Source organism: Trichomycterus rosablanca, chromosome 5 (genome assembly GCF_030014385.1).
Source record: "Trichomycterus rosablanca isolate fTriRos1 chromosome 5, fTriRos1.hap1, whole genome shotgun sequence".
Lineage (NCBI taxonomy): Eukaryota > Metazoa > Chordata > Actinopteri > Siluriformes > Trichomycteridae > Trichomycterus > Trichomycterus rosablanca.
In genome coordinates this window covers 39,730,794-39,802,882 of record NC_085992.1, presented here as the reverse complement: position 1 = coordinate 39,802,882, position 72,089 = coordinate 39,730,794, and the positions used below count along the sequence as shown (strand labels likewise).

General features: G+C 39.0%; 1 protein-coding gene across 1 annotated transcript; it reads right to left on the bottom strand.

Moving 5' to 3' along the window:
• Positions 1-21,478: 21,478 nt before the first annotated feature.
• On the bottom strand, positions 21,479-65,322 carry loxl4 (lysyl oxidase-like 4). The gene is made up of 14 exons (XM_062995183.1): positions 65,037-65,322; positions 61,920-62,239; positions 60,505-60,719; positions 49,201-49,239; positions 48,048-48,261; positions 47,678-47,858; positions 36,061-36,215; positions 34,157-34,324; positions 29,545-29,707; positions 28,560-28,803; positions 26,269-26,384; positions 26,025-26,161; positions 21,952-22,063; positions 21,479-21,549 (listed from the first exon to the last, which is right to left on the bottom strand). The coding sequence occupies exons 1-14, from the start codon at positions 65,320-65,322 to the stop codon at positions 21,479-21,481; spliced, it is 2,421 nt and encodes an 806-aa protein (XP_062851253.1).
• Positions 65,323-72,089: the final 6,767 nt, after the last annotated feature.

The window sequence follows — 72,089 nt, the reverse complement described above, 5'->3', positions numbered from 1 at the left end:
ATACAGTGAGATTTGTTGTTAACTGCAGATGGAAATACATCTTATAATAAACTGGCTGCTAAAGTAAAACAAATTTTTGGCATTATTATTTTTTTTCAATAACATTAAAAAAACAGGGGCACACAGGTTTAAATATTAGCTCCAGTTACAGTTTGTATGAGGTTTTGCATCTCTGGGTACTTTTTTTTATTTTTTATTACCAGTAGCTGGCTTGTCTACACTAAATTGCCCCTTGGTGTAAGGTTACAAGAATAAATGCAACGAAAAAAAGCTTTACCTTATATATTCAGTATTGATGTACTCAGCAGTGGCTTTTACTTTCAGCTTAACTAAAATATATGAGATTAATTCATTTCTTCCCAATTCTGAAAGGGATAATCTCTAGGAAAAATAAGAAGAAGAAGAAGAAGAAGAACCAAGCTAAAGTATTTACATAAACATATGAATATTTACACAGGACAACCAGTACAATTTGAAGTATGGATTTCAAGATAAATAAAATAAAATAAATAAAATAGATGCAGTACATGCACTTATAGTACTAATACTCACTTAAATATAGATTGAACTATTAAATAAAATAAAGTTGTGTTAAATAAAATTAAACGTGTTTCTGTGCTATTAGTATTCTGAATCCCTTTTAACAGGTAATGTGCATTTTTGCTAGTATTTCCTCAGCCTGCAGTGAAAGAGAGCACGTCTTAGAAGTTGGTTTATTAGTTGGCCCGTACATCATTACAGCCTGGCAGAACACTAAAATGTCCTTGGCATATTCTCTCCTGTACTCGTTCCTTGTGCCTGCCTGCCTAGCTTCTGATAAATGCTGTCATATTTCTCCCTCTCTTCCAAGTGCACCCGTCACCAAAAGGTGCTCATAACGTGAGTCATAATCCTCTATAGATTCTCTATAGATTGTTCAGCTGTTGTTCAGTGAGGAAGTTTAGATCTTACAATACCTTTTGCGTACTTAATGTAGTATTGCATGTTTAATTGTTAAATAAAATGTCCTATAATGCTTGTTTTTATCTACATATTTATCCATGTATTATGAATTAGCTTTAATAATTTTAAGGGTATAAGTGGGAGCTCAGGTGACACAGCGGTATATCATGTTAACCCACTACTGCTGAGATCCAGGGTCCAAATCTCAGCGGTGCTATCAGCCAGTCGGGTGTAGATAAATAAGACACACAAAGGCAATAATATGTGATTGGAGGAAAAAAGTCTTACATAACAACACAAAATTCTCATCCCAGCTGTGAAATGTTGTGAAGGGGGCATCATGATTTGCTCATTTGCTCTTTTAAAGCCTGGGCGGATTTTAATCTCTGAGGGAATTTCTAAGGATACTAAGACATTTCTAAGGAAAATACTAGCATATTAGTCCATTACTTGAAGCTAGAAGTTCTCACTGTCCATTTTATCAGCTCCACTTACCATATAGGAGCACTTTGTAGTTATTCAATTACTGACTGTAGTCCATCTGTTTCTCTACATACTTTTTTTACCCTGCTTTCACCCTGTTCTTCAATGGTCAGGACCACTACAGAGCAGGTATTATTTGGTTGGTGGATCATTCTCAGCACTGCAGTGACAATGACATGGTGATGGTGTGTTAGTGTGTGTTGTGCTGGTATGAGTGGATCAGACACAGCAGTGCTGCTGGAGTTTTTAAATACTGTGTCCACTCACTGTCCACTCTATTATACACTCCTACCTAGTTGGTCCACCTTGTAGATGTAAAGTCAGAGACGATCGCTCATTTATTGCTGCTGTTTGAGTTGGTCATCTTCTAGACTTTCATCAGTGGTCACAGGGCACTGCCCATGGGGCACTGTTGGCTGGATATATTTTTGGTTGGTGGACTATTCTCAGTCCAGCATGACAGTGAGGTGTTTAAAAACTCCATCAGCACTGCTGTGTCTTATCCACTCATACCAGCACAACACACACTAACACACCACCACCGTTTCAGTGTCACTGCAGTGCTGAGAATGATCCACCACCCAAATAATACCTACTCTGTAGAGGTCCTGGGAGAGTCCTGACCATTGAAGAACAGCATAAAAAAAAAATAGCTTTTTGTTGCTAAAGGAAATTGTCCTGCTTTTTAAATACAGTGCTTCTGATATCAAAGTAGACCATACACCATTGTTTTATGTTAACAGTTTTAGCACAGCCTTGCCTCATACACACAAAAGAAGTGCTCAACAATAATTTCAATGACCCACTGTCCTGCCGAATGACCTTTTGTGTGCTGATACAACCAATTCAAAGGACTGGATGATTGCCTAGGGAAACAAAAACGTATCTGCAGGGCACTGGACTTGAAGACTGTAAATGAAATCCATTGTTCCACACAATGATTCTCTAAAAGAACAAAATTTGATTCAGCAAATCAAGAGAACTCCTGTTGAGACACTATAAATATTGAATGTTAAACAGCAAACCAATAATAATAAGGCATTATTATCTATAATAGCTCTGCAAACCCTAGAGTTGTAAAGTTGGGCCATTTTGTAACATGAAATAAAAACAAGAATCTGTGTTTTGTTCATATTCTTGAACACTTACTTAACTTATTTAAAAAACAGTGTGACAAATGGGCCTAGACATGACAAGAGTGGTGGACACACACACACACACACACACACACACACACACACAGACAGAGATGATTTCAAGATATTTAATAATCACAAAAGACAAGACAAGGGTACACAAGACAAGACCAGACACAAACACACGACCTAAGCTAAATGCTAATGCTAACACTAATCTAAACACATGAACAATGCTAAAGCTAAACTATGCTATACACTAAGAGCTAACTCTAATCTAAACACACAAGAAACCTGAGTAAACTACACTAAACCCTAAGCTAATGCTAAACATGATCTTAAATTAACACAACACATGAACACGACTAAAGAAGACTAATACTAAGCATGAACAAGAGCATGGACTAGACAAGAGCATGGACTGAACAAGAGCATACCAAAGCAACCCAAAATAGTCTCCAATGAATGATCCACCTGCCTCCTTAAATGCCCTGAGCATTTTCCATAAACAAGGTTGTGGAAGCTGTGGATCATTAACAGGAGACCAATCACAAAAGGGGCACGGGTGTTGGCTTTTGTTTTGGCTGAACAACTTCTATTTAACACATTTTTAAATCACATAATGGAGCAAAATAAAGAGAAACAGTTTACAGAATACTCAAGTACCACTGTTGTGACATATTCTACAATGAAAAGGTGAATTGGTGAAAGGTACAGGGATCATAATTGGATATGAAAGGAGAAACCGGCAAAGGCTCAGTCTTTGCAAGCAAAAATGGGTCGTTCTGTGCGTAACGTCTTGAGTAAATTGTCAATCGGTTCCAAATTTCTTCAAATAATTTACCACCTACCATATATAATAATGTAAAAAGATTCTGGTAATGTGGAGAAATCACCATCCATGTGGGGTAAAGCTAGATATCACACATTCAAGCTCTCAGTAGTGCATGTTAAACTGTCATGCTACTGTGATACATTTAGCCACATGGGCTCAAGAGTGCTGCGCTTACTTTAAGAAATGCAATCTGAAACTCTATTAAAGATAAAGCAATTCATCAATTCTATGCAGAAATGAAATAAAAAGAAATCCAGTTTTCTTGGCTCAAGCTTATTAGATGAATCAAAACACTGTGGAAATGTGTGCTGTGTTTAGATCAATCCATGTATCAGTTTGTTTAGGGTAAAAAATCTCATTGACAAAGATGATAAAGACCATCCAAACTGGTATTAGTAAAAGGTGCAAAAGACAGCATCTGGTATGGTATGGGGCTGCATTATTCCTGCATGTGTGACTTGCATATGGGTGAAGGTACCATTTACACTGGGGTGTATATTGTAGATTTTATAAAGACCTTCCATTAAGGCTACATCTGCTGCCATCAAGGCAAATCTTTTTTCTGGATTATTTCAGCAAGACAATGCCAGGCCTCATTTTACATGCTACAGTCACATGACTTTATAGGCACAGAGTGTGTGTGCTTGACTGGCCTGCCTGTAGTCCAGATCTGCCACCAACTTAAAATGTAAGGCGAATCCAAAACAACAAAACCAGTCAATAGCAACCACATGAACCTGAGGTCTCATATCGGACAACTCACTTACTCACATTCCTAACTGCTTATCTAATTAGGGTCACGTTGGGGTGCTGGAGCCTATCCCAGCTTTTCAGTGGGCGCAAGGCACACAGTAACACCCTGGATCACGCCAGTCCATCACAGGGCAGACACACATACACACACATACACCCATTCACCTATAGGGCAATTCAGTGTCTCCAATTAACCTGACTGCTCCAAGGGGAAACCCACGCAGACATGGGAAGAACATGCAAACTCCACACAGAAAGGACCCGGGCCGCCCCGCCTGGGGATCGAACCCAGGACCTTCTTGCTGTGAGGTGACAGTGCTACCCACCGTGCCGCCCTCATATCAGACAAGAATTGGCAAAATTCCACTTGCAAAACTGCAACAATTAGTATCCCCACTGATTAAAAAAAGTGTAATTAATAGAAAAGGTGATGTTACACACAGTGATATGCATGTTTCTGTTTAAACATTTTTGAGCGTGTAGTACGCATCAAGATTTAAACTTGTTTACATTTAAAAATTACAATTAAGTTGGTCACAAATTCTTATTTTTATTGCATTTTACTAAATGTCCCAATAAAATGAATGTTTAATCTGGTTTATAGCACTTTCTATATTCATATTTACCCCCGCCATCTGTCACTCTTTAATTTGAATGATGAATATTTGATTAAGGCTTCAGTGGCAGGGGGCATTAATCAGTCGTGTTTGGAAGAAATAATGGGTATGATGTTACCAGTATTGATTGATGAGCTTAATAGTGTTTATTCTTTGCAACTGATCTTTGAAAATGAAAGAAAATAGGTTGTTTAGAGTTTTAGTTAACATCAGAGTGAATGAATTCTGAGCAAGAAACTGGTTATTTAGAGTCTTGCTTTAAAAAAAACACCTTTATAGAAACACCATTATAAGATTTGTGCTCAACTTGAGATACTCTGTCTAATAAGATATGCATGGTTTATTAAAGAAACATAATTGTCTGTGTTTTACCTAATTCATGCCAAGATAAAATCAATATGTGACAAGTCTGACAAAATAATTTCATTTAAATGTAATTACATTTCATTGTTTTAACAGAGAGGAACTACTTTTCAAACAGAGATGTAGTGTAAATGCTGACAAAGAAAGAAAGGGTAAGGCATTGATTTCAGACCAGTCTTCTTAGAGGACGTATTATTATTAGTAGTAGTAGTACCAGTAGTGGTAGTAGTATAAATATTGCTTTTTTAATTGTTTTGATATCTTATTGTAAGTAGATAGTCCAAATTAGGCCAAAATCTGGGTAGACATTAGACACGATAAAATGATGACATGTCTAATGAGAATAATTTTATGTTAATAAGTCTTATGTTAACCATGTCCACAAGCGGCGTCGACTTCTCTGGGCTCTGAGGCATCTAGGATGGACCATCATACAAAGAAACCACTTTTCAAATAGAGATGTAGTGTAAATGCTGACAAATGCAAAGAAAAGAAGGAAGAAAGGGTAAGGCATTGATTCAAGACCAGTCTTCTTAGAGGACATATTATTATTATTATTAGCAGTAGTAGCAGCAGTAGTAGTAGTAGTAGTAGTAGTATAAATATTCCTTTATCAATTGTTTTATTATCTTATTGTAGGTTGATAGATGGTCCAAGATGTAAACTAGGTGGCATTGCTGAAGCCAGGATTATGAAACACTGTACTATTAACTAAAGTCCGAATTGGGCCAAAATCTGGGTGGATATTAGACAAGATAAAATGATGACGTGTCTAATGAGAATATTTTGAGAATATTAGTTTAAAGTTATATAACTACAGTTATTGTCTGTGTTTTATTAAATTTATGTATGTAGCTCTATGTATTGGATAATTCAGACCTTATTATTTATAGGTGGGTGACAGAGCTGGTTTAGGGATCACACTTTATGCCCTTGTTTATGTACATGCTGCTTTGTTTGTTTTCTCATATTTTTACAGCACTGCAAGTTGTAAACAAGGCAGCCTATCAGGTATAGATGACAGAGGAATGGTATATGTATTGTCTTTATATGAGTTTGGTCATGTTTTTTAAATGCACTTAATTGCTGGTCTTAATACATAATGTGCTTTCTCTTTCTACGATTGACTGGAATAATTGGCTTAGTGGCTCAGTGGGTAGCACTGTCACCTCACAGCAAGAAGGTCCTGGGTTCGAGCCCCAGGTGGAGCGGTCCTGATCCTTTCTGTGTGGAGTTTGCATGTTCTCCCAGTGTCTGTGTGGGTCCTCTGGGAACTCCGGTTTTCTCCCACAGTCCAAAGGCAGGCAAGTGAGGTGAATTGGAGATACAAAAAACGTCCATGACTGTGTTTGACATTAAAGAAATGAATCTTGTGTAACAACTACCTGTCGTGTCATGAATGTAACCAAAGTGTGTAAAACATGAGGTTCAAATTCTAATAAATAATTTGTGGATTTTCTGTGAATATTAGTGCATTGACTTGAAAATATGCATACAGCTTATAATATTATAAGTATTTTAGTTTCTTTTTCACTGTGTAGTTATAGCAACATACCATTATTATTATTATTATTATTATTATTATTATTATTATTATTGTTATATTATTATTAATATTATTATTACTATTATTATTATTACAGTTATTATTAATATAATTAATATTATTACTATTATTATTACTATATTATTATTATTATTATTATTATTATTATTATTATTACTATTATTATTATTATTATTATTATTATTATTATTATTATTATTATTTTGGTTGGCAGCTTCTTATCTAATGGTTTGGCTGTAGATAGAAGTACAGTAGACCAGTAATTTTCATTGTAGTTTTTTGTCTTAGTCTAACCAGCCAGCTAGTGACACAAAAAGGATTAAGCTATCAATCATAATCACTGACAAGGAATTAGAAGCAACAGCGTGAGACATTACATGCACATCCTATACACTTGTTTACATCTATAGTTGTCCGATGTTCTTCGCTTAATAAGTTTAAATTAAGAACACAATTTTGAATTTCAATTTTACTGTATGCTAAAAAAAAAAGTCTAATAATGTTATTTTAAATTTCTGTTGTTTACAGATACGTTTTTTCTTTAACCCTTTATGTATTGTTGTTTGGTTTTATTTTACAGGTCAAATGCATTTTCAATAGTTATATAACAAACCTAAGATCCTTATGACACATTTTTGACAGAACTTTTATTTCCTCAGGATTTGTCAAATCAGTGTGAGGAATTAAACAGTCATTTGTAACAGTTCCAGCTTTTATAGGCTCTCAAATGTCATAACACATTAGGGTCACACCAGCGGTCAAAAACATGTTCAGAATAATGTTGATGAACAGAATCTCTTCTGAGATTCTAAAAAGAAAGGTTTACTGTTTGTTTCAAATAATGATAATGCTTTAATATATCTTCCACTACTCAATGCAGGTGCAATACAGGGAGGAGCAGGAGAGATTATTCATAACAATTAGGGCCGAGGATTCACACTGACAGTTTACGCCTCTTGCTAAAGCAAACAAAAGTTAGTTTGCTGATATAATGAGGTCTGTCAGAAGCAAATGATTAACATTCTTCTTTATAATCTCTCTCATGATTCTTTCAATTAATTACAAATTGATTTTGGGGACTAATATAATGAAGTGCAGCTGATTTGTCCATCCCTGGTGACAGTGGGGTGTAAGAGCAGAAATCCTAGCCTCAAAAAATCATCTTTAAAATAATTACACTCAATGTTGTGTTTGCTGAATTGTAGGATAACACTGATTGGACAGATACAAACAGAGTGTTATTGATTTAGTTAACTCTAAAAAAATACTTTTAAAAATATACTATATATTATTATATAGTATTTTAAAAATACTACTATAAATATTGCTGTCAAGAACCTCAATGTGATCATATCCAATTGCCTAGTTGTATGCTGCAGACCCCTACCCTGGCCGAGGAGGGCCATACCTAACACATGACCATTCCAACAAGTGTGTGATAGCCAACTGCTTCTTTTCACCCGCCAGAGGTGAGTTCACACAGTGATTATTTCCTATCTCTGTACAGACACCACCAACTAGTTACAAGGTGTTGCTATTGCAGCAGTAATGAGGAATCCCCTTTGTCCACCCACCTTTAGACATTCGTGTCTGTGTAGGTGCCTGGGCCACCCATAGCACCCATTTTTTCCTCTTTTTCTCTGAATTTTTCCCCTAATTTTCTCCCATAATCTAGTCTTATCCAATTACCATGATTGCATTACACTTCACCTCTACCGATACAACCCTCCACTGCTGACTGAGGAGCTTTGCAACTGACACACGCCCCCTCTGACATGTGTGCAGTACTCAGTAATCAGCATTTTTCCCCAACTCTGCGCAGGCGCCATTAATCAGCCAGCAGAGGTTGTAATTGCACCAGTTATGAGGAACCCTGGTCCGGCTCATCCCACCCTGTGAACAACAGCCAGTCGTTGTTCATGTAGTTGCCCAGCCCAGTCGGATGGCATAGCTGAGATTTGATACGATGTATTCGAAATCCCAGCTCTGAGCGGCCAGCAGATCTGAACTCAAAAGCTTGAGATCTTAACATGAGTGGGGTGTTTGGTGCCACTGTAAAAGATATTAATGTACATGTTCAAACTATCTGCTGCAACTTGATCTTAGCATGTATTTTCATGTGTACTATCAGATGGAAGAAACTAATTAAAAATACAGCTGCAGACCTGGTATTCAATGTACTGACTGTAGATGCATCTAATTTAAGACACTGATGAATACATGGGTATCCTAAAAAATGACCTAAAATAATGTGCCGACCTTAAGCTTTGCTTGAATTTACCTACCTATCAAGGATGAAACTGTTTCTTTGTGGTGGAAGCCAGGTAGAATGAACTTCCCCTGGTTTTCTTAACTGTAGTCCATCTGTTTCTCTGCATGCTTTTTTAGCCCTCTTTCACCCTGTTCTTCAATGGTTAGGACCCCCACACGACCACCACAGGGCATGTATTATTTAGGAGTGACAATGACATGGTAGTGCAGTGACACTGACATGGTGGTGGTGTGTTAGTGTGTGTTGTGCTGGTATGAGTGGATCAGTCACAGCAGCGCTGCTAGAGTTTTAAAATACTGTGTCCACTCACTGTCCACTCTATTAGACACTCCTACCTAGTTGGTCTACCTTGTAGATGTAAAGTCAGAGACGATCGCTCATCTATTGATGCTGTGTGAGTCATCTTCTAGACCTTCATCAGTGGTCACAGGACGCTGCCCACGGGGCGCTGTTGGCTGGATATTTTTGGTTGGTGGACTATACTGTAAGTCGAGCAGTGTCAGTGAGGTGTTTAAAACCTTCATCAGCATTGCTGTGTCTGATCCACTCATACCAGCACAACACACACTAACACACCACCACCATGTCAGTGTCACTGCAGTGCTGAGAATGATCCACCACTCAAATAATACCTGCTCTGTGGTGGTCCTGGGAGAGTCCTGACCATTGAAGAACAGCATGAAAGGGGGCTAACAAAGCATGCAGAGAAACAGATGGATTACAGTCAGTAATTGTAGAACTACAAAGTGCTTCTATATGGTAAGTGGAGATGATAAAATGGACAGTGAATGTAGAAACAATGAGGTGGTTTTAATGTTATGGCTGATCAGTGTATATACTGTATATATATGTATATATATATACAGTATATATCACTTGGCAATTAAAACAACGGCCATCTAAAAGCATAAAACCATTCAAACCATGACAAGTGCATAGTTAAAATTAAAATTGTAAAAAGTACATTAACTTTGTTACCTCAGAGAAAATAGCTAATTTTAAAATCTTTAGACACTCATCTATGTACTGTTAGATATTTTTTACTGAATAAAATGCCACACTGACTCAGGTCATAAAAATAGTTTTGAACTAAAGCTTAGCACAGGAATAAAGCTGATGCTATTCCCAATCTAATAGACTATTGATCTGGGGGAACTGCTCCAAGAGGTTCCCACAGACGGATCTTCAGGCTCAGCACAGTTGGTGATTTTCTGCACTCCAAGTAGCTCGGCCAGTAAAATGGATTGTTTGGTTGGCTGACTTCTATAAGGAGATGTAAGCAGGCTTCCACTCCGAACAGAACCCATGCATTATATATGTATAGGGTAAATGAGATCGATTCTGTGAACAGCAGGTCCATTAAACTTTGCTGAACTGTTATAAGTGCGGGACATTTTTTTACATGCTTTAAACAGATCAACCCTGTAGTGTTTGCTGTTTGCAGTTCTTCAGAGTTACGGGTCAGAGAAATTTTTATGCTATTGTCTCTGGTCTGTCTGTGAAATTAATGATAATTCAGCATGGTAACTCCTTCTGCCCAGGAGTGTGGCCAGGTTAGGAAATTCACATTTTGCTTCAATTTAGGGGATATTGATCCCTGAGGGTTTTATTGCGGTGTGACATCCATAATCACAACAACGGTGTGACAGGGCAGATAAATAACAAGGCGGCATTAAGAAAGGGGCATGCCAGACAGAGCGGCTGGGGCAATATTTCATAGCACTGTATTAATTACACATTTCCTTGACTTCCTTGGTTGATTTTTGCATAATAACTATAAATTCCCTACCTTCTTATTTAGCAGCACTTCCCAATAAATGTATTTATGTATCATCTATCTTACAGTGGTGGAGATGGAGACATGGAGGACTCCTTTGTTAGTAATAAGAAGGTATTAGGATAGACTTTTCCTTTAATGTAAACTGTATGTAAGTTTTTGCACTTATCCAAATGAAGAAAAATTGACTACAATATACGTACAATCAGCCCCAGACGTATTGACACTCTTAGTAAGAAGGGGTGCTTAGCCCAATCTGTCATTAACAATTAACTCCAAATGTTGCATATATATTTATGTATATTTAATTCCAGGTGGAACGGTTCCTTTCTGTGTAGAGTTTGCATGTTCTCCCCGTGTCTTCACTTTTGTTAGGTAGAATATATAACCTTGATGTAATGTAACTCAGATATGCTATATCTTCATGCAAAGGTGCTTTCAATTATGCAAGCCAGTGAAGTGAGACCAAGTGTGACATTTCTGGCCAGAAGAGCAGCCAATAGTTAATGTCCTAGCGTTCTTACTTACAGGGTTCAGTTTTACACATAAGAGATGGTTTAGGGGAAATCTCTCCATTGCCTCTGTTTCCATTAACTTTACACTGAGCACAAAGACAGACCCGAGTGTGAAGATGGAGTGATACCTCAAGGGGCCTTCTGGAGCGATACACATGCAAGTTGTAAATGAATAAAGAATCTGATGTTGCAAATTCAAAATATAAGCTTTATATTTCGACACAAGAACCCCCAGATGCTGTAAAAGACAGATTCTCTGTGTGATTATATATATTTCAGTAAACCAGAAAGTACATTTATTAAATTTATACACCGATCAACCATAACATTAAAACCACCTCCTTGTTTCTACACTGACTGTCCATTTCATCAGCTCCACTTACCATATATAAGCACGTTGTAGCTCTACAATTACTGACTGTAGTCCATCTATTTCTCTACATACCTTTTTAGCCTGCTTTCATGCTGTTCTTCAATGGTCAGGACCCCCACATGACCACCACAGAGTAGGTATTATTTGGGTGGTGGATCATTCTCAGAACTGCAGTGACACTGACATGGTGGTGGTGTGTTAGTGTGTGTTGTGCTGGTATGTGTTGCGCTGCTGGAGTTTTTAAATACTGTGTCCACTCACTGTCCACTCTATTAGACACTCCTACCTAGTTGGTCCACCTTGTAGATGTAAAGTCAGAGACAATCACTCATCTACTGCTGCTGTTTGAGTTGGTCATCTTCTAGACCTTTATCAGTGGTCACAGGACGCTGCCCACAGGAAGCTGTTGGCTGGATATATTTTTGGTTGGTGGACTATTCTCAGACCAGCAGTAACAGTGATGTGTTTAAAACACCAGCAGCATTGCTGTGTCTTATCCACTCATACCAGCAGTCCAGCACAACACACACTAACACACCACCACCATCTCAGTGTCACTGCAGTGCTGAGAATGATCCACCACCCAAATAATACCTGCTCTGTAGTGGTCATGGGAGAGCTCTGACTATTGAAGAACAGCATGAAAGCAGGCTAACAAAGCATGCAGAGAAACAGATGGACTACAGTCAGTAATTGTAGAACTACAAAGTGCTTCTATATGGTAAGTGGAGCTGATAAAATGGACAGTGAGTGTAGAAACAAGGAGGTGGTTTTAATGTTATGGCTGATCGGTGTGTATATATGCAATTATGCATGGAGTAGTGTTATGTTACTGAAACTACTGACCTCCCATGGAAAATGTTTCTTTCATATGTAATATTTACTGTTACCTCACATTATCAAAAGGAAACAAGATACATTTACGCTAGAAAAAGTGAAAAAAAATTGAGCACTGCAACCAAATGAAAAAACAGGAAGCTGCTGTGTCTCAAAGCACACATTACCATACTAGACAGCATGAACGTATTAGTAAACTAAGGTCAGGTTGTCGTACAGTGAACTGAGAATCTTATTGTTTTATACTTTGATATTTGTATTTTTTTTGGATGGTAATGGGACAGCGGTAGCCTAGTGGGTAGAGCGTTGGACTATCATCTAAAAGGTTGAGAGTTTGAATCCCAGCTCTGCCATGCAGCCACTGTTGGGCCCTTGAGCAAGGCCCTTAACCCTCTCTGCTCCAGGGGCGCTGTACAATGGCTGACTCTGCGTTCTGACCCAGCTTCCAAACAAGCTGGGATATGAGAAGAAAGAATTTTGTTGTACTGTACACGTGTATATGTATAAATGTCAAATAAAGGTATTCTTCTTATTTTTTAACTGTTATTATTTTCACACAACAAGGTAGTATTTAACCTATTATTGTTTTTTTAATATAGGGATTATATTTTATTTTACATTTAAAACACATTGGATTAAAAAAATACATTAACATGGATACAATGTGTTTCAACATATAAAATATTACAATTATAACGCTAATGCATGTCCATTACTTGCTACTAATTGTCCGGGCGGCACGATGGCTCCGGGTAGCACTGTCGCCTCACAGCAAGAAGGTCCTGGGTTTGATCCCCAGGTGGGCCAGTCTGGGTCCTTTCTGTGTGGAGTTTGCATGTTCTCCCCGTGTCTGCGTGGGTTTCCTCCAGGAGCTCTGGTTTCCTCCCGCAGTCCAAGGACATGAAAGTGAGGTGAATTGAAGATACAAAATTGTCCATGACTGTGTTTGACATTAAACTTGTGAACTGATGAATCTTGTGTAATGAGTAACTACCGTTTCTGTCATGAATGTAACCAAAGTGTAAAACATGACATTAAACTCCTAATAAATAAATAAATAAACTACTAACAGTCCCCTAGTTGTTGTTTTTTACCTTTAATTCTGCTTTGACCACTAGATGGAGACACATCTATACTGAATTTAACATTTGTCATTTTTAAAATGTATGTTCATAGTTAAAAGAGGAGTATTTCATTTGCTGCTTATAAAATGCTATTGAAACATGTCTAAAAAGCAGTGAGAATACATGAACGCCAGATCTCAAGTGTTAATGTTAGGTTGTTATTATTTTAGTGCAGTGTTTGACCTAACAGGAACAGCATTGATTAGCTAGTTAAATCATTTATTAGTAAAATGTGTATTTATGTATTTATTTATTAGGATTTTAACGTCATGTTTTTACACACTTTGGTTACATTCATGACAGAAACGGTAGTTACTGGTTACACAAGATTCATCTGTTTACAAGGTTATATCAAACACAGTCATGGACAATTTTGTATCTCCAATTCACCTCACTTGCATGTCTTTGGGCTGTGGGAGGAACCCGGATCTCCCAGAGGAAACCCACGCAGACACGGGGGGAATATGCCCAGACCACTCCACCTGGGGACTGAACCCAGGACCTTCTTGCTGTGAGGCAACAGTGCTATCCAATGAGCCACCGTGCCACCCCTATTAGTAAAATGAAGTTAGTCAGAATCAGAATCAGATTTATTGGCCAAGTATGTGGATGCACACAAGGAATTTGTTTCCAGCTGATGGTATCTCTCTAGTATTAATACAGTATACAAGCAATGTATACATTAAACATTAAACCCAGACTCTAAGACTATATACAGGCAATATACAGATATGTAAGTTAGCAGCGTGTGGAATATTTACAAAAACAGTAAAGTGCACAGCATGTGGGATGAGTACTACAAAGTGTAGTCAATTGGCAGCAGGTGAATATTGTCACGCTTAAGTCTGTATTGTCAGTCATTTATTTATTTAGGGAAATGGCCTGTGGGAAGAAACTGCTCTTGAATCTGAAAGTTTTAGTGTGAATTGACCTGTAGTGCCTGTTAAAGTCCACCTAGCACTTTATTACAGGTTTCACACCAAAGTTTGAAAGTTTTATTTTCTTTGTCTAACCATCCTGTGGGAGTCAAAATGACTCCTACAAGAATCACATCACCTCAAATCACCTTTCCAAGTTATAATCTATTTTAGCTTTATTAACCTCTTTATCAGTCAAATTCAGTGCTCATCTGTGATGCCTTGTCAGAAAACCCAGAGTGTTCTTTGCTTGTTTGTTTGTTTGTTTGTTTTTCCAAAGTATGAGTACATGCTCTGTTCACGTTGCCGAGTGGGAACCTTCTGACCCTTCCAAATCCTTTACTTTGCCTCTGGCTCCATCCCCAATCCACCCTATAATCAGCGCTTTTAACAGCTCTCATTTTCTCCAGTATATATATAGCTGTAATTGTCGGGACACCCTCCCAGGTCAGAGGGAGACTAAGAAACAAGTGAAACTCTATCTCGCTCTTTCTCTCTTATTCTTTCTCTCTCTCTCTCTCTCTTGAGTAAATGTATGTTACTCAAACAATTTCATTACCACATGCTGCATAAGTTTACATTTTGTGATTATGTAAAAGTCAGTCAAAAGTTGTCTTCAAGCGCCGCTCAGGTGGCGCAGTGGTAAAACACACGCTAAAAACCAGAGCTGGGATCTTGAATACATCGTATCTGCTGGCTGATTGATGGCACCTGCACAGAGACGGAAAAAGAGTGCTGTCAGGGTGTGTCTCTCCGTACACAGTGCTGATCTGCATTGCACTCGTCAAAATTCATACGGCTGCTGCCCATGTGTCGGCGGGGTCATGGGTTAGCTTCATTCTCCTCAATCAGAGTGGGGATCAGCATTGGTAGAGAGGAAGCATTTGAAATTTTTTTCTGTTCCAGTCAGTTCAACCCAGCAGTGCATTATGAATTAAAACTAATCAACCGTATACAATAATTATTGTATTAATCATTTAAGCTGTACTGGTGCTGTTACCTGGCCCATTAAACTACATGACAACGTGGTTTTACAACTGCAAATGTGTATTTATTGCCTTAGGTGTTTTGCCTCTTATATGTACAGTGTATCACAAAAGTGAGTACACCCCTCACATTTCTGCAAATATTTCATTATATCTTTTCATGGGACAACACTATAGACATGAAACTTGGATATAACTTAGAGTAGTCAGTGTACAGCTTGTATAGCAGTGTAGATTTACTGTCTTCTGAAAATAACTCAACACACAGCCATTAATGTCTAAATAGCTGGCAACATAAGTGAGTACACCCCACAGTGAACATGTCCAAATTGTGCCCAAATGTGTCGTTGTCCCTCCCTGGTGTCATGTGTCAAGGTCCCAGGTGTAAATGGGGAGCAGGGCTGTTAAATTTGGTGTTTTGGGTACAATTCTCTCATACTGGCCACTGGATATTCAACATGGCACCTCATGGCAAAGAACTCTCTGAGGATGTGAGAAATAGAATTGTTGCTCTCCACAAAGATGGCCTGGGCTATAAGAAGATTGCTAACACCCTGAAACTGAGCTACAGCATGGTGGCCAAGGTCATACAGCGGTTTTCCAGGACAGGTTCCACTCGGAACAGGCTTCGCCAGGGTCGACCAAAGAAGTTGAGTCCATGTGTTCGGCGTCATATCCAGAGGTTGGCTTTAAAAAATAGACACATGAGTGCTGCCAGCATTGCTGCAGAGGTTGAAGACGTGGGAGGTCAGCCTGTCAGTGCTCAGACCATACGCCGCACACTGCATCAACTCGGTCTGCATGGTCGTCATCCCAGAAGGAAGCTGACGCACAAGAAAGCCCGCAAACAGTTCGCTGAAGACAAGCAGTCCAAGAACATGGATTACTGGAATGCCCTGTGGTCTGACGAGGCCAAGATAAACTTGTTTGGCTCAGATGGTGTCCAGCATGTGTGGCGGCGCCCTGGTGAGAAGTACCAAGACAACTGTATCTTCCCTACAGTCAAGCATGGTGGTGGTAGCATCATGGTCTTGGGCTGCATGAGTGTTGCTGGCACTGGGGAGCTGCAGTTCATTGAGGGAAACATGAATTACAACATGTACTGTGACATTCTGAAACAGAGCATGATCCCCTCCCTTCGAAAACTGGGCCTCATGGCAGTTTTCCAACAGGATAACGACCCCAAACACAACCTCCAAGATGACAACTGCCTTGCTGAGGAAGCTGAAGGTAAAGGTGATGGACTAAACCCAATTGAGCACCTGTGGCGCATCCTCAAGTGGAAGGTGGAGGAGTTCAAGGTGTCTAACATCCACCAGCTCCGTGATGTCATCATGGAGGAGTGGAAGAGGATTCCAGTAGCAACCTGTGCAGCTCTGGTGAATTCCATGCCCAGGAGGGTTAAGGCAGTGCTGGATAATAATGGTGGTCACACAAAATATTGACACTTTGGGCACAATTTGGACATGTTCACTGTGGGGTGTATTCACTTATGTTGCCAGCCATTTAGACATTAATGGCTGTGTGTTGAGTTATTTTCAGAAGACAGTAAATCTACACTGCTATACAAGTTGTACACTGACTACTCTAAGTTATATCCAAGTTTCATGTCTATAGTGTTGTCCCATGAAAAGATATAATGAAATATTTGCAGAAATGTGAGGGGTGTACTCACTTTTGTAATACACTGTATATTACGCTTTACCAGCCACAGGAAACCTAAACTTAATTAAAACTAGAATTTATCAGCTATCCTTACTTTTGTGCAAAAAAAACAATGATCTTTGGTTATGAAATGAATGAAACTTACTGCCAAAGTCACACTAGCTATTTTTAAACAGATGTATTTCTCATGTTAAATAACGTTCATTTTAATTAAATTTACCACTATTATTTTGTGTTGCAGACTTCCAGGAGTATACATTCTGCAAGTAAAACTTAAGTTTGTTAAGGTCACCCTGGATGATTTTGTTACTTTCACATTTGTATCATTAGCATAAGTGCATTGCTGTCCAGTTTCAGATTCATTCATTAGATTTTGATCTGCAGTAAACTCTTCACCTTGATTAGGGCTGCAGTGGGCATGTAGCCTAACTGAAATACTGGTTGCTAAGTAGAAATACACCCTGGACAAGAGGCAGAGGTAGCGCAGCGGTTAAGGAACTGTACTAATGATCAGAAAGTTGCCAGTTCAAGTTCACCTCTGTTAAGTTGCCACTGTTGGGTCCCTGAGCAAGGACCCTAACCCTCAGTTGCTCAAACTGTATTCAGTCATGATTGCAAGTCGCTTTGAATTAAAGCTTTTATGTACTAAAATATTTAATGAATTATTTAGATTCAGTCATTGAATCTAAATGATGCACTGTGTAATCTGACACGCTTCTATCAGAACCAGCAATTTGAGCTACAGAAGCTCGTCTGTTGGATCGGACCACAAGGCCAGCATTCGCTCCCCACATGCATCAATGAGACTTGGCCACCCATGACCCTGTTGACGGTTTATTACTGTTCCTTCCTTGGACCACTTTTGATAGATACTGACCACTGCAGACCGGGAACACCTCACAAGAGCTGCAGTTTTGGAGATGCTCTGACCCAGTCGTCTAGCCATCACAATTTGGCCCTTGTCAAACGCGCTCAAATCCTTACGCTTGCCCATTTTTCTGGCTTCTAACACGTCAACTTTGAGGATAAAATGTTCACTTGCTGCCTAATACATCCCACCCACTATCAGGTGCTGTGATGAAGAGATAATCAGTGTTATTCACTTCACCTGTCAGTGGTCATGATGTTATGCCTAGTCAGTGTATGTTTACCCATGTAGGGTACTTTTCAATTTTATGTGACCAATGCACCAGATGTCTGGGCACCCATTATTTGGGTTAACTGGAACTGTTAATTGTCTTGTGTTTCTTTAAAAGGACATAACAATGTTTTATTTGTTATAAATCCTTTATAGCTCTGTTATAGTTAAAACATGTTGTTTGGTAATTAAGATTAAATTACTCTAATGTGCAGCCGTGCTTGTAATTGTGATTTACCTTGACTTCAAAGTCAATCTTTCTGGAATTGTCTTTTTTGCCCCACCAGTTGTACATTATTTATATGTAAAAGTAAATATACAATCCACATCATATTGTTTTAGTCCTATAGAACATGTACACAATAATCATTCATTCATTCATTTATTCATTTTCTTATCTGCTTATCCAATTAGGAGCTTGGGGTTGCTGGAGCCTATCCCAGCTTTTCAATGGGCGCAAGGCACACAGTAACACCCTGGCTGGGATGCCAGTCCATCACAGGGCAGACACACATACACACACACCCATTCACTTATAGGGCAATTCAGTGTCTCCAATTAACCTGACTGCATGTTTTTGGACTGTGGGAGGAAACCGGAGCTCCCGGACGAAACCCACACAGACATGGGAAGAACATGCAAACTCCACACAGAAAGGACCCGGGCCGCCCCGCCTGGGGATCGAACCCAGGACCTTCTTGCTGTGAGGTGCTACCCACTAAGCCACCGTGCCACCCACACAGTAATCAGTTTTGATCAAACACATTTTTCTATTCAATGATAATTTATTAATATAATTTCAACAGCAAAAAGATGACACCACAACTGTTAGCTGGCTTACATCTGATCGTTATGTTTATTCACATTAGAGTACAGTGTTTGCATTGATCGATAGTTAAAGCACCAACTGCCAACCAGTGAGAAGCCACCTTTATGACAAAAAAGTTAATCCAGCACTCAGGATTGTACAGCATCTGAAATTCTTTGATATAGCTTTCTAATGTGTATGCTTAAGACCCTTTAATTTTTGACAAAACATTAGTTAAAATGTTAAACAAAACTAAGGATAAAAAATTAATCCCTGAGTGCATATGGGATAAAAAATTGTGGGAATAATGTGGGGTAATAGCAAAATGTAGACTGTAAAAGGTTCAGTTAAAAATATAGTTAGCACCAAATAAAATTTGATTATACAGTATCATGTGATCAGGGTTTGTCTGAGTTCTAAACTAAAGCCTTAAAAAATCATAGTACATAATAAAAAAACGTTAAGAAAATAATATCAGCAGAATATTGGACTACTCTAATTTAAGGGAAATAAATCACATACAAAACAAATCATCCTGCATTAACAAAGCACCTTATAAAAACAAAGTTTCAGTATAGGGTGAAACTGTACCACATAGATACTAATCAGTAATTGATTGTTAAATGTATGTTTATCATATTAAACAGATTATTAAATACAGAATATAATATAATAAAATATAAAATGATAAAATAATCCACATACAGCAACAATTCTAAGTGCTTATTGCAAAATTACAGATTAATATCTGAAACATCTGGTGCATTTCACCAAGGGAAAAACCAAAAAGTGCCAAATTTGGCTATTGAGGTAATGAAGATGCTAAAGAACAAATAACATACAAGTAAACAGCTCTAACCACTCAGGTGTACAATGAAATAAAATTAAAAACCCAATATAAATATAAAATTTATATGTGATTAAAGAATATCAAATTTACCAATCTAGGAATTGTTGCTCCAATTATCATCTGATAAACTATTAACAGTTTAATTACATACAGTTTTTTACAGACAAGCTGTTCAAATATTGTCTTAATAAGTCAGAAAAAGCCAGATATGTTATCTTTGCAAAGCTCTGTAATTAAAGTTGTGTGTTTTTGTAGCTCCTTTATAAACTTAATGTAGCATTGTTAACATTTGTGTTTCTGTGGGTTTAAAAGCACAGTAAATAGTTGAGATGTTTTCAAAAAGCAATACTTATAACGTTTTTTTTTTATGCATTTTTCTCCCCATTTTTCCTCCCGATTTAGCGCATCCGATTTGTCTTCCGCTGCTGACAGACTCCAGATTTGCATCCAAGAAGAGCACGCCGCTGCCCACACCTTCTTTACACATGTACAGCCCTCCTCTTCTTGTCCCTGCATTCTGTACGGGTGTCTCTTCTGCCAATCAGGATCCTTACACAGCGTATGAAGACCCACCCACCCACATATAGTCCAGTCCCCACCCTGCAGATACAGTAGCCTCGAACCCAGGAGTTCAGAAACTCGGTGCTGGTGTGTCAGCGGAATATCCCGGTGCGCCACCTGGGCACCCTATACTTATAACATTTAGTAAGTTTAAAGATTATTATTTAAATAACTTAATTAAAAGTAAAATTAGCTTAAGGCAAGCAATAAATTAAAGTGTAGTTTGTACTAAACAACAAATTTTGTAATACAGATTTAATTAGTGAACTTTTAGAAGTCAGTAAAGACATTAAAGAACATGGACAAATAGATGTAAAAGAAATCATGGGTTAAATACTGGCTAACACAAAACATAATAATAAAAAAAAGCATTAAAAAATAAAGAAAAAAAAGAAAAAACTAAAGTCATCCCTGGTGGTGAAATGATTTCTCTCAGAATACTGATGGTCAATAAATAAAGTGCAAAACTTGAATTCAAAAATCAAATAACTGAACCCTTATTTGAATAAAATCCACCAAACTGAAATGTCTGTGAGGGAAATCTGTATGGTATATAATACCGGTAAACAGATAAACTCCATTAATAAAACATGTCTGTACTTAAAAAAGCAATATGAGCCAATAATTAGATTTTTTTTTTTGAAAAAGCATAGCAAATTCACATATTAAGTACAGTACCAGGACATGCACCCATAACATCAACCACCAGCTACTAAAATGATCTTTCAAATAAGCTTAGTGAAGTAAAACATATTTCATCTCATTATATTAGCACTTTCAGTCAAACCCTAAGATGTTACCTAACAGTTACCAAATTCATTTCATTTCATCCCTCATCTTGATTGTTGTTTTCCATCGGTTCTTGAATTCAGCTGATGTGTTTGTCATCACTTAATAGAATATTCTGTTCAAAGTCTATAGGGTAACAGGTAACAGCACATGATGTCCTCAGACCTCACTCAAAGGAAGTTATTGGTAATTTGGCGCTGATGTTCAAACAAGTCTTCAATCTCAGCACTGTAGGCATCTCCTGTACAAAAGCAAATCAGAGCTGTAAGAAGCAACAGAGGGATCAGAGACTTGAAGTATGCATAGAGTTTTCTGTTTGTTTGGTTTGTTTATTAGGATTTTAACGTCATGTTTTACACTTTGGTTACATTCATGACAGGAATGAAAGTTACTCATTACACAAGGTTCATCAATTCACAAGGTTATATCAAACACAGTCATGGACAATTCAGTGTTCACTTGCATGTCTTTGGACTGTGGGAGGAAACCGGAGCACCAGCACTGAAAGGACCCGGATCGCCCCACCAGGGGATCGAACCCAGGACCTTCTTGCTGTGAGGCGACAGTTCTACCCACTTAGTCACAGTGCTGCCCGTTTTCTGTTTGTCATGGTGCTTGTGTGTGTTTTGAGTGTTGATCCTACCTGCATGACAGCCATACATGAAAACACTGTGGCCATCATATCTGCACCTACAGCGCATGACGTTATTCATGAAATCAGACTCAGCCATGTCCAACGATGGGTTAACTTCCACCTGTTGGGACAAAGAAGCAGAAAGTATGATTTATGGGTAATAAATTAGCAGATCACAGACCTACATACAGTAGTTCCATAAATGGGGGTTACCAAGACTAGAAAAAATGATAAAACCTGTTGTATTAAGCTGCACATGAAGCAGAAAGCTAGTGTGTCTCAAATACCATTCTATAGGCTATACTAAATAGTGTGCCAAACTGGATTCCGACTTATGGCGATGCTATTACTTTGTCCACACTGTGATATTTTTCTGTGTGGATAGAGGCACAGCCCTCCAGTTTGTTAGTTAAGAAGTGTTATGTTTGCTCTGTTTACAGCCTGACACAGTCTTGTCGCTAACATTGCTGCCAAGCAGTAATTGTTGGTATACCTATACCTATTTTTGTGGTTAATGGATTACATCTGACCATCCAGACAATTATTATTTCAAAATTTTTTCAACCTAGACAAAGGACCATTGTTTCATATACTTCTTAAAAGGTGCAGAAAAAATCCCAACTTATACAGTAGGCCTACCAGTTATAGTCAAACATAATCACTAATAAGTAATTAAGAGGCCATTGCAACTTCACCATCAAGTTGTATAGATATTTGATTTAACATTTTTTCACCAAACCCGTAAACTAGGGCTGTCGTTAATTGCGTTAATTAATGCAAAAATTAAAAAAAATTTATAGAGAATAAAATTTTTAATCAAACGATTATTACTGGGCTATGTTTGTGACACTTTTAACATGAGTCACTGTGGTAATTTGAGCTGCTTTAACACAGCAGCATTGTGTTTATGGGCTGCCGTTAATTGCGTTAATGCGATTAACGTTAAAATTTTAACCGCAATTAAAGAAATTCATCGAGGATAACATTTTTAATCAAACTATGTTTTATTGGACTATGTTTGTGCCACTTTAAACATGCGTCACTGTGGTAATTTGCACTGCTTTAACACAGCATTATTGTGTTTATACTGTAGCGATAACACGGGTCTTTTTCCAGTTTGCAGTCGTGAGTTACAAATTACTCGAGCTGCTGCTGCTAAATTTTATGAAATGTAGGGTGTTTTGAATAATATTTTTTTGTTTTCAAAAAGCGTGAGAAATCATCACTAAACAAAATTACAGTTATTAATTGACGCTTCAATATCATCTTTGGTCAGAGCACGCCTTTGTCTCGTCAGGCATCTGCGCACACGGATACGCGTTACAGACAAAATGAGCTCAGACTCAGTCTAATTTTATTTCAGAGGAATTTGGATGGAAAGCCCATGTACTGTACACGTTGCGGTAACATTACAAACACTGGTGTTAAATCGATCGCAATGGACTGTAGACGCTTTAACATAGTTAACGATGTGGGTCTACATGACGTTATACGTGTGCATCTAGAAATGGTTCATATAAGTGCCCTAAGTGCCTGTTTTCAGTGGCAGGGTTATGAACCGGATAAGATAATGTGAACAGTCATTTAAAATCACTGGCTGAAAGATGGGTAGCTGGTAACAACTCTATATAGGAATTGGCTGGCTTTCTAAAAATAATTTGGATTTGATAATTTTATCATAATTTTATTTTTTTTATTGGTAAACATTTTCTTGCAATAAAAATGTGCATAACTGTTCAAACTGACATACGCCCCCTCCGGCACGTACGGTCAGTACAGACTGCATTTTTAACCTGCACGAGTCGAGTTCATACACCGACGGGAACTGTGTATGGAGCATTATTCAGTATTAATTCTCAGCCCTGTGTAGGCGCCATCAGTCAGCCAGCAGGGGCCGCAGCTGCACCAGTTATGAGGACCTATGAACCGAATTTTTTCCCCCTAACCCTGAACAACAGCCAATCGTTGTTCATGCTGCCGCCCAGCCCAGTTGGAAGGCAGAGCTGAGATTTGATACGATGTATTCGAAACCCCAACTCTGGTGCGCTAGCGTACTTTACCGCTGCGCCACCTGAGCGGCATTTCTTTGCTTTTCTAAACCTGTCCAAGTTCGTATATTTTTGGAATTCACCTGGATAAATAAAGTAAGTAGTTTAGAAGAAAACAGTCACCAGCCATTTTAAGAAAGAGGAAAAATTCCTCTGCACTATATTAACTAAAACCACAGCGTGTGACCACAGCGTGTGACCACAGCGGAGCAGATTTAGATATCTGTCTGGTTTGCTTGGTGTTGGTCTGTATGAAATCAAACATACTTTCTCATTTTGACCATTGCTGCACCACTTGTAATTACCATCAAAAGGCTTAAAATGTAGTTGAATAAAAATGTTTAGAGTAAACGTAAAAGACTTATATATATATTTATAAATCCGTGCATGGTGTGAGGCCTGGTAGCAGTAGCCTAAAGAGGCAGCTTAAAGGTGGTGACTTTGATGGTGATGCCCATAACTATTTATGTAATTAACATGTAACTTTGTTAATGACAGACAGAGAGAGCATTTGAAATGCCAGCCTTGATTAAACCGTGATTTTTATTTTTAAAAATCCCTTTTAACGTATTATGTTTATTTTAAAAAATCTACTAATGCACATGATTCCACTTGCAAACATCACATAAGCTACCTGCAAAACACATTCTTTCTTTCCCCCCAATTTTCTTCTTAATCTAGTCGTATCCAATTACCCTGACTGCATTATGCTTTCTCTGTACTGATACAACCCTCCACTGCTGACTGAGGAGCAACGCAACAGACACATGCCCCCTCCGTCACGTGTGTAGTACCGACTGCATCTTTTCACCTGCACGAGGCAAGTTCATATGCAGATCAGCCTTGTGTACGGAAAGCCACACCCTGATCAGCATTAAGCCAACTCTGCACAGGTGCCATCAATCAGCCAGCAAAGGTCATACTTGCACCAGTTATGAGGAACCCTGGTCCGGCTTGTCCCACCCTGTAAACAACAGCCAATCATTGTTCATGTAGCCGCCCAGCCCAGCCGGATGGCAAAGCTGAGATTCGATGTGATGTATTCGAAATCCCCACTCTGGTGTGCTAACGTGTTTTACCGCTGCACCACCTATACTATGTTTATTTTTAAAAAATATATTAATGCACACAATGATTCCACTTGCAAACATCCCATAACTCATCTAAGATACCTGCAAAACCCTTTCTTGACAGATTCCGTATATAGTGGTATTGTGATATTATTGGCAATTTATTAAATAGACTTATTTGATACTTGAACTTGAATACTTGAATTTTGAGAAATTTCGTCAATAATGGCGAAATATGTCAAAATATGTGTTTGTGCCGCTCAGCTGGCGCATCTGTAAAATCTGCTAGCACACCAGAGCTGGAATTTCGAATACATCATATCAAATCTCAGCTCTGCCATTCGACTGGGCTGAGCGGCCACGTGAACAACGATTGGCTGTTGTTCAGGGTGGGATGAGCCAGACCAGGGTTCCTCATAACTGGTGCAATTACAACCTCTGCTGGCTGATTGATGCCGCCTGCGCAAAGTTGGGAAATAATGCTGATCAGGGTGTGGCTCTTTGTGCACAAGGCTGATCCGCATATGAACTCGTGAAAAGAGGCAGTCGGTACTGTGCATGTGTCGGAGGGAGCGTGTGTCAGTTGCAAAGCTCCTCAGTCAGCAGTGGAGGGTTGTATTGGTAGAGGTGAAGCATAACGCAATCAGGGTCATTGGATACGACTAGATTAGGGAAGAAATTTGGAGGAATATATAACATATATATGTGTGTGTGTGTGTGTGTGTGTGTGTGTAGCTATTCGCACTGGTAGCAAGCATTGACAGCAAGAAGATTGACTAACTACTAAGTAATGGGTTTGTAAGTTCCTTATTATTATTATTATTATTATTGTTGTTGTTATTATTATTTTAATTTCAATTAAAATGTCACGTTTGCAATAAAGTAAAACACTGACCCAAATAATAACCTTGTCCATCCAAAGGAATAAATGGATGTACAAACATGTCCTTTACATCCAACCTACCTGGAAGATATAATCTCCAGGCCTGACATCTGTAATATCTACCCACTGGCAGTCAATATCATGACGATATGTATCCCAGCAGCCCACAGAAATTCCTTGATCTCCATAGTTGTAACATGAAAAGCGTTTTTGAAGTCCTTAAGAAAAAAAAAGATAATTAGCTTCACAGCCACGTTATATAATACGTTTCATTGTATATTGTGTTTTATTTGCTTAAAGATTTGAATGCTGAACCAGCTTTTACCTTCAGGACAGAATGTATCTTCCAGACAAAAACTGGCTTTGTGCCCCTCTGCCACTCTGGTTCCGTTAAGCGTGAGAAGGTCATAGTGTGTGAACACTTCAATGCTGTGGTAGTGTCTGCAAATAAACACATCAATCTCTCATTAAAAACAATGTCTTCTTCCACAAGGTACACAGACTGGAAATCTGCTGGATCAGTTTAATGTGAATGTGTCTTCAGAAACACTTAAGCTTAATGGTTTTCAGGTTGTGAGGACAGAACAGTGGGTCACTATGGAATGCTTGTGAATGACCTCACTGCTGCAGTACGAAGGTGTTGGCTGTGGAGGCAACACCCCTTCAGTGAATGCTGCTGATGTGTTGGTGGGGTCGTGTTTGCAGTCCTGTTTATTCAGGTTGTCTGAATGGACAGCTTTGAAATGCAAACTTTGGCGGTGTTGCTTTAAGAGATTGCTAAATAAAATACAGAACAGGACTATCCCTAGTCTGGACTCCACAATAACTTGACTTGTTCCCACACACTAAGTTGTTATTATTTTCATTTTATTATGTAGAGGCTATGGTGTTTGTCAAAACACCCAATGAGTATGTAGATATTTCAAAGTTATGGGCTTCTTATAACTTGTTTAAACCTCTTAAAACATAAGTCCATAAATATCACTTTCCATTGTTATGCTATATTTTTCTAGAATAACTGCAGTTGTGTGCTGCAGGTCATTAATTTTGGGACATTACTATTAGCTCCTGTAAGCAAAAGAACAAGGACTTCTCTTATTTTTAACCTTTGTCCAACATTATAACAACAACTAACTGAACTTAAAGTTTCAGAATATAAAGCAGCTCTTTCACACACTTGGGTGTAATACTGGGGGAAGCCTACCAACTACAAATGTTAATGATTACAATGATCATGGTATTACAATGATCATAGTAGTTGCTACACTTTAGTATTTTGTTTGTAACATTATTTGTCAACAAACATTATCAGAGTATCTAATTTTGTTGAATACCTTTGAAATAATGGCTATGTCTTAGATTAGATTAGATTAGATTAGATTAGATAGACTTTATTGTCATTGTAGTTATACAGCAAGACTTTGTTTGGTAGCTCTCAGTGAGATCAGCAGCTTTTTTATTTTTATTATTAAAATAAAGTAAAATAATTAATATAAAAAATAAAATAATCTAAAAAAAGATAAATTATTTTATTATATATAAAAATAAAATAATTTATCTTTATTATTTTATGAGCTACACTGCCGACAAGTTGCCACTGTTGGGCCCCTGAGCAAAGCCCTTAACCCTCAATTGCTTTAATTGTATTTGGTCACAATTGTAAGTTGCTTTGGATAAAATCAAATGCAGCAAATGTAATAAGTCTGTTTATTTAATCACATCTTGTATAGGACTGCTAACTATAATTTTTTGTGTAAAATATACATTATGTATGCTGAATTTGCCCTGGTCATGATATTTATGTTAATGTTCCACATTACTGCCGTGTTTGTTAAGTATTATTTTATTCAATTCAAAGACTAAAGGTTTTCTTGACATAAAACCAGATGTTTAATATCTTAATGGGTTACTTTAAGCATGCTGGGTTGAAACGTGTCTAGGGCAGCTGTAGCCTAGTGGTTAATGTACTGGTCCAGTAATCAGAAGGTTGCCGGTTTAAGCCTCATCACTGCCAGGTTGCCACTGTTGGGCCCTTGAGCAAGGCCCTTAACCCTCAATTGCTTAGATTGTATACTGTCTCAATTGTAAGACACTTTGGATAAAAGCGTCTGCTAAAATCCCAAAAATGTAAATGTCTCCTTTCTAGCATCCAACTTTGCTGATGATTAAATAGCATTGAGTGGAAACAAATAAATGAACTAAAATGACTTAAAATTTATAACAAAGACACTTATTGTGAAAATGTTAGCCATCTCTGAATGTCACTGGTTATAAAAAACAATCTTTAGGGGGGATTTTTTTCAAAATAATTCAAGCAAAATCTGTCATGGTGAAATTATCCAGATGTGAGAAAATGATTGTATATATGAAATGTGTTTATTTCTGTGGTGGCTTATACAGAAAGTCTGTCACATGACAAGTCAGCCACTCAACAACAGGCATTTGTAAGACTTCAACTGCTATCAAAATATTGCTCAGGATATCCAGGCCTCTAAAATGACGTCACGTCACACCCTACACTTGCAGTTCATTATCTTGGAAATCCATGAACTCATAATGAAAACAAAAACACAGCCCATTTTGTGAGTGGTCTTTGTTCTGGTAACTGTCACTCACCTGTGGCACTGGTGCCAGGTCCAGGACTCTCGTGTGGCTTTGGGCCTGAAGTCGGCTTTTCCCAGGTTCATGATTCGGGAGGAGAAGCGCAGCAGGCGTCGGTGTCCATGAGGCCAGTTCATCCTACTTGCGGACGAGGACAGGCAATTTTCTTCATTGGCACAGGTTAGCAGGTGAAGAGGACGATCCTCCAGGTATGCCGATTGCTGCACCAGCTGGGCATCCAGCACCAGGTCAGGGGCAGCTAGAGAGAGTACAAAAAGAGTAAATGGTAATAAATGGTACAAAGTTGCTGATGCATATTTTTAATATTAGTTAGTTTGTATGGGACCTGGGCACTTTCTTTGGGGTTTCTTCCCGTCCCCCAAAAGCATGCAAGGGGCAGCACGGTGGCTCAATGGGTAGCACTGTCGCCACACAGCAAGTAGGTCCTGGGTTTAATCCCCAGATGGGGTGGTCCGGGTACTTTCTGTGTGGAGTTTGCATGTTCTCCCAGTGTCTGTGTGGGTTTCAGGACTAGTAATTAGAATTTGTTAGTTCAAGCCCCACATCGGCCAGCTTGCCACTGTTGGACCCTTGAGCAAGCCCCTTAACCCTCAATTGCTTCCGATGTAATGCTGTCTCAATTGTAAGTCGCTTTGGATTAAGGCGTCTGCTAAATGCTGAAAATGTAAATGTAACATAGTTTGACTACTTTGATTGTCTAAATGTGTAAATGGCACCACATCCAAGGTGTATTTCATCACTTTACCCAGTGTTTCTGGGTCACAGGAGCCTTTGTAACTCTGAACTGGATAAAATGATTAATAAAAGTAATTGATGGGTAAATGCTTACACTGTTATAAAGCTGGGATGTATGAAGGGCGTAGTTATATGTTGTCTCTTCGTATCTTTAAAACACACTTTAAAAACTATGTGATTTACAGGGGTTGTGCTCAGCAGTCACATGCAGTACATAATGAACACAATACTAAAGGAAGCTTACTCTCTGAACAGGTGACTCCAGCTGCTCGGACACCTCCCCCACGAGGGCAATAGACGTTGTTGTTTCGTCGACACTGCTGGATTGACAATTCGGAGCCCACACAATGAGTCCCACTCAGCAACACCTCCTGAGCATAAGGATCTCCTTGCCAGTAATATGTGTCCTGTCCACAAAAAAAAACACATCTATAATTCTCAAATAAAATTTTCTTTTTTAAATAGCACATAAAGTACATTTGATAGAGAAAATGAATGTAGTATTTTAGTGTAGCAGGATATTTTGTTAATACGGCCATGTCACAACTATTCAACCCCTATATAATAATGTTGATCTTAGATGGATGGATGGATGGATGGATGGATGGATGGATGGATGGATGGATGGATGGATGGATGGATAGATGGATAGATAGATAGATAGATAGATAGATAGATAGATAGATAGATAGATAGATAGATAGATAGATAGATAGATACTTTATTTATCCCAAAGGAAATTATCTTAAAACCTACTGCTAGTCTGTATGACCTAAAGTTGGGTTACAACATGATTAAAATATTGTGAATTAATAACGTCCCTTAATTTGCTTCATCTGTGATGTGGTACATATACATCATCCAGAGATGTAGTCTACAAAACTGCCATTTTACTCTTGATGATTTCATATCACATTTTAACTAAATTTTTTGTTGTTTACTCTGAGGTGGTTCTGACGGAAACCTTTTTACCAACCTGAGGTCGAAACCTGCAAATCGAAACTGCTGTGCCAACAATGCGGCTCCTGCTAGATATGACCTGGCGGGAACCTAGTGTGTTTGCACCAAAAATGTCCAGAACTCATTATTGACTTTATGACAGACTGGACTGAATAATGAAGAACTTCAATTGCTTGATTATTTATTTTGCTAGTGTTACTTTTAGTTAAAATTATTTTTGTGTACGTGTGGTTTGTGTAAATCCTAATCATTACACAATTTATTCAAATTATTTTCCAGGCTCCCTACTGAGTCTGGTTCCTCTCAAGGTTTCTTCCTGTAATTTTAGCAGATTTTTTTTCCCTTGGTTTGTTTAACAGGGGGTCTGTCAGTCCTGTACTTCTGGGGGTCTGTCGGTCCTGTGTAAAGTTTCTTTGAGACAGTGTCTACTGTAAAAAGTGCTATACAAATACATTTGACTTGACTTGACATGACATGATTTCAGGGTGTGTTACAACCATGGTGAAAACTAAGAACCTATCATACAACGATCAGCCATAACATTAAAACCACCTCCTTGTTTCTACACTCACTGTCTATTTTATCAGCTCCACTTACCATATAAAAGCACTTTGTAGTTCTACAATTACTGACTGTAGTCCATCTGTTTCTCTGCATGCTTTGTTAGCCCCCTTTTAGGCTGTTCTTCAATGGTCAGGACTCTCCCAGGACCTCTACAGAGCAGGTATTATTTGGATGGTGGATCATTCTCAGCACTGCAGTGACACTGACATGGTGGTGGTGTGTTAGTGTGTGTTGTGCTGGTATGAGTGGATCAGACACAGCAGCGCTGATGGAGTTTTTAAAAACCTCACTGACTAATAATAGTCCACCAATCAAAAAAATATCCAGCCAACAGCGCCCTGTGGGCAGCGTCTTGTGGCCACTGATGAAGGTCTAGAAGATGACCGACTCAAACAGCAGCAATAGATGAGCGATCGTCTCTGACTTTAAAACTTTACATCTAATAGAGCGGACAGTGAGTGGACACGGTATTTAAAAACTCCAGCTGCTCTGCTGTGTCTGATCCACTCATACAGCACAACACACACTAACACACCACCACCATGTCAGTGTTACTGCAGTGCTGAGAATGATCCACCACCCAAATAATACCTGCTATGTGGTGGTCCTGTGGGCGGCCTGACCATTGAAGAACAGGGGGAAAGCAGGCTAAAAGGTATGTCAAGAAATAGATGGACTACAGTCAGTAATTGTAAAACTACAAAGTGCTTCTATATGGTAAGTGGAGCTGATAAAATGGACAGAGTGTAGAAACAAAGAGGTGGTTTTAATGTTATGGCTGAGAGAGGAGATAACTTTACTGCACCAGAATAAGAGGTGCAACTTTAAACGTGACGCTACGCATTTGCATTTGTTTATTCATCAAGTCTCCACTTTAATTTAATAATGGTCCTTGTGGGTCAGATGCCAATGTAAAGCACTGGAAAGATTGGAATCACCTTATGGGCAACACCTTCTCTCACTAATTTCATCACTCACATCTTGTACTAATTTAGAGCAGGCAAGCCACCTTTAGAATGAAGTTCCTGAAGAAAACACACACTTGATTATAGAAAAAGCCAAGGAATCCATTACTGAGGTCAACATGTGCTTCATTGACTACAGCAAAGCTTTTGACTGTTTGACCACCCGGAATCATGGAATTTACTCAGGAAGAGGGAAGTACCAGAACATCCCATCGTTCTAATCAGGAATATCTACAACCCCTGGCAAAAATTATGGAATCACCACTCTTGGAAGATGTTCTGTCAATTGTTTAATTTTGTAGAAAAAAAATAAATCACAGACATGCCACAAAACTATCATTTTTCAAAATGTCAACCCTCTGGCATTAAGAAACAATAAAAAAAAAGAAACAAATATAATAGTTGTGGTCAGTCACAATTGCTTTTTTTAGATCAAGTAGAGGAAAAAAATATGGAATCACTCAAATCTGAGGAAAAAATTATGGAATCACTCTGTAATTTGCAGTTTAAAAACAAAACATCTGCAGCAGATTAGATTTGCTAATTATTCTTCAGTTTAAAAAGAGTGCTTACACCTCGGAGAGCTGTTGCACAAAGCAGATTGTCATGAATCATGGTTCCAACACAAGATATGTCAGTTGAAACAAATGAGAGGATTATAAAACTCCTTCAAGAAGATAAATCATTGTGGAATGTCGCAAAAGATGTTGGTTGTTCCCAGTAAGCTGTGTTTAAAATCTGGACCAAGTACAAACAAAATGGGAAGGTTGTAAAAGGGAAGCACTGGTAGACCAAGTAAGACATCAAAGCATCAAGATAGAAAACTTAAAGCAATATGTCTTGAAAACAGAAAATGCTCAACAAAACAAATGAGAAACAAGTGGCAGGAAAGTGGAGTCAATGTCTGTGACTGAACTGTAAGAAATCACCTAAAAGAAATGGGATTTACATACAGAAAAGCCAAACAAAAGCCATCATTAACACCTAAAAAGAAAAGAACAAGGTTAAAGTAGGCTAAAGAAAAGCAATCGTGGACTGTGGGTGACTGGATAAAAGTGATCTTCAGTGATGAATCGCGAATCTGCATTGGGCAAGGTGATGATGCTGGAACTTTTGTTTGGTGTCTGTCCAATGAAATTTATGAAGATAACTGCCTAAAGAAAACATGTTAATTTCCACAGTTGTTGATGATATGGGCCTGCATGTCGGGTAAAGGCACAGGGGAGATGGTCTTCAATAAATGCCAAAGTCCACATTGAAATTTTGGACGCTTTTCTTATTCCATCAGTTGAAAGGATGTTTGGTGATGATGACTTCATTTTTCAAGATGATAATGCATCTTGCCATAGGGCAAAGGATGTGAAAACTTTCCTTCAAGAAAACATATAATGTCAATGGCATGGCCTGCAAATAGTCCGGATCTCAATCCATTTGAAAATCTCTGGTGGAAATTGAAGAAAATGGTCAATGACAAGGTTCCAACCTGCAAAGCTGATCTGGCAACAGCAAGAGACAGTTGAAGGCAGATTGATGAAGAATACTGTTTGTCATTAGTTAACTCCATGCCTCAGAGAGTTTAAACCATTATAAAAGCCAGAGGTGGTGCAACAAAGTAATAATGGTGCAGTGTTTTCTAATGATTCCATAATTTTTTCCTCAGATTTGAGTGATTCCATATTTTTTTCCTCTACTTGATCTAAAAAAAAGCAATTGTGACTGACCACAACTATTATATTTGTTTCTTTTTTTATTGTTTCTTAATGCCAGAGGGTTGACAGTTTGAGAAATGATAGTTTTGTGGCATGTCTGTGATTTATTTTTTTTCTACAAAATTAAACAATTGAAAGAACATCTTCCAAGAGTGGTGATTCCATAATTTTTGCCAGGGGTTGTACACTAATCAGTGAGCCAGTCATGACAGAAAAAGAATGAACAGAATAGTTCCACATTGACAAAGATGTTAGACAAGGCTGCATTCTGCCATCATTACTCTTCAACATGTATGCAATTGTAATTGTAAGCAAGCGTAAATAATTGTGTTTTTTGCTGTAGGTGGAAATGCTTTAGAATGAGAGAGTCATTTGTGATATTGTATATATTTCCACAACCACCACCAAAAGTACAATTTACATCATAAACTACATTAACTAGGAACCCATGTCATGTGGTCCCACTCCTTAAACACTACAGATAAACTACTGTATAAAGCTTATGTGATTAAAAACACCCAAACCCAAACATACACACAACACAATCCACACACAGCCAGAACTGAGGCAGTGTTTAGAAAGAGTAGAACAAGAGACACATTGAGTGAATGCTGGTTCATTCTTAATGAGTGTTAAGTGTACTTTTCTGGAATCTCACCTGATGGGCACGAGCAGCAAAGCCGAAGCCCAGCTGTCTGCACACAACCATCGCCTCGTTAATGCCCCAGTTCTCACTGCACACCGCTCCCCAACGTTTCCTGCCCCCCACCTCCATCAGCACTTCCACACGGCCTTCTCTTACATCTCTGCCCCCTGCTAACCTCACCTGACACACACAAGAAGAAAATCATTGTTAATGTATACATTTTATGGCAGTCTAAATTTTAATCATTTAAACACTACTGTACACCGATCAGCCACAACATTAAAACCACCTCCTTGTTTCTAAACTCACTGCCCATTTTATCAGCTCCACTTACCATATAGAAGCACTTTGTAGTTCTACAATTACTGACTGTAGTCCATATGTTTCTCTAGTCAGGACTCTTCCAGGACCACTAATAGAGTGGGTATAATTTAGGTGGTGGATCATTCTCAGTCCTGCAGTGACACTGACATGGTGGTGGTGCGTTAGTGTGTGTTGTGCTGGTATGAGTGGATCAGACACAGTAGCGCTGCTGGAGTTTTTAAATACCGTGTCCACCTAATACTGTCCACTCTTTTAGACACTCCTACCTAGTTGGTTCACCTTGTAGACGTAAAGTCAGAGTAGATCGCTCATCTATTGCTGCTGTTTGAGTTGGTCATCTTCTAGACCTTCATCAGTGCTCACAGGACGCTGCCAACAGAGCGCTGTTGGGTGGATATTTTTGGTTGGTGGTCTATTCTCAGTCCAGCAGCGACAGTGAGGTGTTAAAAACTCCATCAGCGCTGCTGTGTCTGATCCACTCATACCAGCACAACACACACTAACACACCACCACCATGTCAGTGTCTGTGGTGGTCCTGGGAGAGTCCTGACCATTGAAGAACAGCATGAAAGGGGGCTAACAAAGCATGCAGAGAAACAGATGGACTACAGTCAGTAATTGTAGAGCTACAAAGTGCTTCTATATGGTAAGTGGAGCTGAGAAAATGGACAATGAGTGTAGAAACAAGGAGGTGGTTTTAATGTTATGGCTGATCGTGTGTATATGCTACCATAATTATAGTAAAATTTCTAAAATAATAAAATGAAAAATAGAGACACTTTGATTAATCATTTGGTGCTGAAGGGCCTATTATTTTCTTTTTAGTAAACCGGACTGACTATAGTAGATTCTCAGTGCATACCTTATGCTAAAATTATATATGAATTGTCAGATGTAGTCCAGGTAGGGTCTGCAATGAATTAGAAGCGACAGTGGGTCACTTGGTCATGAACTTAAAGGCTGCAGTGCAAAAAAGCCACAGCTACTTTTTATTATCGACCAGCAACAGTCTTTATTCAAACTTAAAGATGTGCACTGTGGGGTGGGGACTTTTTAAATGCGTGGCAGCCCTTAAACCAATGTCAATGTTCAAAACCCATTTCCAGAAAATTTGGGATGTTTCATGAAAAGCAAAAATAAATTAATAAAGGAAAAAAAAAACATCTGAATCTGTGTGAATCTGAAATGTCTCAACTTTTTTTTAGTTTGCTGCAGGCATCAAATTCTCCATGTCTTTCTATTTACAAACTACAATGAAGCTGATCAGTAAAATCATAAAGATCTTTTCTGTCTTCTTTTGCCAGGTAAATAAAGATTTAAGAGAATTAACAAATCACAGTTCCTTCTTACTGCATTTTACACAACGTCCCAACTTTTTCGGACACGTCTTACTTAATGTTGGACAGGGCCACCCATGTTTCAACAGCTTCCAATTTAACCTTCTAATGGACTGCTAAGTATTTAAGTGTTTGATCCATAGTTTTACAAGCACCAGTAAAAACTAAAAAAAGCTTGTTCGTCACCAAGAAACCTTCAATGTGTCCCTTTTAATGTGAGTCTTCATTAAAGAATACTGAAAAAATGTGCTCACCATGGTCTCCAAGCCTGTCTTTGGAACGTTACATTTGACCGCTACATCTTGGGTGTGTTTAAACGTCCAGGGCTGAACCTCTTGGTAATGGCAGTCCATGATGGAACGCTCTTTTCCTGTACATTTCACCGAGTTTATATGAAGTGGACCCGTTCCTGTAAAATAAAAAATAAATATATTTTAATAGTTTCCAGCACCACACATACACCAATCAGGCATAACATTATGACCATGTTTCTAATATTGTGTTGGTGCCCCTTTTGCTGCCCCATACTCAACAAACTGTGATGCACTGTGTATTCTGACACCTTTCTATCAGAACCAGCATCAAGTTCTTCAGCAATTTGAGCTAGAGTAGCTCGTCTGTTGGATCAGACGACAAGGGTCAGCCTTCGCTCTCCACATGCATCAATGAGTCTTGGACGCCCATGACACTGTCACCGGTTTACCACTCTTCCTTCCTTGGACCACTTTGACAGATACTGACCACTGCAGACCAGGAACAACCCACAAGAGCTGCGTTTTGGAGATGCTCTGACTCAGTCGTCTAGCCATCACAATTTGGCCCTTGTCAAACTGGCTCAAATCCTTACACTTGCCCATTTTTCCTGCTTCTAATACGTCAACTTTGAGGATAAAATGTTCACTGGCTGCCTAATATATCCCACCCACTAACAGGTGCCGTGATGAAGAGATAATCAGTGTTATTCACTTCACCTGTCAGTGGTTATAATATTATTCCTAGTCGGTGTAAATGTAGTCTATATTGAAGTAATAAGTGGAATCTGTGAGGGAGAGCCTGTGGTAAAAGTCAGCTCACTTTAGGGGTACTACATTTACATTTACAGCATTTAGCAGACGCTTTTATCCAAAGCGACTTACAGTACAGTGACAGTATACAGTCTAAGCAATTGAGGGTTAAGGGCCTTGCTTAAGGACCCAACAGTGGCAACCTGGCAGTGGTGGGGCTTGAACCAGCAACCTTTGGATTACTAGTCCAGTGCCTTAACCGCTAGGCCACATCTGTTCCTAAGTACTAGAATTTGATAAGGTGATATGTATGGAACAACTAGAGAAGATAAAAAAACCCTTAACCTGTGGACAGATTGGCTATTGGTATTGGTATTAGCGTACTATACAAAGAAGAAAAGTACTAGAAGCTGTGAGAGTAGTGACCACAGGTCAGTTAACACACTGGCTAATATCATAAGCGTTAACAGAAGTACTAACTATACACTAATCAGCCTTAACATTAAAATCACCTCCTTGTTTCTACACTTACTGTCCATTTTATCAGCTCCACATACCATATAGAGGCACTTTGTAGTTCTACAATTACTGACTGTTTCTCTACTTTTTTTAGTCTGCTTTCACCCTGTTCTTTAATGGTCAGGACCCCCACAGGACAACTACAGAGCAGGTATTATTTGGGTGGTGGATCATTCTCAGCACTGCAGTGACACTGACATGGTGGTGGTGTGTTAGTGTGTGTTGTGCTGGTATGAGTGGATCAGACACAGCAGCACTGCTGGAGTTTTTAAATACCGCATCCACTCACTGTCCACTCTATTAGACACTGCTACTTAGTTGGTCCACCTTGTAGATGTAAAGTCAGAGACGGTCGCTCATCTATTGCTGCTGTTTGAGTTGGTCATCTTCAAGACTTTCACCAGAGGTTACAGGACGCTGCCCACGGGGCGATGTTGGCTGGATATTTTTGGTTGATGGACTATTCTCAGTCCAACAGTGACAGTGAGGTGTTTAAAAACTCCATCAGCATTGCTGTGTCTTATCCACTCATATCAGCACAACACACACTAACACACCACCACCATGTTAGTGTCACTGCAGTGCTGAGAATGATCCACCACCCAAATAATACCTGCTCTGTAGTGGTCCTGGGAGAGTTCTGACCTTTGAAGAATAGAGTAAAAGGAGGCTAAAAAAGCATGCAGAGAAACAGATGGACTACAGTCAGTAATTGTAGAAACAAGGAGGCGGTTTTAATGTTATAGCTGATCGGTGTATATTGCGCCAGTATTATTTTGTAATTCAACATATGCCAGGAAACACTTTCTCCTCACCTACCACAATTCAGTTCACAATAATGTGACCAACAGAAATCATGTACATCTACTCTCTTACATAAAATACTTCACACTTGTGTCACTTGGACAAAAGGTTGCAGTTCAATCTGTCTGCCAGCTCTGTGTAGATAAGAACACTGCATTCTAAGTAAAGTCACAGATCATTTCCTACTTTTGTTTGGTTTGAACAAACAAAATGTGGCTAGACAGCCTTTCAGAAGACAGAGACCACATCACATTACACAAGTCCCATGCTGAAAATGAAGACAAAGGGTTTAAAATGCTGCCTTAAAGAGCTACTGAGGACAAAAGTAGTTTAGTTAAATTGCAGTGTTGCATGTTTTGTGAAATTCTACAACTCATCAAAAAACCATTTCCAACCCAGCCACCAAAATGTCCAACAGCTGTTTACTTACAGGGACAAACATGGCAACCACACTATCTAAATCAAGATCTGTACAGTGCTTAGTCCATACTTCTTGGAAACCATTTGCCCATTTAGGGAATCTGGGATAGATCGTTTTTGGCCTTGAGGTTACGTGAGGATGTATACTTCATAGAGAAAATTATATACAGGGACAGAAATACACCATTTGGTTAGAACAGGAAATAGACATTTACCCATTGTCCCTGTAATTTTGGCAATTGATGATGTGTTGAAGAAAAGAAGCAGATATGTAATGTAACCACTGATTCCCTTACACTTGTTCTGGATATCAGCTTTAAAATAATGAAACAAAAATGAATATACAGTGGTACCTGGCGTTATGTTTAAAAGGCATTGAGTTTTAAGGTATTTTTTCCCATAAGGATGTATGGGAAACCTGTTAATACGTTCCATGGTCCTGTGGACTTGCATAAATTGTAGGCTTATGTAAAATAAAGGGCTTGTTTTTGACACTTATACACTGAAAATAACACAAATATAATATAAAAACACTGAAATAAAAAGCTGATTCTCACAATTTCTCAGAACCCCGAGCTATAACACAAGTTTAAAAGTAAAACAGTGAGAAAAAGCTAAACACGGATACATGTGGAGCTTTCAGAGTGAATCTGATGGTTATTCCACACAAATGTAGTTTCATCTTATGTGCACACTTTGATGGCGTATTACTGCACCGCACAAGCAGAGCGCTGAACAAAGCGACTGTTCATTGTTAATTTGAAATTAAATAAATAAATTATTAAAAAACAAACTGAAAACGTTGAGTTTAAGGGTACAAATTTCTCGACAAAGGACGTTGAGTTTCAAAGATTTTAAATTTAGGGGACGTTGAGTTACAAGGTAACACTGTACATGCAAGTGATGATCACTAGCATGCACTGGTCAAGCACTGTTACATAAATTTGTTTGTAAATTGCAAATGTTAAAATACACTATATTGCCAAAAGTATTCACTCACCCATCCAAATCATTGAATTCAGGTGTTCCAGTCACTGTCATGGCCACAAGTGTATAAAAACAAGCACCTAGGCATGTACACTGCTTCTACAAACATTTGTGAAAGAATGGGTCGCTCTCAGGAGCTCAGTGAATTCCAGCGTGGTAGAGTGATAGAATACCACCTGTGCAACAAGTCCAGTCGTGAAATTTCCTCACTAATAAATATTCCACAGTCAACTGTCAGTGGTATTATAACAAAGTGGAAGTGATTAGAAACAACAGCAACTCAGCCACAAAGTGGTAGCCACGTAAAATGACTGAGCAGGGTTAGCGGATGCTGAGGCGCATAGTGCGCAGAGGTCGCCAACTTTCTGCAGAGTCAATCACTACAGACCTCCAAACTTCATGTAGCCTTCAGATTAGCTCAAGAACAGTGCGTAGAGAGCTTCATGGAATGGGTTTCTATGGCTGAGCAGCTGCATCCAAGCCTTACATCACCAAGAGCAATGCAAAGCGTCGGATGCAGTGGTGTCAGTGGTGCCACTGAACTCTAGAGCAGTTGAGACATGTTCTCTGGGGTGACGATACACACTTCTCCATCTGGCAATCCGATGGACAAGTCTGGGTTTGGCGGTTGCCAGGAGAATGGTACTTGTCTGACTGCATTATGCCAAATGTGAAGTTTGGTGGAGCGGGGATTATAGTGTGGGGTCGTTTTTCAGGAGTTGGCTCGGCCCCTTAATTCCAGTGAAAGGAACTCTTAATGCTTCAGTATATCAAGAGATTTTGGACAATTTCATGCTCCCAACTTTGTGGGAACAGTTTGGGGATGGCCCCTTCCTGTTCCAACATGACTGTGCACCAGTACAAGCCCATAAAGACATGGGAGAGCGAGTTTGGTGTGGAAGAACTTGACTGGCCTCAACCCGAAAGAACACCTTTGGGATGCAGACACGGGAAGAACATGCAAACTCCACACAGAAAGGACCCGGACCACCCCACCTGGGGATCTAACCTAGGACCTTCTTGCTATGAGGCGACAGTGATACCCACTTAGCCACCGTGCTGCCCCTCTGACATTATTAAATAATATTTACAATTCAGAGAAATCTCAAGGTCAAAAGAGCAAGGTCAAAACTGACATAAAATGCCTGTGATTGTTGATCCCTCAGAATGCACTACATTAAAAAGGATTTGCAAATCACTGCTGTATGTTTTAATATACATTTTCTCATTTTATCTTTTTTAAATCTAATTTGTAGGGTTTTTTTCTTCTAAATTTAGCATTTCTTTTTGTGACAGATACAATTATGGAAAAAATAATATTAAACATCTTAACATAGCTACACTACTATTAGTGCTTGAGAATTATATGAAAGAAACCATAGCCAGCACTTACCATAATGGCACTAAAAGGCCAGTGGAAAAGGAGTGGCTTTTGTAACATACTACTGTTTTTAAACACAAACAGCATGCGAATTATATGTTATACAGTATTACATTATACTGTATGTGCATGTATTTCCCAGAGATACACCCACTTGCTACTTTTTTAGAAACTGTATACCTGCCCATTAATGTAATTATCTAATCAACCAATCATGAAAAAAGCAGTGCTTAAAATTATAATGACCTGGGTTAAAAGTTTAAATAATGCCTACATTAAACATCAAATGGGATAAAAATTGGGTCTGAGTAATTATGGCATGGCTGTTTGTGCTGGATGGCCTGGTTTTATTATGTTTCACACAGGAGTTTCACACTCAGCAGTCTAGAGTTAATGGTAAATGGTGCAAGAAACACACTGTTAATAAGAGGGATCAGAGTATGGCTGGACTGATTGAAGCTGACAAAAGGCTATAGTAACTTACATAACCACAAATACCACAAAACATCTTTACAAATGTGGTAAAACAAACAGAAAATCACTGTCAAATCCTGGAGAATTGATTTTAATTGACTAAAAGAAACCACGCTGGCTCGGTGGGTAGTACTGTCGCATCACAGCAAGAAAGTCCTGGGTTCGATCCCTGGGTTCCGGGTCCTTTCTGTGCAGAGTTTGCATGTTTTTCCTGTGTCTGCGTGGGTTTCCTCCGGGAGCTCCGGTTACCTCCCACAGTCCAAAAACATGCAAGTGAGGTTAATTGGAGACACTGAATTGCCCTATAGGTGGATGGGTGTGTGTATGTGTGTGGGTGTGTGTCTGCCCTGCGATGGACTGGCGCCCCAGGGTGTTACTGTGTGCCTTGCGCCCATTGAAAAACTGGGATAGGCTACAAATGTGGGGAAAAAATTTGAATTGACTGAAAGAAATCACATCAGGTTCTATTCCTGATAGCCAAGAAAGGAATCTCACTCACTTTCTTAACCACTTATACAATTAGGGTTGCAGGGGGGTGCTGGAGCCTATCCCAGCTTTTCAATGGGCACAAGGCACACAGTAACACGCTGGACAGGGCACCAGTCCATCACAGGGCAGACACACATACACACACACATACTCACACCCACCCATTCACCTATAGTGCAATTCAGTATCTCCAATTAACCTGACTGCATGTTTTTGGACTGTGGGAGGAAACCAGAGCTCCCGGAGGAAACCCACGCAGACAGGGGGAGAACAAACTCCACACAGTGGGCCTGGGGATCGAACCCAAGACCTTCTTGCTGTGAGGCAACAGTGCTAGCCACCATGCCGCCCTAGAAAGGAATCTGAGACTACAATAGATATAGTACAGTAGGAGATACAGGGGTTGGACAAAATAACTGAAACACCTGTTTTTAGACCACAATAATTTATTAGTATGGTGTAGGGCCTCCTTTTGCGGCCAATACAGCGTCAATTCGTCTTGGAAATGACATATACAAGTCCTGCACAGTGGTCAAAGGGATTTTAAGCCATTCTTTTTGCAGGATAGTGGCCAGGTCACTACGTGATGCTGGTGGAGGAAAACGTTTCCTGACTCGCTTCTCCAAAACACCCCAAAGTGGCTCAATAATATTTAGATCTGGTGACTGTGCAGGCCATGGGAGATGTTCAACTTCACTTTCATGTTCATCAAACCAATCTTTCACCAGTCTTGCTGTGTGTATTGGTGCATTGTCATCCTGATACACGGCACCGCCATTGGATGCACATGGTCCTCCAGAATGGTTCGGTAGTCCTTGGCAGTGACGCGCCCATCTAGCACAAGTATTGGGCCAAGGGAATGCCATGATATGGCAGCCCAAACCATCACTGATCCACCCCCATGCTTCACTCTGGGCATGCAACAGTCTGGGTGGTACGCTTCTTTGGGGCTTCTCCACACCGTAACTCTCCCGGATGTGGGGAAAACAGTAAAGGTGGACTCATCAGAGAACAATACATGTTTCACATTGTCCACAGCCCAAGATTTGTGCTCCTTGCACCATTGAAACCGACGTTTGGAATTGGCACGAGTGACCAAAGGTTTGGCTATAGCAGCCCGGCCGTGTATATTGACCCTGTGGAGCTCCCGACGGACAGTTCTGGTGGAAACAGGAGAGTTGAGGTGCACATTTAATTCTGCCGTGATTTGGGCAGCCGTGGTTTTATGTTTTTTGGATACAATCCGGGTTAGCACCCGAACATCCCTTTCAGACAGCTTCCTCTTGCGTCCACAGTTAATCCTGTTGGATGTGGTTTGTCCTTCTTGGTGGTATGCTGACATTACCCTGGATACCGTGTCTCTTGATACATCACAAAGACTTGCTGTCTTGGTCACAGATGCGCCAGCAAGACGTGCACCAACAATTTGTCCTCTTTTGAACTCTGGTATGTCACCCATAATGTTGTGTGCATTGCAATATTTTGAGCAAAACTGTGCTCTTACCCTGCTAATTGAACCTTCACACTCTGCTCTTACTGGTGCAATGTGCAAGATTGGCCACCAGACTGGTCCAATTTAGCCATGAAACCTCCCACACTAAAATGACAGGTGTTTCAGTTATTTTGTCCAACCCCTGTAGTTGACTGGTCTGTTCTTGATTTCTACACTACATGCAGATAGTAGGGTCATAATTTTGCGTAAACAGTGTTAATCCATGAAAGCAACCGTTATTGTGTCAACGGTTTCGATTTTCGTTGGTGGTTTATTAGTTTTGGAGGGCACACAAGGGGGCTGTACTGACTATATCTGTAAATAACCACAATTAACCAATCTTATAAAGGCTTCTTGTGATATGACACAAAGCACAAAGTCATTTCAAATATTTTGTGATGCCATAACCTGTATTGGATATTCAGATATGTGCTTTTTTTGTGATTCAATCATTAAAACATGTTTTCAACATGAAATTCAGGCCACAAAAATAAGGCTGTTCTGAGAGCGAAGGGTTTCCTGCCCAGTATTAGTATGATGTTTTTAATAAAGTGAACAGGGAGAGTTTGTAAGAAGTGTAATGAAGTCTAGGAGTAAGTGTGGCATACAATTCATTCTGTACCAGATTTTACTGAAAGAAAATGTGTTCATACTTGATATTATCATTACAGGGTTCGTCAAGGAAGCCATAGCAAAGTCTTGCTATTATTCTACTATGTCACGGCTTTGGAGGACGCTTTTTACAAATGACAGTGTTCTTGGTTGAGGGTCATGCAATAGTTTCTTAGAGATATGAGTGTCATGCTATGATCTGAGATTGGATTAGCAGTGTGATATGTTTCACTCTATGTCAGTGGCAAGTAGGAAAGGAATTTACCGCTGTTGGCAAGCCAAGTATGCGTCAGAGAACAAGACTGTACAGCTCTCAAAAATTTGCTTTGAAGATGTTACTTGAAAGAAGACAGGGAGAAAAATGTATATCATATTGTATTTCCTATTATTTAAAATGTTAGTCCTGCTCTATTTATTACATTTTAATTTATCAACTGTATTCTTTGGCAATACTAAAATAAACTGAACAATACAGAGATATGACTTAAAATACTGACTGGATATAAATGGCGATAATAGCTACATAATGCACTACTTAGGGTAATGGTCACATCCATGAAAAAGACAGTATAACTATGCACACATATCAGCCACAACATAACAATCTAAATTCTCAATATCTTCTTATGTGTATATACAGTATATACAGTATATACCAATCAGCCATAAAATTAAAATCACCTCGTTGTTTCTACACTTTCTGTTCACAGTCCATCTATTTCTCTGCATGCTTTGTTAGCCCCCTTTCATGCTGTTCTTTAATGGTCAGGACTCCCCAAGGACCACTACAGAGTATTTAGAATATTTAGGTGGTAGTTCATTCTCAGCACAGCAGTGACACTGACATGGTGGTGGTGTGTTAGTGTGTGTTGTGCTGGTATGAGTGGATAAGACACAGTAGCGCTGACGGAGTTTTTAAGCACCTAACTGTCACTGCTGAGAATGATCCACCACCTAGATAATAGCTGCTCTGTGGTGGTCTTCTGGGGGTCATGACCATTGGGTGAAAGCAGGCTAAAAAAGTATGTGGAGAAACAGATGGATTACAGTCAGTAATTGTAGAACTACAAAGTGCATCTATATTGTATGTGGAGCTGATAAAATGAACAGTGAGTGTAGAAACAAGGACAGGGTTTTAATGTTATGGCTGATCAGTGTATATTCCATTGTTCACATTCCATACATTCATCTGAATATTAATTAGGGGGTCACAAGTCTTTAACAGATAATAGTCTGCTAAAAATAACTGGGTAAGGTTTTGGCAAGACTTAATTATTATTCAGACTTTAAAACATAGGTATGCTGTCTTGGAGAGGCCAACAATTACCAATGGCAACTAACACTGAATGATATTCTTCACTTGTTTTCTGATATAAACATTCAGTTACACATCACAAAATTCTGAGCATTTGGCATTTGCACAATGTGGATATTAGGTAACTAAATTAGTTTGATTGCATGATTAGCTCTGTTCATAAAACAGTAATACCACTACTTCTGTTACTACTTCTACTGCTACTACTTCTACTACTACTACTACTTCTAATACTACTACTACTACTACTGCTACTACTTCTACTACTACTACTTCTAATGCTACTACTACTACTTCTGCTACTACTTCTACTACTACTTCTACTGCTACTACTGCTACTTCTACTACTACTAATACTACTACTACTTCTACTACTGCTGCTACTTCTACTACTGCTAATACTACTACTAATACTACTGCTATTTCTACTGCTACTACTGCTACTACTACTAATACTACTGCTGCTACTACTACTTCTACTACTACTACTGCTACTTCTACTACTAATACTACTACTACTGCTACTTTTACTACTACTACTGCTACTACTACTACTACTGCTACTACTGCTACTGCTACTACTACTACTGCTACTACTGCTATTGCTACTACTACTACTGCTACTTCTACTTCTGCTACTTCTATACTACTACTGCTACTTCTACTACTACTACTACTGTTACTTCTACTACTAATACTACTACTACTACTGCTACTTCTACTACAGCTACTCCTATACTACTACTGCTACTTCTACTACTGCTACTACTACTACTAATACTACTACTACTAATACTACTGCTACTTCTACTCCTGCTACTTCTACTACTAATACTACTGCTACTACTACTGCTACTTCTACTACTACTAATAGTAGATAGGGATAGTAGGTAACCAAATATTTTTGACTGCATGATTAGCTCTGTTCATAAAACCCTACTACCACTACCACTACTACTGCTACTTCTACTACTACTACTGTTACGTCTACTACTTGTACTACTACTATTACTACTACTGCTGCTACTTCTACTACTACTAATACTAGTAGTGGATAGTAGGTAAGTAAATGAGTTTGATTGCATTATTATCTCTGTTCATAAAACAGTACTACCACTACCATTACTACTACTACTGCTACTTCTACTAACACTACTAATACGATGATGACTACTACTACTACTACTACTACTAATAATAATAATAATTAAAAATACATATTAAAATGCTGGAGTCTTCTTATATTACTTTTAATTACTCCGATTTTAATGGTAAAACACAGATGTATGTTGCATATGTATATCTCATACTTACATGAAATATAAATTATACTAAGATAAATGATACCTACTTTACCATGATTAACTAACAATATGGTCAACATGGCCTCGTCTGATGATCTGTTTGCTGCTGCCTGCCTCTGAAAGGCAGTGGGGAGAGGGGACACTTGGGGAGAGGGGACACTTGGGCAAGGGGACACTTGGGCTAGCTCCAGAAACCGAACTTCAATGCTGGGACTGTCCGGCGAGTCTCATATACAAAACTAAACCAACTGAACGTCGAAACGCACATGTATAAACCTGATGCTGCATTCTGATTGGCTGAGCTGAATGTCGCTCACATATCGCCGCTACAATATTGTCCCGCCCTTCACTGTCTCTGATTGGTTTAGACCATGATTTGGGCCTGATGTGTGTCTGTTGTACCACAGGGAGACTTTCAGAGTAGCGGATACTTTTTTCCCCTCGAACGGCTGGTCGCACCGGTGCGACCTCAGATTTGTTTTAGTCGCACCATTGAGAAATTAGGTCGCATGTGCGACCAAATTGGTCGCACTCTAGAGCCCTGCCTATGGCTGTTGAATCTTTAGCCAGGGCTATGGCTTTTTATCAGTAAAATGACACACATATCAGTTATATTTGATCATTTTCAAAAGAAAGCTTTGCAACAAGTTTAATTTAACCAACTCAAGATCTGCTTTGCTGTATTAATCTCCGAATGGCATCAAAAACATATACAGTACATAGATTAGGATGCATTATAGTGCTTATTCAGTAAACATTAAGATACATAACATAGTTTGCTAGCAACTGATTTTTAACTTTCTAAGAGCGTTGTGTCTATGTGTAGCATCTTAAAGAATTTTCAAATAGTTTATTTGCATAAAAAAAAAGCTGGCAACACCAAAGTAAACTTAGCCCCAGCTAACTGCATCACAAGTTTTGGGTTTGACCGTGGCTTTATCTTCATGGCAGCATGCTACCACTGAAATAGTGTAAACTGTAACCACAAACAACCCTTTATGAGTCAAAGCCTGCGTCACAATGGTCTATAAAGTCCTTTAAATATCATATACAATATCATAAAAGCTTACCTTGGCCCATGTATGCACCAGTAAGGGCCTCTTTGGCAGTACCAAAGCCAAGTTCTCTGCACACCACACTAGCAGCGATGCGATTCCAGAGATGATCAACCACGGTTCCCCACTTTCCTTCACGCAGAACCTCCACCCTGCCCTCGCCCAAGCGAGGTCCAGCTTTTAAACGCACCACTGGCTGAAGGAAGAAAAAATACACCACAAAAGCAGAGGAAGTTTGACTATTATTATAAATGGGCAATCATTTTCTAATGGATCCCTAAAAAATCATGCAGAGTTTTAGTTGTAGTAAAAAAGACCATTGTAAGAAAAGCAGATAAAGAAGTGTACAGTTCACATGGATCACAATGTTAGTTCATGCACTTACGTTGACTGGGGTTGGGGCTTGAGGTCTCCCTGTGGACATACGTGAGAACTGGGGGCCTGGTATGCAGCGAGCCACTGCATGGCGTCCATTTTTACATGGAACGTTGCTGTGTGGTATGGAGAGCTGAGCATGACAATCTACCAGGCTGGGTTCAGTACCAAGGCAGTGCACCTTTTCTACCCAAAAACTCTTCTTTTTGGCCATAAAACTTAATCTGTGGGAGAAGGAAATTAATTATGTTATATTAGGATTATGGCATTGTGATACACTATGTCGTCAACAGTATGTGAACACCTAAACATGGACAGTCTATACAAAACCATGAGCATTAATATACTCACTCACTCACTTTCTTAACTGCTTATCTAATTAGGGTCGTGGGGGGGGGGGTGTTGGAGCCTATCCCACCTTTTTTAATGGGCGCAAGGCACACAGTAACACCCTGGATGGGGCGCCAGTCCATTACAGGGCAGACACACATACACACACACACATTCACCTATAGGGCAATTTAGTGTCTCCAATTAACCTGACTGCATGTTTTTGGACTGTGGGAGAAAACCCACGCAGACAGGGGGAGAACATGCAAACTCTGCACAGAAAGGACCCGGACCACCCCGCCTGGCGATCAAACCCAGGACCTTCTTGCTGTGAGGCGCCAGTGCTACCTACCCACCGAGCCACCGTGCCGCCCAGCATTAATATAGTGATACCTTAATTATTGTAAGAACAGCCGTCAGGTCTCTGAAGAGGGTTTTAACAAAATTTTGGAGTGTGCCTTTGGGAAATTGTGCCCATTTAGTAAAAAGAGCCCTTGTGAGGCCAGGCAATGATATTGAATGAGTAAGCCTGTCTCTCAATCAACATTTCACACCAAACCATGTCTCTATGGACCATAACAGTCATGGTGGCACAGGCAAGAGCCTTTCCCTAACTGCTGGCACAAAATTAAAAGCATATAGATAATTTTATATAACTGCTTGCAATAGGCATGACTACAATACCTTAACTTAGGGGGTGTCCACATACCTTTGGACAAATAGTGTATGAGCTACTTTCAATCTTACAATAGAATTCATGTTTACATTTCTTTACAGTAATATATTATTATTATTACACAAATATGCAAGGAACTACTAGATATGAGGATTACCTCGTAGATGGATCCTTCACTTTTTTATCCCATATTTTTCTGTAAAACATTAAAGACAGTCAACATTAAAATCAAAAGCTGGACTTTCAAAATATTGCATACAATAAAGATACAGTTTAAACAATAAATAAAAGTATATTTGTCGGTCAAGAAGGGATGTTTTCTGAGAACACACTATGAATACAGATAAATATATACCCAATATAAATACCTAAGAAGAAAAACAAGTCAGGGAGCACATGTGGCTTTGTGGTAAACAACCAGTTACAGTAAGAACCCACTGTTCCCATATTTTCACCAAGTCAGTTCCAGTTATACTCTTTGTTTTCGAAGGTTTTCGCTGCAGTTGAAATGTCCTGCATATGATAGATGTTTTTTTAAAGAAATGTTAAATTTACCAGTTTAAACAGTAAAATTTGTCGCTGTGTGTAAAGCCATTATCTATACCACCACATATATAATACAACGAATATATTAGTTTTAGTTTACCAATACAAAACACCCAATTTAACCACATTATTCAATACATTGATCAGCCATAACATTAAAACCACCTCCTTGTTTCTACACTCACTGTCCATTTTATCAGCTCCACTTACCATATAGAAGCACTTTGTAGTTCTACAATTACTGACTGTAGTCCATTTATTTCTCTACATACCTTTTTAGCCTGCTTTCACCCTGTTCTTCAATGGTCAGGACCACCATAGAGTAAGTATTATTTGGGTGTTGGATCATTCTCAGCACTGCAGTGACACTGATATGGAGGTGGTGTGTTATTGTGTGTTGTGCTGGTATAAGTAGAACAGACACCCACTTTCCACTCTATTAGACTCTCTTACCTATTTGGTCTACCTTGTAGATGTAAAGTCAGAGACGATCGCTCATCTATTGCTGCTGTTTGAGTTGGTCATCTTCTAGACCTTCATCAGTGGTCACAGGACGCTGCCCACGGGGCGCTTTTGGCTGGATATTTTTGGTTGGTGGACTATTCTCAGTCCAGCAGTGACAGTGAGGTGTTTAAAAACTCCATCAGTGCTGCTGTGTCTTATCCACTCATACCAGCACAACACACACTATCACACCACCACCATGTCAGTGTCACTGCAGTGCTGAGAATGATTCACCACCCAAATAATACCTGCTCTGTAGTGGTCCTGTGGGGGTCCTGACCATTGAAGAATGAAAGCATGAAAGGGGGCTAACAAAGCATGCAGAGAAACAGATGGACTACAGTCAGTAATTGTAGAGCTACAAAGTGCTTCTATATGGTAAGTGGAGCTGATAAAATGGACATTGTGTGTAGAAACAAGGAGGTGGTTTTAATGTTATGGCTGATCTGTGTATATCATTCTCTATAATATGCATCTATAATTCTCTATTATATGTACTTGTCTCAGGAATTGTTTCTGTTAATTGACCCTTTAAGCCTTTTTTGCAAGTGATTTCATTAAGATATCACATTTTAGATGCCCACTAACTACAGTACATGTACAATCTACTGTATCTGCTTATGCAAAAAATTGTACACTTTAGAGGTATCGCTAGTATAAAGTAAAACTTGTCCAATCTTGTTTAAAACCTTGAAAACACCAACCAGCTGAGTGTCCTGTGATGTCTGAGTTTTAAGTTTTAAAAGGCAACAACCAAATTGTTTGTAGTCTGCTATGCCATAGTATGTTATGCTATTTTTATGTTACTCAGTAGCCCATAATTTCCAATGCCAGTAAAGTTCAAGTGACCGCAGACAATGCTCAGAAGCCATGGCTGGAAATACCTAAATACTTTAAATCCCACCTAAATGACTGTTCACTTAACCTTAAAATACTTGGTCTACATGCCAATGTTTATTTTATAATATTCACACAGTTTACAAATGCATTCATGATGGGTGTCCAGATTGTCTAAATTTTGTTTGTGACGACTATTATTTTAAGTTCTTTTTTAAATAGTTGATCAACATTTTGTGAATGATGCTGATGGAATTTTTGGATGGTGTTTTTTTTGGGAGTATTTCTATTAAAAGTGCTTGGGTGGTTTCTTTACTTGAATTAATGGGTGTGTTCGAAAACCTAGTGAGCTCTCTACATATACAGCATTTTACGTCATCCTACGCGCACTCCCAAGAAGGAGGCTGTTCGAAATCCTAGATGCCTTAATAAGCTGTTAATAAGATAGTTAGGTATCTTAAAATTTCAATGTTATTTTGACTCAAGAACGAGTGAGCATCGGAAGCGTCCTTAGTGATCAAGGCAATCTCAGCATTCAGTGCGGCAGCTCTTCTCTCACAGAAAAATAAAAAAACGTGGCTGACGGTGCGGGGAAACAAACGGAGTTATTTTCAAACGTAAATAAATTATTATTGATTTTTAACTTGTATAAACTTGCGCGAGTGTTTTTATTTGCAAGTTCGGGCTTGTCAGCGAATTTAACCATTTTCGGTACACGAAGGGAGACATGCTAGCGCGCTGTGCCACCCCATCCCATTGGTTTGAATGGCAAGATGCTAAATGCTAAATGCGAAACCCGATGGAATCGCTGTCTAAGTAGCGTGTTCGAATAACCTGCCTTATAAGTCATTGACTGATTAGAATCCTCTCTACTGAGGCAGCTGCCTATGTAGGCAGTAAGACAGCAAGGCAGTTCCCTAGGTTTTTGAACACACCCAATATGTTATGTCTCCTAGCAAGCAGAGTGATAAAGATAGTGGTATAGGGGTGTTCAGATAACAAGATAGATGACTGATAATTCCTTGACGGAATGCATGGATGCCAGTCTGGTGTGTTTTGTGTGCAGTGTGTTCAGATGTCAGTGCTGCTGAATCCCATTTAAACATCTTATGCTCAGTGTAGTGTAAAGTGTAAACTATTTTATACTGTATTACTTGCAGACTAGTGCTAGTGGTCATACGGAAAATGTTTTTGCATGTTTGTGTACAAAAATTGCCATTGGTTTATAAAATCAAGCACCTAGCCATGCAGTCTGCATTTACAAACATTTCTGAAAGAATAAGTCGTTCTAAAGAGCTCACTGAATTTGATAGTGGTACCACAAGTCAGTTTGTGAAATTTCTTCCCTCTCAGATATTCCACGATCAGTTGTGATTGGTATTATTAAAAAAGTAAGTATTAGGAACCACAGCAACTCAGCCAAGACGAAGTAAAGTTACAGAGCGGGGTCGCCAAGTGCTAAGGTGAATATTGCGTAAAGGTCCAAATCTGCTCTAAGCAATGCATCACACTTTTCTGTGTTTCAGTCTAAGGGACAAGACTGGCTTTAGTGAATGCCTGGAGAACCTTACATGCCTGACTTCACTGTGTCGGCTGTAGTTTGATCCCTTAAAAAAGGGTTGTTTTCAGGGTTGGTCTAGGCCCCCTTATTTCTAGTGAAGGGAAATCTTAATGCTTCAGCATACCAAGACATTTTGGACAACTGTATGCTTCCAACTTTGTGGAAACAGTTTGGCAAAGGCCCTATTCTGTTTCAGCATGAGTGGCAATCTCATCAGATTACTTACATGATCAATTATTAAGTTATATTATTACAATTGTTAAAAGTGGTTATAAGGGTTTTATGTAGTATACTGCCAACCAAGGAAAATCTCTGTATAACTGGCCACCAGCAAACAGTCTGTCAATGGCAGTAATAACTCTTTTCTTTCTGTCATCGTCTGTCTATTATCACTTGTGATACGTGATCATTTATTCTATAATCTGTTCCTTAAATTTGCCATCTTTTATTCATTATTAGTTCTTTCTTTGTCTTTTTTATATTCTGCTTTTGCATCAGTGGTTTACTGGGTATTTTTTTCCTCCAAGGCGGTGAACAACTACATTTCTAATACAGGACTGTAATTTACAATCATTGTTTATGAATCTATTTTAATATTAGTACTGTTTATTTCCAAAACAGCCACTGATGTGTGGATAAGTTCATCAGGTTAAAGCAGAGTAAATCTTCTGCGGCTCAAATAAAAATGCTGCAAGTCATTACTACAGAGGAATGGAGAACCTATTACTGCTGCTTAGGGTTAAAAAAAGAAGGCATTATTGTGACTTTGGTACAAACTTTGTAGGGCTTTCCATTTAATTTCCATTTAATTTGCCCAATAAAATACTCTAGATATTTCTAGGCTCATTAAGTTAAATTTCATGGACTAGACCCACAAATTTCACAGTTCAGCTTATTGTTATGCAGGATCAGAAAATATCTCAGTAAAAACTAAAAATTTTAAACACATTAAATTACAGAGGAAGCTGTTTATTGAGTCAGATTCTGGTTCACTGAGTCAGAGGCATTAAGGATTATTTAGGAATTCAGTGTACTTTCTATCAAGGATTTCAGGATATAGATCTGGTTTTAATTTGTCCGAACACCCTTGGGTCTAATGTACCCACCTGTTCATGTAATTAGTCTTGGAGTTCCACCCTTGCTTGATTACTGACCCAGCAATGTTTAATGATAGGGAGGCCTGGTCTTTTTATGCAACAGTACTACTACTGTTTTAAACAACCAACACATACACTCACTTTTCCATACTGAATTTTAGGAATGCCCTCATTTATTCCAAATGCATGTTAGGTCTACAATTTTAGAGTAAATTTAACTGCTCAGCTATTTTAAAAAATAAAAGATGGGGTGACACAAGGACAAGCTGGATGAACTGGGTTCTACACAGCATCAAAATCAAAATACAGTAGAAACAACACATGCTCTTGAGTAAGAGTAGTAAATGCTTTCATCAGCTGCTAGACTACAGGTTTATTACATCATGTAAGCATCCTATAGTTAAGTTATTGCTGACTCCCCCCTCCTTAGTATTATACAATATGCTAATTGTAGTTTTCTGCTTCCTTAGATAACATTTAACTTAAAACAAGTTACACACAGCTGTGTTTTTAGCTAGAACAATTCAACTTGAAACTTGAAGTGTCGTCAACATGTATAAGATTATGAATGATTTGAAGAAATCTCACTCACTCACTCACTTTCTTAACCGCTTATCCAATTAGGGTCGGGGGTGCTGGACCCTATCCCAACTTTTCGATGGGCGCAAGGCACACAGTAACACCCTGGGCGGGTGCCAGTCCATTGCAGACACACACCCACACACATGCTTCTATAGGGCAATTCAGTGTCTCCAATTAACCTGACTGCATGTTTTTGGACTGTGGGAGGAAACTGGAAACCGGAGCTCTCGGAGGAAACCCACGCAGACATGGGGAGAACAACATGCAAACTCTGCACAGAAAGGACCCGGACCGCCCCACCTGGGGATCGAACCCAGGACCTTCTTGCAGTGAGGCGACAGTGTATCATATCGAGCCACCGTGCTGCTTTAAGAAATCTGCCAGAAATAATAATACTAATTCTGCAACAACAACCTTAATTGAGCAAGATTAGCCATCTCAGCTCTAAAATCATAATGATTTGAAATATATACAGGACAACATGTACTAAAATTTGTGAAAAAAGTGATTAGTGTGAAGTGTCCACTGGGACAAACTATAAAGACTGTTGTATGTACGTAATACCTTACGAAAGGGACTTAAGCAACAGAATAATTAAATTAAATTGTGGTGTAAGTCTCTGTGTGGTGACACACAGAGTCTAGCGCTGATACAGCAGTCCACAGCACAGCTACAATTGAGCCCTGTTGAGCCCTGTTTTCCACATACATGGTAATCTAAGAAATCCTCAGCAACTTAACATGTAATTACAGCATCTTTAGCAAAGTATCCAATACACAAAGCAAAAGGGGTGAAGCTTAACTTTCTGAGATGCTGAGTGGACGAATGAAGAATTTGTACTGTCTGCTTTGGTCAAAATTTTAATTATGTCTTTAAGCGTTGTTTGTTGTTAAAAAAAAAAAAACCTTAATAATTTAAATTCTTATATATGTTTGTTGTTGGTTGTTTGCTGACCACTAGAGTTCCTCCATACCAAACTCTTCAAACCATGTCATAGTTTGTGCACAGGGCCACAGTCATGCTGAAACAAAAAAGAGCCTTCCAAAAACTGTTATGTCTTATGACATATTTTATATATTGGATTATATACTGTACACCGGTTAGAAATAGGTGTGGCTAAACAACATGAACAACATTAAGAGGGGTGTCCACATATTTCTGGTGATAGGATATGTCCTTCATTTTTTTCTATTTTTATTTATGTATTTACCCCAATTGCTTCTAAGGAAGGTATATTTGTCTGACACACATACCCTTTGACGTGTGTGCAGTCCACTGGCCCCTTCTTATTCTTCTTATGAAGACCCCGCCCCTTATTAGTCCGCCCTTTTCCCCAACCAGCAGACTAGTGGAAAAATTCTGCCAATTGTGCACTGCCAATTGTGCCTGCTAGGGGACGCCCAGCCGACTAGTAGCAGAGCTGAGATTTGAACTCAGGAATTTCAGAACCCCAGCGCTTGTGCGCTAGCTAAATATCCCACCGCGCCACAATTTTTTTAAATTCGATTATTTTAAATTAGATGTCATGAACTGAAAATAAAGTTGCACTTTCAACATTGCATGCAGTATATTTGTTTTAATACATTATATTAATAAATTAATACATTATAATTTGCTGTAATGTTTCTTCATTAATTGATTTTCAGTAATTGATTGATCATGATCAGGGCCATAATGGGTCAGGAGTCTACCTGGAAACACCAGGCGCAGGGCGAGAGTACACCCTGGACATGGCACCTACTCTAACTAACTTCTAACATCATGTCACACTGATGTCATGCCTTTAGATTATGTTCCTTAACTGCTTAACTATTAAATTTAATTCAATTAAAGCTATTACAAATAAGACAAAACCCAACATGCCAAGTGTCTGAACCACAATGGAAAAAACAACACTAGGTGAGGTAATGATTAGTATTAGTAGTGGTTGCAGTAGTCGTAGTAGCATTTATATTACATCAACCAAGAACCGAGGGTATGTATTATGGATAGGCAAGTATAAACCACAGAATCTTAGGTGAGAGCTTTATAATAAAAACAATAGGTGATAACAGGTTTAGATGATACAAGGAAACACTGTGTACTGTGCAAAACTGTGGTTACAGAGAGTTTAGAAGTGTTTAGCCACAAAGACTCCAGTAAAAGCAGAAAAAGCAGGAACAACAGTCAACTGTATACAAGATTAAGTTCAGGTTTAAACGTAGGATCTGAAATGATTTAACTCAGATACCTACATGCATAAGTACATATTTTACATGACTGATTCTAATTTATTATAATATGTATAGATAAAAAAACAGACTTTCGTAATAACAAGCAGACATTTCCTTGGCACAGTAAAAGAGGAACTTTACCTTTCAGCACCACTGCTATCCTGTATTTATGTTTCTAGAAAAAGCTACATCCTAAAGCCCTAAAAATACATTTCTTGTCCATGTGGCAATGCGAGAAAGTTCTGAGGCCACCACAATCCACAGACTGGCACTTAAACTTTCACATATGGGCACATATACACATTAGGTATTCTTAGAGTTCCCTAAAAAAAACGTACTGTTACTGAAATGAGCCTGGTCTTAACTGGAGCTCGGGTCCTTTCTGTGTGGAGTTTGCATGTTCTCCCAGGGTCTGCTTGAGTTTCCTCCGGGAGCTCCGGTTTCCTCCCACAGTCCAAAAACATGCAGTCAGGTTAATTAAAGACACTGAATTGCCCTATAGGTGTGTGTGTGTGTATGTGTGTCTGCCCTGTGATGGACTGGTGCCCCATCCAGGGTGTTACTGTGTGCCTTGCACCCATTGAAAAGCTGGGATAGGCTCCAGCAACAACCCTGATTGGATAAGCGGTTAAGAAAGCGAGTGAGTGAGTGAGTAATATCCAACTTAATGGCATTAGCCAAATACAAATGTGATCTTACTTAATAAGTTAGCTTATTAACCTTTAATAACTGCTTTAAGAGCAAGATTAGCAGGGACCAGAGTATCCAGAGAAAACCTAGACTTACATACCAACTACACAAGCCAAATACAATTTTTAGTAACTCTTAGTACCAGTACCAGTAGAAGTAGTATTTAATTAGAGCTGACATCTCAAACTCAGTAGTTTGACTCCCAGCTCTGCTACCTACAGGCCAGGCACCTGGACAATGATTAGCTTGTCTGCTGGTGGGATTGCTAGATGGGATGACTGCTGCAATTACGATCTCTTCTGGCTGAGAATTCGCCTCTTGCAGGGGAAAAGATCAGCAATGAGCAATAAAGGAGAGGGGTGGTGTTAGTTATGGATCTTCTCGGTCAGGAGTGAAGGTCAGCAGCAGTAGAGAAAGCAAAATGTTATCGGGTAATTGGACACAACTAGATGGGGGGGGGGGGGGCTGAAACAATCACCTTTTAACAGCTATAAGGATAAAAGCTCTGAGAATGTGATATGGAGGAAAACGGTGATAAACAAATACTAGTATTAAAAATGTCAATGTAACCAAATTAAAGGTAAGATTTATTATTAGTGAGATGTATGTCAATCTTTTATAGAAAATACACCGATCAGCCATTACATTAAAACCACCTCTTTGTTTCTACACTCACTGTCCATTTTACCAGCTTCACTTACCATATAGAAGCACTTTGTAGTTCTACAGTTACTGACTGTAGTCCATCTGTTTCTCTGCATGCTTTGTTAGCCCCCTTTTATGCTGTTCTTCAAAGGTCAGGACCACCACAGAGCAGGTATTATTTGGGTGGTGGATCATTCTCAGCACTGCAGTGACACTGACATGGTGGTGGTGTGTTAGTTTGTGCTGTGCTGGTATGAGTGGATCAGACACAGCAGCGCTGCTGGAGTGTTTAAATACTGTGTCCACTCACTGTCCACTCTATTAGAAACTCCTACCTAGTTGGTCCACCTTGTAGATGTAAAGTCAGAGCTGATTGCTCATCTATTGCTGCTGTTTGAGTTGATCATCTTCTAGACCTTCATCAGCGGTCGCAGGACGCTGCCCACATGGTGCTGTTGGCTGGATATATTTTTGGTTGGTGGACTATGCTCAGTCCAAAAACTCCATCAGCATTGCTGTGTCTTATCCACTCATACCAGCAAAACACACACTAACACACCACCACCATGTCAGTGTCACTGCAGTGCTGAGAATCATCCAACACCCAAATAATACCTGCTCTGTAGTGGTCCTGTGGGGGTCCTGACCATTGAAGAACAGCATGAAAAATGGCTAACAAAGCATGTAGAGAAACAGATGGACTACAGTCAGTAATTGTAGAACTACAAAGTGCTCTTATATGGTAAGTGGAACTGATAAAATGGACAGTGTTTGTAGAAACAAGGAGATGGTTTTAATGTTATGGTTGGTTGGTGTACAGTATATCAATAGCTTTAACATGGGTTCACCCTGACTTACTACATTGATGCTGCAAGTGTTAATAAAGCAAAGCCTTTAGTGGTAATGTCTCGGGTATTTGGTGTGAAGGTGGCTTTAGGGGACAGTTTGTTTGGGAAGAAAAGTCACTCCCAATAAAACTGTTAGTACAACAAACCTAGAAGCTATCTGCTAAAAGACTACTTTTGGTTCTAAACTGATGTTGTCCTGCAAAAACAATCAACTGGAATGTTCGCCCTTTTACCAGAAACCCACAAACCTAAACTAAGCATTTCATCTCTAGAATTGGTCGGGCAGATGCTGTCAGTAAATTTTGAGAGGTCTTTTAATCAGAGCTCAGACTTGTAAAAGGTGCCCAGGGGAATGAGATAAGACAAACAAAAGACTTGTTCCAGCAAATAGAGAAGGTGACTTGAGGGCATGTTTTACTGCATGTCTCCTTTACTATGTCCTGTTATATGTATAAAGTCTTTTTTGTCATAGCATTGACCTGTATTCTAATATTTTTGTTATATTCTTTAATCAGTTACAGACACAGGACAGGTAATTAGATCTTGCATTAAAACATAAAATAAATCTTAAAATCAAGCACTTACAGGATTCAGGAAGGATGATGAGTCAAATGGTCAAAAATAAGTGTATATCTAAGTGGACACCTATGAGCTTTGTGCACATCACATTTCAAAACCATCGCCAATAACATAGAGGGGGTTCCCATTCATTTTTTACCTTAAAAGCCTTTTATCAGCTGATTGTAACCTACACCTGAATAACTGGGAGAGATTACTAAGCTATTAAAATAATTAAGGTCCTTGTTGTAACACTTGATAGATCATTTTAAAAAATGGCAAAAATAAGACATATGTTATCATATTTAATGCTAAGAGACTCACACATTATCAATACAATGGGTGTGTTTGAAAACCTAGGGAGCTCTCTACATATAAGAGCATTTTATGTCATCTCCCAATGAGTAGGCTGTTCGAAATCCTAGATGCCTTAATATGCTCACTAGTAAGGTATCTTAAAATTTCAACAGTATTTTGATTCAAGAATGAGGGAGCATACGATGCTGCCTTAGCGGTGAAGGCAAGCCCAGCATTCAGTGAGGCACAACTTTTCTTACAGAAAAATAAAAAACATGGCGGACGGTGCGGAGAAACGAACGGAGTTCTTTTCAAACGTAAATAAATTATTATTGATTTTTAATTTGTATAAACTTGTGCAAATGTGATTTATTTGCAAATTCAGGCTTGTCAGTGAATTTAACCGTTTTTTACGAAGGGTACACGAAGGGAGATGTTAGTTGACATGCTAGCGTGTTGTGCCACCCTATCCCATTGGTTTGAATGGCATGAGGCTAACTGTGTTAGCTTAGTTAGCGAAAACTGATGGAATCGCTGCCTAAATAGTGTTCGAATAACCTGCCTTATAAGTCAATGACTTAATAGAATCCTCTCAGGCAGCTGCCTATGTAGGCAGTAAGACAGCAAGGCAGCTCACTAGGTTTTCGAACACACCCTTGTGTGTTTCTGTGTTTCTAGCTGGCTGCCTTGTAGTTTTCTAACATAAGCTTCTAACATAATTGGTGCTGGTCTTACTAGAAATCGTATTACCCTTGTCTTAATCAGTTTACACTGGCTTCATGTTAAATTCCACACTGACTGCAAAGTCTCACTAATTATCTTTAAAGCCCTAAAAAGTTCAGCTTATTGCTGATCTCCTAAAGCAGCATAGACCATTCCAGTTACACCTGCTAAAGAACATACTTGTTCAATCTGATCTGTCAGTAGCTCTTATCAATAAATGCTGATTACTGATTTGGTTCATTAGTTTACATTTGTATCAATGTGGAGCACTTTCAGATTTTGAATGAAATTGAAGCATGTTGTATAAATAGAGACATATTGTAACTACAAGGTGTTTAGTTTAATGAATGGGAGACTTACTTATAGGTTTTCATGTTAGGTTGCACCGCATCAGGGAATCCCAGCATGCCACACACAACTCTGCTTGTATTCAGAGTCCAGCCTTTGTCACAGACCTGCCTCCATCTTCCAGCATGTTTCACTTCCACCACACCCTCCGTCACCAGTGCACGCTTTTTGGTAGCCGTTAAGATCGGTCGCAGACGGACCTCCTCAATCTTTACCTTACTGCCAGACTGAAGAAGTTAAAAAAAAGAAGAAAAAAAAAACATTTTATATTTGAACTTACCAAGAACTTTAGTATGTACACTTATCTGGTATGGAGACTAATTGATTATATGCGGTATTTAAACACCTCACTGTCAATACTAAGAGGGGAATAGAGTCCTGTGATCAGAAAATGTTCAATGATAAAATACTAGAGAAGGATTAACACCTATTGTACATGAAAAAAGAAATATCTTAGCTCTAATTAAGGGCATGTGTTCCTACTAAATAGGCCATAGGTTTGAACAGTATCTAAAAATCCCACTTAACACTGCTGCATCTAATACACTCATATCCGAACAACACCCACTACCTAGTCATTACCATGTTAGTGTCAATGCAGTGCTGAGAATGGTCAACCCCATAACATTATGACCACTGACAGGTGAAGTAAAAAACACTGATTATCTCTTCATCACGACACCTGTTAGTGGGTGGGATATATAAGGCAGCAAGTGAACATTTTATCCTCAAAGTTAATGTGTTAGGAGCAGGAAAAATGGGCAAGCGTAAGCTTAAGGATTTAAGCAAGTCTGACAAGGGCCAAACTGTGATGGCTAGACGACTGGGACAGAGCATCTCCAAAACTGCAGCTCTTGTGGGGTGTTCCTTGTCTGCAGTGGTGTAAGAAAGTAACAGTGGTAAACTGTGACAGGGTCATGGGCAGCCAAAGCTCACTGATGCACGTGGGGAGCAAAGGCTGGCCCGTTTGGTCCGATCCAACAGACGAGCTACTGTCGCTCGAATTGCTGAATAAGTTAACGCTGATTCTGATAGAACAGTGTCAGAATACACAAATGCATCACAGTTTGTTACGTATGGGGCTGCATAGCCACAGACCAGTCAGTTAGGAAGGTGGTCATAATGTTATGCTTGATCATTGTATAGTTGCAATAACTTTGAAACTAATCTAACAATTCTTGTCAATTTTTTGTAATTAAATTTTAGTATATTATAAAGGCATCTGATAATCCAGTGGAATGGCTGAGACATGAAATACTGTCTACAGTAAGATATCTGAGCATGCACAAAATCACTTCTCTGCAAATATTTAAATGATAGCAAACAAAATACATTACAATAGAGACATTCCAGTTCTAATTAGATGTCAAGATTGCATCAGAGGTCATATGATGTGCAGAGACTTGCCAGTGTACCTGACTGCTTACCGGATTTTGTAACCAATGTCTAGAAGACTGACCCTGCCTGGAGAAGTCTTGTGGATGTGCATTGCCATGCATAGAAGTATAACCCCTTGGCCGAGAGTGATCTTGCCATGGGTTTAAGATGGTAACATTGCCTCTGCTGTTTATTGTAGAGCTTCTTCTTGACAGTCCAGGAACTGTTTGGTCGAGCCTTCTCTCAGAACTACATACCACCCCAAGATCTTCAGAGTGCTTACAGTCATGAACTCCCCAACCATTAGACTTGCAGTCTTTCAGAGACTTTTCTGAACCTTGACAGCGCACGTTATCCATCCATATAGGACCTGTGGACATAAGATTGTGTTAAAAGGGTATGAAATTGGTAATATTGCTGGAGTTTTTAAACACCTGACTGTCACTGCTGGACTGAGAATAGTCCACCATCAAAAACATCCAGCCAACAGTGCCACATGGGCAGCGTCCTGTGACCACTGATGAAGGTCTAGAAGATGACCAAACAGCAGCAATAGAAAAGCGATAGTCTCTGACTTAACATCTACAAGGTGGACCAACTAGGTAGGAGTATCTAATAGAGTGGACAGTGAGTGGACACGGTATTTAAAAACTCCAGCAGCGCTGCTGTGTCTGATCCACTCATACCAGCACAACACACACTAACACACCACCATGTCATTGTCACTGCAGTGCTGAGAATGATCCACCACCTAAATAATACCTGCTCTGTAGTGGTCCTGTGGGTGTGCTGACCATTGAAGAACAGAGTAAAAGGAGGTTTAAAAAGCATGCACAGAAACAGATGGACTACAGTAAGTAATTGTAGAACTACAAAGTGCTTCTATATTGTGAGTGGAGCTGATAAAATGTACAGTGAGTATAGAAACAAGAAGGTGGTTTTAATGTTATGGCTGATCAGTGTATGTACTCAGTGACTTCACCGTCATAGACAAAATACTTTTTAAGATGTGAGGTCATGCAGTGGTAATACAAAAACGTGAGACGTGTCATTAAAGCAATAAGTAACAGCAATACTTAGGCATTCAAGGAGAGTTTTCATGAAGCTGTCTGAGCTAATCTGGAGTATTTGCTAGACGGGCAGACTGAAGCCTTTGTTTAGTTTTAATGACAGTGTGTGTTCTCCAACTGGTGTTACACTTGCTTTGGTTTACTGGGGATCTTTATTGCCGCCTTAAATTTAAATTATAGGGCAGGGCAGGTCAACGTAAAGAACTGCAGACCTGGGATTTTGTGCAGCTGTGAAGAAAGTTATGTCTTTAAAGGTTTCCTAAAACCGTATTTTTAAAGCTTATATAGTCAGTCAGGGGCATATAGTTTAGGTTAGGTTTTGCAATTTCAGTTGATTTTTAAAGCTCATTTGCTTTAACTAAAAATGTAAGTCCCACTGACCAGATGTTATTCAGGTGGTGGACAATTCTCAGTACTAAGAGGTAATGACATAGGTAGTTTATGTTGTATAAGTGTAGCAGGTGCATAAACACCTTACTGGGATAAGAATAGTGCTCTAACCAAAAATATAACATAATAGCGGAAGATTAACACAGTGAACATGAAAAAAGAAGATAGCTCTGGTCTCTAACTATACACCTACAACTACTGCTAACAGGGTATGTGTTCCCAATTAAAGAAACCAGTAAATGTAATCAGTTTTTACAAATTACATCCAAATTACTGCATCTGATCATCTCAAACCTGAACTACCATGTCATTAAAGAGATTTTGAATCTCAATGGGACCTCCTGGTTAAATAAAGGTTAAATAAATAAAATAAAAAAATTACTATGTTAGTGTCATAGCAGTCATGAGCATGGTTCACCACTCAAACATTATCTGGTCAATGTGGGTTCTGTGGTACAGGGGGTGACAATGTGTGCAGAGCAACATAGGGCTACAGTCAGCAATTGATAAACAAAGTTCATCTATATTGTAGGAGCAGCTTATTAAATAATCAATAAATAAACACTGATCAGCCACAACATTAAAACCACCTCCTTGTTTCTACACTCACTGTCCATGTTATCAGCTCCACTTATCATATAGAAGCACTTTGTAGTTCTACAATTACTGACTGTCCATCTGTTTCTCTGCATGCTTTGTTAGCCCCCTGTCATGCTGTTCTTCAATGGTCAGGACTCTCCCAGGACCGCTACAGAGTAGGTATTATTTGGTTGGTGGATCATTCTCAGCACTGCAGTGACAATGACATGGTGGTGGTATGTTAGTGTGTGTTGTGCTGGTATGAGTGGATAAGACACAGCAATGATGCTGGAGTTTTTAAACACCCCACTGTCACTGCTGGACTGAGAATAGTCCACCAACCAAAAATATATCCAGCCAACAGTGACCACTGATGAAGGTCTAGAAGATGACCAACTCAAACAGCAGCAATAAATGAGCAATCGTCTCTGATTTTACATCTACAAGGTTAACCAACTAGGTAGGAGTGTCTAATAGAGTGGACAGTGAGTGGCACTGCTGTGTCTTATCCACTCATACCAGCACAACACATACTAACACACCACCACCATGTCAGTGTCACTGCAGTGCTGAGAATGACCCACCACCTAAATAATACCTACTCTGTGGTGGTCCTGTGGGGATCCTGACCATTGAAGAACAGGGTGAAAGTAGGCTAAAAAAGTATGTAGAGAAATAGATAAACTACAGTCAGTAATTGTAACTACAAAGTGCTCCTATATGGTCAGTGGAGCTGATAAAATGGACAGTGAGTGTAGAAACAAGGAGGTGGTTTTAATGTTATGGCTGATCAGTGTATATACTTAATAGGTGTACCTAATAAAGTGTCAGTGTAAACAGGGCTAATCTGAGAATAGTGGATTGTTGTAGCTGCTAAACAACAGCTATCACTGTCCACAGGTTAAACACAGTCATCGTCTTAGATGCTGCCATGCATAAAAGTAGCTTCATGTTTTAAAGTGCTGGCTTTGGAGCCTCCAAGCAATAGAAAGCTCACCTGACCCACATCCCAGCAGCCTCTAATTCTAACACGAATGAAAATTGGAACCTCCTTATTTCATGATTGATAACAGAGATACACAATTCAGTAAGACAAGGCAAATGCTAGCTTTGGTCATTGGAACTCACCTGCTCCCTCTCCATATCTGGCGCTGTGTGCCCATGTGATGGCCCCTCGGTAGCCCAGTTCTTTACAAACCACGTTCGCCAGTTTTATGTCGACCTCGTCATCGCACACAGTTCCCCATGTGTTGTTGTGTAGCACCTCAATGCGGCCCTCGTTCTCTCTGCGCCCGACCCCTGCCAAACGCACCTTTAAAGGAGAACTACTGCCCGGGTTTGGGGGAGAGCGTGGCACTGCGTACGTGCAGACAAGGAGCAGACAGCCCCAATACAGACAAAGAGCCAGTGTCATGTTAGTGGTGAGATAGGACTCCTGGAAAAAAAGGAAAACATATGAAATATACATTCAGATCACAGTGGTTAGCTTACCATACCTTTATTTTAGATGTCATTTATTTGTTTAACATAAATAGCTGTTTACTAGGGTTTTAAATACCTTTAGTCTTGATATACATTTTAATTAGAATTTTGGTTAAATTTTAGTTTATTTGAGCTTTTTATATTACAGTGGTACCTTGTAACTTACGTATCCAAAACTTAAAATCTTTGAAACTCAACGCCCTTCGTCGATAAATTTGTACCCTTAAACTCAACAATTCCCTTAAACTCAACGTGTGTGCGACTGCTGCTTTGTTCAGTGTTTGGCGTGAGTGGTGCGGTATAACGTCATGCAAACATGAGACAAATCTGCATTTGTGTGGAATAACCGTCAAAGTCACTCTGAAAGTGTCCACATTCAGAGTATCTGTGTTTAGCTGTATTTTTCTCTTGTTTCACTTTTAACCTTGTGTTATAACTCGGGGTGCTGAGAAATTGTAAGAATCAGCTTTTCTGAGGGAGTCTAAAACGCTTATTATAAAAAAAAATAAAAATAATGTAACTTAATGTTTTAAAAGAACGACATAAAAACACTAAACTTCTCTTAATTATTACTGCTTATAAGTTCTCTCCTTTAATTATAATGCATAAGAAAACAATAAAGAAGTAAAGGTAAAGGGCAGGTTTTATTGTATTTGTTATTGATTTTTAACTGTTTTTAATTGTATTTTAGTGTTTTTTATATTATATTTGTGTTATTTTTAGTGCATACGTGTCAAAAACAACCCCATTATTTTACATTACCCTAAAATATATGCAGTTCCACGGGCCATGGAACGCATTAACAGGTTTCACCATACATCCTAATGGGAAAAAATACCTTAAAACTCAATGCCTTTTAAACTCAACGCCACTCCCAGAACAAATTGACGTTGAGTTTCAAGGTACTTTAGTTTTAATCATTTTGGTTCTGTTGACAAACTAATGCCCTGTTTTAAAAAAAAATTATTAGATGCAAAATTGCATGCATGGTTATTCGGGTTGTGGTTAGAATCCCATAAAAAAATGACAACAAGGTATCCACATACATGGAGGAAAAACACATGATTACAAAGCATTAGGAAACAATGATTTGGGGTAATGTATAAAATTTGTTTTAGCAGTTTCTTGTTTCATGTATATCATGACAGTTTTGGGACACTTTTTGTGACTAAATTATTGGAACATTCATTTTAAGCTCTTTAATAAATTTAACTTGTGTGTTTTCTGGAACAATGGCAAACCCTGCTGGGTGAAGAATATACTGTAAATTCAGGAGCACTGATTAGACGGCACTAATTAAAAAGACGTGAAACACTGGTGATCTCTTGCCAATTTCAAGATTTTCTGCTAAGGGTAGTTTTTAAGAACCACAAAAAAGCTCTGCTATGACAAAAAGCTGGTACAAAATGGTCCAGCAAGCTTTTATACTGACATGGGATGAGAGGCTGCAATTGTTGGTTGGTTATTTATTTATTTAAGCTTGCTTGACTGTGTAACGTGCCACCCATGTTGCAGCAGTTTCTTATTGATGTCAAAACCTGCAATTAATCATGAACACTGACTAAAAATTAAGTGGCCATGCCACATAGTTCAATGACACTGTATAATTTTTTATTGGGTGCATTCAAACTAGCCATAATTATATAGTCACTGTCAATAATTGTAATCAATCACTTTGCTCTGCAACAAGGTTAATGACTGGTCCTTTTTAGCACCATTAACATGGAGCCTGTTGGGTACAATTGACATACACCAATCAGGTTACCTACAATTTCTCTATATTATTTTTATATAATATTTTTATATATTACAGAGTAAAAATGCACATTTCTTGAATATTCATAGCAATAAAACATTAACAATTGGGTTTATCACAGGAGCATTCCTCAGATACGGTTTATTTCACATTAAACATAATACACTGGTGGCCAATTTCGAGATTTTCTGCTAGGGGTAGTTTTTATGGATGGTCAGGTGTAATTCAAGAACCACAAAAACAGCTCTGCTAAAATAAACGCTGGTACAAAATGGTTGACATTGTCCACAGTCCAGCAAGCTTTTATACTACCATGGGGTATATTACAGAGTTAAAAATGCACATTTCTTGAATATTTATAGCAAAAAAACATTAACAATTGGGTTTATCTCAAGAGTATTCCTCAGATCATGTTTATTTAACTATTATTTAACCACAGATGCTTCCTAGAGTTAGAAAAATTCTGCAGCAACCTTTAGTAACTAATGTAGTAAATTAATATCCAAAAATACAATAAAACACAATGCAGTAGTTGGCTTTATCTGAATGTGAATTTGGTTAATGCACATACATCTGGTATATAAAACTGTTCAATAACAGAATCAAATAAAAATAATTCTAGCTAATAATGATGCTGCAATCATTTTATCCTTCAAGAATCACCACAAGTCTGAAGGTAAATGAAACAACTCACAAAAAAGGTAACACACAGTAATCAATCCTTGCAGTGGCCAGATATTATTAAATGCCTATATATAGTAGAAAACATTCTACCTTCCGTTCTTCCAGCTATTAGCAGCTCTAGTACATGTGCAAAGCCAATTAACAAACTGTCTAAGAAAGTGATAAACTTTTTGGATTCTGACCAAAATAATCATAATAAAAAAAATAATCATGTGTAATAAAAATTCAGCACAATAAATATTTTTTCCTTTTATTTAGTGCAACAGATATACGAGAAAAAAGTTAACTGGAAATGTTTACTTACCTGTTTGGCACTGGAGTTACATCCGTCCCTAGTCAGGAGAAAGTGGATGAATGAAGAAGTGCACTAACGTATACTAACTCACTCACTCACTCGCTCAGTCACTCACTCAGTCCTTTTTCCTCCCTCTCTAACTCCTTCCCTCCCTCCCTTAATCACTCTATGACCCTCCTTCATGCTTTAAAAGCTGCATACACACATGTAATGGACAGTTGCAATGATTTCTGCAATCAAGCACTTTGAAGGATTTGAGATTTCGTGTAGTTTTATTGAGAAAATGTAATCTGCTGAATCAAAACTTTACATAAATCAACCTAAACACTTAATTTAACTATGTAAATATAAAACATGACCTTCTGATTCCGTGTTAGTGATTATGATTGGATATGGCTTGTGAATATTTGTTCCTACATAAATAGTGTTAGTCTGACAATTATAAATTACACAAAATAGTGATTTAGAAGGAAAACTCAAACTTTTGTCATGGTCAGATGGTCAGATGTAATTCTAGGGCGGCACGGTGGCTCGGTGGGTAGCACTGTCGCCTCACAGCAAGAAGGTCCTGGGTTCGATCCTCAGGCGGGCGGTCCGGGTCCTTTCTGTGCGGAGTTTGCATGTTCTCCCCGTGTCTGCGTGGGTTTTCTCTGGGAGCTCCGGTTTCCTCCCACAGTCCAAAAACATGCAGTCAGGTTAATTGGAGACACTGAATTGCCCTACAGGTGAATGGGTGTGTGTATGTGTGTGTGTGTGTATGTGTGTCTGCCCTGCGAGGGACTGGCGCCCCGTCTAGGGTGTTACTGTGTGCCTTGCACCCACTGAAAAGCTGGGATAGGCTTCAGCACCCCCCCCCCCCTCCCCCCACGACCTTAATTGGATAAGCGGTTAAGAAACCCTTGTATTGTGTTAGAAAGCTGCCCACATCTTTAGTGTTAGCGGGTCAAATTTGACCCGATTTAAATCAGCCTGAAAATACTCAAAAACAATAGTTATCATCCAATTTTGTTTCTCACCTCATAGCTAACTTAGTTTGTATTTAAATCCATGTAAACACTGTTTTCAATTTTATTTTTTTGGCTCCATAAACTTTTCATCTCACAATATACCACTCATTTTCAATAAAAAAAAACCTGTTTAAATTCACTATAGTGAATTTCCTATAGTGAAGAAACAATGTAAGGATATTATCTGAGTCTAATAGACTAATATCAGAGCACACTGAGCAAAAATTGCTTTTTTTTTTTTTTATCTAAACATTATTATCTATAGTGACATCAGTGCTGCAACGGGTCAATTTTGACCCGTATAGATTTTTCCCCTTTTTCATAAAACTTTATTTTACTCAGAACAGCAGGTGTAAATTGAAAATTAAACTATAAATTGAACATTGAAAAACAATATTTTGTGTGTGTGCATGTGTGTGTGTTGTTTACATGCATATATCACAGTATGTGATTGTTTTAGTGTGCTCCTTGCAGATGTGTTTCTTACATGTGTGGCAAGTGGTGCTAGTTTTTCTGTCCTTGTTGAAGGGGCAGGACTGGCACTTCTTTCTCTTGTTCCCCCTGGCATCGCATGTCTGGTTCCTTGTGCAGGATGCTGGTGTGGGTGTAGTCTGAAGCTCTCTCACCAAATTGACAGAGGCTTGGGTTCGGGGCAGCCGCTGGCGTCTTTCAATGTGGGGATATACCAGAGTCCTCCCCAACTCCTCCAGAAAAAGCCTCCTTTTGAAGGTTTTTCTGATGTTCCATCCAGGATTTATTTCCGTCCACACCAAAAATGCGGTGTATGCAGAAACATACAATATATTATAAAAGACTGCCATTGGCCACCTTTTTGTCTTTTGCTTGCATGTGTATGTGCCAGTGACCTAATCCAGGATCATATCTGGCTTTTTGTCCTCCCTACTGCTCACAGCAGCATCCTTGTGGAGAGTGGACATCACAATGACATTTCTGGGGGTTTTTTGGACAGTTTGACACAATTGTGGTTCTCTCTAAGAATGCAAACTTCGAGGAGAGAGGTGCCCTGTCCTTTGTTCCAAGAAGTGCTAGAGGAAGCTCAGGTTTGTTTTTCCTGACCGTTCCCACCATGGTCAGCTTCTTCTTCAGCAGTTCTTGGTCATAGAACGTGAAGAAATTATCGCATGTTATATTGTGCCCCTGAAGACCATTTGTCATGACTTGGACCACTTGCTTGTGTGTCTGTGTGTATGTGTGTGTGTGTGTGTGTGTGTGTGTGTATGTGTGTGGTGGGGCAAATTGAGCCATATTTGATCCACAGAGCAACCCACATCTTTTATGTGATAGACGCAACAGCCAGTATTCTATGCCGGGTAATATTTTACCCATAACACCACAAATGTCACTTTTTTTATTAGAGACATTCAGAATGGACTAAAATTATGAAAATTTCTTTTGTCGTGTTAAAATAGCTGTTTCTGAGGATATCATGAAATCTTGTTCCAATACAAAAAAGCAAAGGGAACTTTTTACATACCTGAACTTAAAAACGGGTCAAATTTGACCCAAACACAACATAAGGGTTAAGAAAGTGAGTGAGTGAGTGAGATGTAATCAAAAAGCATGTCTGTTCTTTTTAAGAATGTCCAGTTAAGAGCTTTACATCACCATGGACTCAGAGGCTGACGCACAAGAAAGAAGCAGCTGCTATATTTTGCCATGTAATTAGCAACAGACTTTAATTGAACATTAACATGCAACTTATATACTACCACAGGGTTCCAATTTCCAGCTGTGCTATTGGCCGGCCGGGTGTCTACATAAAGACATGATTGGCTATGTCTGGGGTGGGGGTGGTCCCACGATGGATTAGCATCCTCTTTGGAGTGTGTTACTGCATTGCGTGCAGTGGTTCATTGGAAACTGGACACACCACGACCCTGATTTGGATAAATCAGTGGTTGAACATGATAAGGTGCTAATTTTAAAGCACCTTGCTTAAATGTGGACAGTGACACCCTCTCCTTAGAAAATGTTATTTATCTTAATGAATCATTTAATAAAGCAAGCAACCAAGTAATAAAATAGCTTTGCTTTTATGTTATTTAGGATTTACTGACTTGTTGGCCCAAAACTAATGTTTTTAAAAAATAATAGCATATAGAAGCACTGTAAACATTGATACAGTATCATATACACCGATCAGGCATAACATTAAAACCACCTGCTTGTTTCTACACTCACTGTCCATTGTATCAGCTCCACTTACCATATAGAAGCACTTTGTAGTTCTACAATTACTGATTGTAGCCCATCTGTTTCTCTACATACCTCCACAGCGCCCCATGGGCAGCGTCCTGTGACCACTGATAAAGGTCTAGAAGATTACCAACTCAAACAGCAGCAATAGATGAGTGATCGTCTCTGACTTTACATCTACAAGGTGGACCAACTAGGTAGGAGTGTCTAATAGAGTGGACAAAGAGTGGACACGGTATTTAAAAACTCCAGCAGCGCTGCTGTGTCTGATCCACTCATACCAGCACAAAACACACTAACACACCACCACCATGTCAGTGTCACTGCAGTGCTGAGAATCATCCATTACCTAAATAATACCTGCTCTGTGGGGGTCCTGACCATTGCTTCTATACGGTAAGTGGAGCTGATAAAATGGACAGTGAGTGTAGAAACAAGGAGGTGGTTTTAATGTTATGGCTGATCAGTGTATACAGTATCATATATTAAATTAAGTGATCAACTTTTTGGAATGGATGGCTAAATTAAAATGAAATGTAGAACTTAGTTTTTTAGGGTATTTATTCTTTTTAAACGTTGCAGGTTACTCATGAGACCTATAAATAATGTTTATTGCATATTATGGGGACTCTATTTTAAACCCCCATAAAATGTAGTCTGTATTTTAAAATCCCATGATATGTATTCTGTATTTTAAAATTGCTTCTGTTTGATAACTGATATCTGATAACTGATGCTTA

Bases quoted from the DNA above. Each gene is read 5' to 3' on its own strand.
- loxl4 (XM_062995183.1), bottom strand. From the start codon at position 65,322: ATGACACTGGCTCTTTGTCTGTATTGGGGCTGTCTGCTCCTTGTCTGC. The intron at 47,859-48,047 runs GTAAGTGCATGA...TTCTTCCTTCAG, and splicing joins AAGCCCCAACCCCAGTCAAC to CCAGTGGTGCGTTTAAAAGC. The intron at 26,162-26,268 runs GTAAAAGCTGGT...TTTTTTCTTAAG, and splicing joins AGATACATTCTGTCCTGAAG to GACTTCAAAAACGCTTTTCA.